The sequence below is a fragment of the Amyelois transitella genome, chromosome 28 (assembly GCF_032362555.1).
Source record: "Amyelois transitella isolate CPQ chromosome 28, ilAmyTran1.1, whole genome shotgun sequence".
In the NCBI taxonomy this organism is placed as follows: Eukaryota; Metazoa; Arthropoda; class Insecta; order Lepidoptera; family Pyralidae; genus Amyelois; species Amyelois transitella.
The window spans coordinates 5097305-5169393 of NC_083531.1; the positions used below are offsets into that span (position 1 = coordinate 5097305).

The 72089-nt window shown below is 38.7% G+C and overlaps 5 protein-coding genes and 1 long non-coding RNA gene across 6 annotated transcripts in view; 1 reads left to right on the plus strand and 5 right to left on the minus strand.

Moving 5' to 3' along the window:
• Positions 1 to 304: 304 nt before the first annotated feature.
• On the minus strand, positions 305 to 2601 carry LOC132903582 (ice-structuring glycoprotein-like). Its single transcript, XM_060952172.1, has 2 exons — positions 1265 to 2601; positions 305 to 1214 (listed from the first exon to the last, which is right to left on the minus strand). Exons 1-2 carry the CDS (start codon positions 2599 to 2601, stop codon positions 305 to 307), a joined length of 2247 nt encoding a protein of 748 aa, XP_060808155.1.
• Positions 2602 to 4338: 1737 nt separating this feature from the next.
• Positions 4339 to 5700, minus strand: LOC132903583 (zinc finger protein 436-like). Its single transcript, XM_060952173.1, has 2 exons — positions 5598 to 5700; positions 4339 to 4961 (listed from the first exon to the last, which is right to left on the minus strand). Exons 1-2 carry the CDS (start codon positions 5698 to 5700, stop codon positions 4339 to 4341), a joined length of 726 nt encoding a protein of 241 aa, XP_060808156.1.
• A 10166-nt stretch (positions 5701 to 15866) lies between these two features.
• On the minus strand, positions 15867 to 17180 carry LOC132903592 (uncharacterized). Its single transcript, XR_009657455.1, has 2 exons — positions 16523 to 17180; positions 15867 to 16097 (listed from the first exon to the last, which is right to left on the minus strand). It is a non-coding gene; the product is annotated as an uncharacterized LOC132903592 (long non-coding RNA).
• A 13087-nt stretch (positions 17181 to 30267) lies between these two features.
• LOC132903584 (zinc finger protein 782-like) lies at positions 30268 to 43047 on the minus strand. Its single transcript, XM_060952174.1, has 2 exons — positions 42447 to 43047; positions 30268 to 30660 (listed from the first exon to the last, which is right to left on the minus strand). The coding sequence occupies exons 1-2, from the start codon at positions 43045 to 43047 to the stop codon at positions 30269 to 30271; spliced, it is 993 nt and encodes a 330-aa protein (XP_060808157.1). The 3' UTR covers position 30268.
• A 4486-nt stretch (positions 43048 to 47533) lies between these two features.
• Positions 47534 to 63066, minus strand: LOC132903585 (zinc finger protein 84-like). The gene is made up of 4 exons (XM_060952175.1): positions 63021 to 63066; positions 52621 to 53612; positions 47969 to 48117; positions 47534 to 47927 (listed from the first exon to the last, which is right to left on the minus strand). Exons 1-4 carry the CDS (start codon positions 63064 to 63066, stop codon positions 47534 to 47536), a joined length of 1581 nt encoding a protein of 526 aa, XP_060808158.1.
• A 6622-nt stretch (positions 63067 to 69688) lies between these two features.
• Positions 69689 to 72089, plus strand: part of LOC106139792 (zinc finger protein 761) — a 14102-nt gene continuing 11701 nt past the window's right edge. Inside the window, exons 1-2 of the mRNA XM_060952176.1 lie at positions 69689 to 70819; positions 71781 to 71906. Of these exons, the coding sequence (XP_060808159.1) occupies positions 70702 to 70819; positions 71781 to 71906 (244 nt within the window). The 5' untranslated portion in view covers positions 69689 to 70701. The remainder of the gene's footprint in view (positions 70820 to 71780; positions 71907 to 72089) is intronic.

A 72089-nucleotide genomic window follows, 5' to 3' on the forward strand; every position in this document is an offset into this window, starting at 1 on the left:
ATCCATAATTAAAGGTTAGGGGTGGGTACGCCTCTGAGGGGGGCCGCGGGAACAAGGGCGGCCAGCAGTGCCTGCATCTGCTGCACCGACTGCACCAGCGCGTAGAAATGCTCCGGTGGGATCGGCGCAGCCGAGGCAGGCGCGGGAACGGTTTGAGGTGCCGGGGGAGGCGGCACGGTTGCAGCCGCTTCTTCCTCCGCCACGGGGGCAGAGCTCACAGCGGCGGCATTCTTCTTCTTCTTCTTCTTTCTCTTCTTCTTTGGGAGCTCTGCTCCCCTGGCGGTCGGTGGGTTTGCAGGGGCCATCAGTGAGGCCTCTGCTGCTTCGGTTGTGGTGTTTTGTGGCGTGGGGGCGGTTCCGCTGCGAGCGACCGGGCCAGCCCGTCTGTTTCTGGCCTCGCGCCGCAGCACCGGGCACGAAGAATGATTTGCCGGGTGCGGTCCACCGCAGTTGGTGCAGGTGGCGGGCTGGTCCAATGGCCGCTCGCAGTCCGTGGCCTTGTGGGGCCCTCCGCAGCGCACGCAGACGGTTGCTCGGTGGCAGTTGACCGACGAGTGTCGGAACAACTGGCATCTGTGGCACTGGGCCCTGGCCACGCCTCCACCTTCAGGGTCGGCCAATGAAGTATTTCCTTAACCGTGAATACCTCCTGGCAGTTCTGTGTTCTGGCCAGGAGGGCGAAGAAGACACATCCGGGGCGATCTCCCCTGCCCCGGATGGCTTTGATGGCTTCCACGGTGAAACCCTTCTCCTCCAGGTCTTCTTTAAGCGCGGCCTCCTCCGTGTCGGGCGGCAGCCCGCGGATGGCCACCTTCAAGGGACGGTCCGACGGCAACGAATATGAGTGCCATTGGACGTCCAGAGTGTTGATATACCTCTGGACTGTCCTATATTCGTTGCCGTCCTTTGGCGTAAAGTGCACGCCTCTTCCGCGTGCGACGGCGGCCGGCGAGCGTCCCAGCAGTCGGCTAATTTCCCTGAAATGGACCACCCAGTTGGGCAGGTGGTCCACACAGATCCTTGGGTAGCGCGGCTCCCGGGGCGCTTGTGCCGTCGGCGGGGCGGCTGAGGCGGCAGCGGCGGCGGCGGCGGCGGTGGCGGTGGCTGCGAGGGCTGCGGTTCCAGAGGAGGCCACTGCTGTGGTCGAACTGGAGGCGGCAGGTGTTGAGGTGGTGGGCGGGGCGCGAGGCACCGCTCCCCGTTGTGCCCCTTTTCTTTGGGGAAGCGGGGCTCCGGTGTTAGCCGCTACCCGGGCAAATGATACCGCGGGAGCGGCCAGCGAGGGCGGCGCGCGTTGGGCGGGCGCGTGGGCGGGCGCAAGGGCGGGGGCCTGGGCGGGCGCATGGGCGGGCGGGCGAGCAGCCGCTTGGGCGGGCGGGCAGCTGGTTGGGAGGGCGCCTGGTTGGGCGGGCGGGCGGCTGGTTGGGCGGGCGCCCGGCTGGGCGGGCGGGCGGCTGGTTGGGCGGGCGCCTGGTTAGGCGGGCGGACGTCTGCCTGGGCGGGCGCCTGGGCGGACGCGTGGGCGGGCGCGCGATTTGAGTCCGCCCCCGCTTGGGCGCGGCGCGGGTCCCGGGACTGCCATCTCGGGATCGCTGATCTTCCGGCCGGCGGAGGCTTCATCATTGCATCGGCGGCGGCGGCGGCGGCGGCGGCGGCGGCGGCGGCGGCGGCCTCAGAGCCGCGCTCCGACGCCATTGTGGCCGCGCGCTGCAGGGGGCGGCGGCTTGCTTCCGTCATCGTCAGGTCCGCCATAGACCCCGACGACGACGGCTCCTGCGTGGAGGAGCGGGACTCCTCCTCCCCCATGTTGATGGCGCGCGGCTTCTTCTTTTGGCCTTCTTCTTCTGGGCTGGCCGGCCTCTTCAGGAGGGAGGTAATTACCCTCCCCCTCGGCGTTCCCATATCGACGGGGGGGAGTGCAATCACCCCCCGCCTCGCTGAGTCCAACGCCGTCAGGTCGGCGACCGACGGGGCGACCCCCCGCACCTCATTTTCTTGGAGGCGCAAGTATACGGCCATCCATTGGGCCAACCCCGGCGACAGCCAGTTCCCCTTGACTAGCCGAACGAGAATCTCCGCGTCCCTCTTCATCCATCCCTTTGGGGACAGGGACGCGAGGGGCGCGGGTGTGGATGCGGCGGCGAGGGCGGCGGTAGCGTCGAAGGCGGTCCTGACTGCCGCGGAGGCGTCGGTGGCCGGGGTGACGGCGCTGGCGGCGGCGGTGGTGGCGGCGGCGGCAGCGGCGGCGGCGGCGGCAGCGGCGGCGAAGGAAGTGGCGGCGGCGGTGGCGGCAACGGTGTTGGCCGCGGTGGCGGCAGCGGTGGTGATGGCGGCGGCGGTGACGGCGGCAGTTACATTAGGTGCCGCTGCGGTCGTCGTCGTCGCCGTGTTGGTGTTCGAAACTGCGGCGGCGGGGGCCGCGGCGACGGCATCGGCGGCAGTGAGCGCAGCGGCGACAGCAGCGGCGGAGACGGCGGCGGCGGGCGCGTGAAAAACGCCCGTCGGCGTAGCATACGCCGCTGGTGGCGTATGCGTTAGGGCGATGTCGGGGGAGGGGTGCGGGGGACCCGCACCTACCCCTTCCCTGGGGGGGGGCTCCATTTCGGAGCCCGGACGACGCGCGGGAGTGGAGTCGCTCCCGAGCAGCCGAAGGAACAACGGGGCCGACTACCCAACCCCTTTTCACCGGTGAGACCCGCTGGTGGGAGGCCGGCTACTAGGGGGGTGCGAGCAAATCAGTTCCGAAGTCCTGGCAGGGGTTTCCGCCGGGAGCTATCCTCTCCTACGCAAATATTGTTTGCGGGGTGTTGGGGGGGCGTGGCTACGTCTTCCCCAATCGCGGAAACTGAAGTCGGCTCGTACTCGTAAATTGTTCTTGAAGCGACTGGCGAATCCCTCCGACGATGTTGTGTCGGAGGTTGTATATATGCTCATATTCGTGAAATCTTTGCTTGCGCAATTTTGAATCATTGGCTTGATTCTTTGATTGGCTGTTGTGACTTTTGTGGCGTAGAGATGTCGCCACATATTCATAGTTGATCCACAAACCTACTATCGATAGTTGAGTAAACCCGTGGAAGTGGACTAGGTATCGGTCGGCAACACTAAACAGGGACATGGAGAAGAGAGAAGTTAAAACCAGATTGGAAAGATCAATATTTATTATCTGCACTTACACTTTATGAAGGTAATGGGGTCGTGAGAGTCGGCGAGCAGCCCGCTTAGAGATAACACGACCTTACCTTAGGGCTCGTGCAGCGTGCGGCCGACTAGCGACCAGCGACTGATTTACGGTTCTGAAGGAGGTTCACGTGATTTCATGACATCGTTAACAATAGAAATTATTCCAGATACCAACGAAACAATCTCAGCTATAGATGCGGTTGTAAGTTAGTTTGTTTGTTTGTCTTCAGTTTTCCCAGTAAACTAACTCAAATTGCAACATTGTAAATTTGAATCGACTTTGAGGGAGTCTTGACTAAATAATTCATTATGTAATCCGATATTTTGTAGCTGCAGCCGCCAATCATTATCTTATGACATTCGAATCAAAAAGTCAGTTTATCTATTCGAGAACCACGATGTACAGACATACAAACAAACAGTCAACATCCAACTTCCTGTAGTTTTTGTCAATAGATCGTTGCATTTCCGCTATTAAATACCCACCATTAAAATGTATATAAAAGTTTCATTTCCGTGCGTTGTAGCTACCTGCAATACATAGTATAGCTAAGTCTGTGACTGACTCCTTAAAACGCAAGTCTGGCAAGACAGACTGGTGTGCAGCGCAGGTCGTATGAATGTTCGCTAGTCGTCGGTCGGTGGCACACTGCAGTTCGCCGTTTAATTACACAAGTTCACTCCAGTCTGTCCGAATCGGTCAGACTGAGGTCGGCCGAAGTCCGCGGCACGCTGCACAAATCCTTAGGGACGCAGTGCTGGCAAAAAGAAGGACGTCCGCCGTCGCGAGTCTCTTTATATAAGGGTGAGGCGCAGGACTGACACAGACACGACGACGTCACAAGTTCCTTTCTTGTATCGTCAACCCGAGCGCAGGATGCGCCTGTGATTACGGTCTAAAAGTGAGTCAGTGAGGCAATGAGTCGTAACAGTGCCTAGTTCTGCGCCGTCTCAAACTCAAAATATTTATTGCATAACCTTCACATAAACCCAAATAAAATTTTAGTTGGCAACTATGTCTCCCATTCATAATTATAAATTGTAATACATAAATAATAAATAAATAGAGCCACAGTTTATCAATTGCCTGTATGTTCTAAGATGGACTGACACTACTGACTAAATTTTATGACACGCATCACATTCATAGGTTTTTTATCCAGTATGAGTTAAATGATGTGATAATAAAGTGCTCTTCATATTAAATCGACATTGGCACACGTCACATTCATAAGGTTTTTCACCAGTATGAGTTCTAACGTGTCTTTTTAAACTACTCCTATCATTAAATCTGCGTTGACACACGTCACATTCATAAGGTTTTTCACCAGTATGAGTTATAAGGTGTCTTTTTAAACTACTCCTCGTATTAAATCTGCGTTGACACACGTTACATTCAAAAGGTTTTTCGCCAGTGTGAGTTCTACGGTGTTTTGTTAAATGATCCTTCTGAACAAATCGACATTGACACACGTCACATTCATAAGGTTTTTCGCCAGTATGAGATCTACGGTGTTTTAAAAAACTACTCTTTTCATTAAATCGACGTTGACACACGTCACATTCATAAGGTTTTTCACCAGTATGAGTTATAAGGTGTCTTTTTAAACTACTCCTCTCATTAAATCTGCGTTGACACACGTCACATTCATAAGGTTTTTCACCAGTGTGAGTTCTAAGGTGTCTTTTTAAACTACTCCTCTTATTAAATCTGTGTTGACACACGTCACATTCATAAGGCTTTTCGCCAGTGTGAGTTCTATAATGTATGTCAAAATCTGATTTAAATTTAAAACTTCTATCACAGACATCACATTGGAGTGGACCCTGACCACTCCGTGACGTTGACTCTCGTCGAGACTCGCGCTGTGTCCTGTTGGTTGTACTTCCTGCACCTGGTTGCCGTTTGTCAGCTCCCGATGTGTCAGCTGACGCAGTATCTGTGATTAATCAGCCGACTTCAGAAGAAAGCATAAGTTAAAAATAAATAAATACAAATATTAAAACATACTTCAAATACAAACAACAAAATGCTTAACTTCTTTGAAAATTGTTTCTTTAATTTAGACGGTTTTCATCAACTGGCATTAGTCGAGGTTGCACCCTAATCACTCTGGAGATGCCTTTGACCAAGGACCCTAGATTAGGTGAGTCAGGCGACTCCCATCTGACCTCCGCAATCTGAATGTGTAGGTTTCCTCACGATGTTTTCCCTCACCGTAAACGCATCGGTTAGTAATCAAACTAATGTACATAACTTTGAAAATAGTCATTGGTACACATACAGAAATGACACGTGTGGTGACTGCGGGATGGACAATGTGGGTATGTGGACATATGCCCAACAATATGCCAGGAACAATGCAGCTCACAAATCAAATGTTATGTTGCTATTGCGCTTTATTTAAACTTACCAAATTTTTCATCCTTTCTTACGATATACGACCGCGAATACGCAAACATAGCTAGAACCCCAAAGCCGGGCAGAGATCCGCCCTGACCAACAGCGCCGTCCATCATAAATAGTTATCTGCAAACATATAAATTATATAAATATGTATGTAGTGTCAAACAACTCAGACAGGTTGTAAGTACTTATGTAGGTTGAAATATACACCTACCTCCAAAACCCCTTAATCGTGAAAATTATTTGGGAGGTCACCACTTAAACACGTAACAAATGTGTTCAGTTCCTAAAACCTGATAAACGCGGTCGAGTGGGAAGGCCTAGATGAACGTACCTTGACCAAAACAGGAAGTCTTGGTCCAGGTGAAAAATTAAGAGTTATGAATGTGGGTGAAGCGAAAGACACTACTTTGACTTTTACTAAGTAAGTACTATAATGTTAATCATGCTGAGTACACTTGTTTTTGGTTTTACAACTGGCCATGTTTCTATTTCTATTGTTTATATTTATATTAAGTTTTGTTGTAAAACTGTTTTGTGTACCTAATTAATAAATAAAAAAATAAAGAAAGAAGTGTACAGGGATCGTGGTAAGAGGAAGAAAGATGTAGTTTCTGCCTTCCTCTCTGGGAAAGAGACGTGATTTTATGTATTTACGTACCTACTACGCTTTATCCACTAAGCAACTTGGTACTGTTGCAGTACGCCACTATAACCACACAAAATAGCGATTAATTAATATTAGACACTATCTTCATCGTTCACTTCGTCCACACGTTCGTTGGGAAATCTGTTACCTGACTGTGTAATTAGATATTTAGTGGAAGGAATTTAATTTAGTTGGTTAAAATAGAGTAAAATCATGACAAAAAGCTGAGAAAACACTTATATACGCACTATCTACTTCAGTAGGTTTTAGTTTTAGTAACATATTCTATTCTACAGTATTAGAGTATCGGGTATCGACTTAAATAATAATAATTTTGAAGGTAGTTTTAAAAAGATATCTGTCACTGTCACACTTGCTGTCTGACATTGACAGACACTAAGCGACTTTGTAGATCTGTCAGACTCATTGTCATTGCCATTCTCTCTTGTGTCAATATCATTTGATTGCTGATTTAGTGATCTGTTTACGGCAGATATTTTACCTGTATTTACCATTTACCAATTTCGATAAGAAGTTTTCTTTATTTAAGTACACACGGCGAAAACATAGTTAATTATGAATTTCAACAACGCTGTATCACTCGTCTGTAAGAACTTGTTCAACTATCTGTGAATCTAGCACAGTGGATTGAGACATTACTATTAAATAGAAATTAATTTACACCCACGTACACCTGGTACGTTAGATCTTGAAATAATACAATGGAGATTACAATTCAAATTCAAAAATTCAAAATTCATTTATTCCTTAAAAATATGTGTACATAGAGGTGGTCAATAAAATATGGTGTCAAACATACTTTGCCATCTGAGGCGTAGGAAATAACATTATGTCAAATATAAATTAATATAGTTCACACATTGTCAATTAATAATATTTTGTATATTATTAATTGACAATGTGTTAAGTGACAGTTGGCCTATAGGAACTCCTTAACGCTATAATAACATTCCTTCAGTAAATATTCATGAACTGCATTTTTGAATCTTCGGTATGGCAAACATTTTATTGCTTCAGGTAACTTATTATAAAGCTTTATACACATTCCGTAACAATTATTGAAATACATTTTTGTCCGTGGTACGTGACCGTGTACTAGTCTATCTCCACGTCTTGTGTTACGGGGATATATGTCAGATGCCTTCTGAAAAAGTGACAAATTCAGTTTAACAAATTTCACTATCTCTAAAATATATATACATGGCAGTGGAAGTATTTTAAATTTTTGAAAAAGAGGTTTACATGATATAAATGGAGCCGCTCCTGCAATGGCTCTAACACATTTTTTTTGTACAAGAAAGGCTTTGTTGATGTCGACATAGTTTCCCCATACAATAACACCGTATCTAAGCACCGACTCAACATAACCATAGTACGCAAAAAGAGTACATTCCAGAGAAGCTATTTTCCGCAATCTGGATAAGACATATACATATTTATTTAGTTTGCAGCAGATGTTGTTAATATGTGTTTTCCAATTAAAATTGTCGTCAATAGTAATACCTAAGAATGTTAAAATATTAGCCTGATTTAAAAGTTGTCCGTCATACTCTATATTTATTTCTTTATTTCTATTCAAACCTTTATTAAAATGCATATAGTTTATTTTACTTAAATTAACAGAAAGATTATTTTTACTTAGCCACTTTATGACATCCTTTACGGCCATGTTTACTTCATGTTCATGTTCTGCCGATGTCTTTTCATTACCTTTTATTATTAATGAGATGTCATCAGCAAACAGAATAATTTTATGTTTTATTATACCTGGAAGATCATTAATAAAAATTATGAAGAGAAGTGGACCTAAGACACTTCCTTGAGGTACCCCAAATTTATTCGTTCTATAATATGATCTACATTGCTGCTTTACTTTTTCATCATTTATATATTCTATCTCAACACATTGTTGCCTATTTTTCAAATACTTTTGTAGCCAATTTAAAGTGTTTCCCCTAATACCATATTTTTCTAATTTGTGAAGTAATAGATCATGTGGTACCATGTCAAAAGCCTTTGACATATCAAAAAAGAATACAGTAGTTTTCATTTGTATGTCAATATTATAAATGGTATCACTTACTAATTCAAAAACAGCAACAATGTTCAAGATGCACATTCAAAATTCTGTTACTTACTTGAGGGTTTATAAAAACGTAATTACGTATGTAAGATAATTTGAAGTAAAACTATTGCGTGTGAACGAACACATAAACGCAATAAGTTTCGGAAATAAACGGAAAAAACAAATTCCGCTGGAGTGACGCTGTTGCGGCTTGTTGTGTTCCGGTGTTAAATGGAAGCGCTAAGAAGCTCACTGAAAGCTGCATTTAGGTCGCCTTGGTATTCTTAACCGTGCTGTTTCGTGTGGTTCCCGGCACCAATACAAAAAAGAATAGGACTACTCCATCTCTTTCCCTCGGATGTCGTAAAAGGCGACTAAGGTAAAGGCTTACAAACTTGGGATTCTTTTTAAGGCGATGTATTAGCAACCTGTCACTATTTGAATCACAATTCTATCATTAGGCCAAATAGCTGAACGTGGCCATTCGGTCTTTTCAAGACTGTTGGCTCTGTCTATCCCGCAAGGGTTATAGACGTGACTATATGTATGTATGGTATTCTTAACAAATATAATAAGTTTCAGGAAAGTTCGTTCACGCATCTATCAGTTATTTCAGTCAAAGAGTCAGCACGACTGTACGGTTAACAAGAGTATAAGACTGCCCATTTAAGAATGTCGTTTAAATGTATGAATCCGTCGCTTTTTTGTGCCAATTCGAATTTGGTCGGTTAGCTAGTAATTTAGGTTGTTTCGTTTTTTGTATATATCTAGATAAATGCGCATCATCTGGAGCTGATATTTTCAGGACACGTATTTCCAAGTAAGCATTAATTTGTTATGTGTACATAAGTATATATCTTTGGTTGAATAGTTTCTTTGCATCGGATATGACATTATTCGATTTCAGTCAAAGTGAAATTACTGATAGATGCGTGAACGAACTTTCCTGAAACTTATTATATCTGTTAAGAATACTAAGGCGACCTGAATGCAGCTTTCAGTGAGCTACTTAGTGCTTGCATTTAAGCGCTAGAAGGCTTTATCAATTACTTCTAGGATTTCCGATTATTCCTAAACAGTAGATATTTTTGACAATATAATTAATTCACAAATTAGCACTAATTGAGCACTAATTACCTGTGTTTAAGTAACGGTCGCACATTCAATGGTTTTCGAGATACAGCTTTCTGCAAAACGTGACTCCAGCAGGAAACTAAACAACTCTAAAACCCTATGGCGCACAAATTCAATTTTTGCTGCACTTTTTTGCTGAAATATAAGCTATCAGCTGATATTCATTACTTGCTTCTCCGGCCCCAGCAAGAAGAATCTTCCTGCTGGAACAGCGTTACTAAAGCAGAATTTGTTTCTTCCGTTTTTTTCCGAAACGGTTATGTGCACAAATTGTATATTTCGCGCACATTTACACGAGATAATGCTATAATTATTTAGAGGGAGGAGGGAGAGGAGGGTCTAGAACTGGGAGGAAGGAGGGTCTGGAGTCACGCTCACGAAGTGGACTAGGTATCGGTCGGCAACACTAAACAGGGACATGGAGAAGAGAGAAGTTAAAACCAGATTGGAAAGATCAATATTTATTATCTGCACTTACACTTTATGAAGGTAATGGGGTCGTGAGAGTCGGCGAGCAGCCCGCTTAGAGATAACACGACCTTACCTTAGGGCTCGTGCAGCGTGCGGCCGACTAGCGACCAGCGACTGATTTACGGTTCTGAAGGAGGTTCACGTGATTTCGTACATCGTTAACGATAGAAATTATACCAGATACCAACGAAACAATCTCAGCTATAGATGCGATTGAAAGTTAGTTTGTTTGTTAGTTTGTTTGTCTTCAGTTTTCCCAGTGAACTAACTAAAATTTCAACATTGTAAATTTGAATCGACTTTAAGGGAGTCTTGACTAAATAATTCATTATGTAATCCGATATTTTGTAGCTGCAGCCGCCAGTCTTTATCTTATGACATTCAAACAAAAAATCAGTTTATCTATTCGAGAACCACGATGAACAGACATACAAACAAACAGTCAACATCCAATTTCCCGTGGTTTTTTGTCAATAGATCGTTGCTAAAGTCACCAGCATTTTACTTGAACACCCACCATTAAAAAATTAATTACAGTTTCATTTCCGTGTGTGGTAGCTAGCTGCAATATATAGTATAGCTAAGTCTGTGACGGTCTTAAATCGCAAGTGCAGCGCAGGTCGTATGAATGTTCGCTAGTCGTCGGTCGGTGGCACACTGCAGTTCGCCGTTTAATTACACAAGTTCACTCCAGTCTGTCCGAATCGGTCAGACTGAGGTCGGCCGAAGTCCGCGGCACGCTGCACAAATCCTTAGGGACGCAGTGCTGGCAAAAAGAAGGACGTCCGCCGTCGCGAGTCTCTTTATATAAGGGTGAGGCGCAGGACTGACACAGACACGACGTCACAAGTTCCTTTCTTGTATCGTCAACCCGAGCGCAGGATGCGCCTGTGATTACGGTCTAAAAGTGAGTCAGTGAGGCAATGAGTCGTAACAGTGCCTAGTCCTGCGCCGTCTCAAACTCAAAATATTTATTGCATAACCTTCACATAAACCCAAATAAAATTTTAGTTGGCAACTATGTCTCCCATTCATAATTATAAATTGTAATACATAAATAATAAATAAATAGAGCCACAGTTTATCAATTGCCTGTATGTTCTAAGATGGATTGTTAAATTACTCTTCTGACTTAAATTTTATGACACGCATCACATTCATGGGTTATACCAGTATGAGTTCTAAGGTGTTTATTTAAAGTACCCCTCTGATTAAATCGACGTTGACACAATTCACATTCATAAGGTTTTTCACCAGTATGAGTTCTCCTGTGATTTGTTAAATTACTCTTTCTATTAAATCGACGTTGACACACGTCACATTCATAAGGTTTTTCACCAGTATGAGTTCTAAGGTGTCTTTTTAACGTACTCCTCTCATTAAATCTGCGTTGACAAACGTCACATTCATAAGGTTTTTCGCCAGTGTGAGTTCTACGGTGTCTTGTTAAATCACTCTTCTGAACAAATCGACTTTGACACACGTCACATTCATAAGGTTTTTCGCCAGTGTGAGTTCTGTAATGTATGTCAAAATTTGATTTAAATTTAAAACGTCTATCACAAATATCACACTGGAGTGGACCCTGACCACTCCGTGACGTTGACTCTCGTCGAGACTCGCGCTGTGTCCTGTTGGTTGTACTTCCTGCACCTGGTTGCCGTTTGTCAGGTCCCGATGTGTCAGCTGACGCAGTATCTGTGATTAATCAGCCGACTTGAGAAGAAAGAATAATTTAAAAATAAATAAATACAAATATTAAAACATACTTCAAATTCAAACAACAAAATGCTAAAATTCTTTTAATTTGTTTGTTTAATTTAGACGGTTTTCATCACCTGGCTTTAGTCGAGGTTGCATCCTCATCACTCTGGAGAGGAGCCCGGGGTATGCCTTTGACCAAGGACCCTAGATTAGGTGAGTCAGGTTTTACACGAAGCGACTCCCATCTAACCTCCGCAATCTGAATGTGTAGGTTTCCTCACGATGTTTTCCCTCACCGTAAACGCATCGGCCTGTAATCAAACTAATGTACATAACTTTGAAAATAGTCATTGGTACACGGCCGAGGTAAAGGTGCCGTCATAATCTATACTTATAATAAATCTGTAGAGAGGTCAATTCTGTACATGGAATATATTTTCAAAATAACTATCAGGGGGTGATTAGTGATCGATACTGATGCCAAAAATGCAATCAGTAAAATTTTTGTCTGTCTGTCTGTCTGTCTGTATGTTCTTTTCTTTATAGAAACAAAAACTACTTGACGGATTTTAACGAAACTTGGTACAGTTATTTTTCATACTTCTGAGCAGGTTATAGTATACTTTTCATTACGCTACAATCGCTAGGAGCAGAGCAGTGAAAGGAAATGTTGGAAAAACGGGAGAAGTTACTTGATTTTTTAAGCTTCCGTCGCGTGTGCAGCCTTAATAGTTTCAGCTACAGCGAAACCATGTATAACGGAAATATTCTGCATAAAATTATTAAAAAAATATCCCACGACAGCATAAGTCTATCTTTTATGGTTGATTCACAATAACACGTGTAATTCCTAATAGCTTAGCAGTTCGGAGATTTCTGATTATATTTCTTTACTCTGGCGTTTATAATACCAATAACACTCACACTCATTCTTAATTTTAAAAATTAATATAAGTACCTATTCAATAAATAAGAATCATCGAAATCGGTATAGAAACACCAAACTTATACATGAAATGAAATACGCTAACAAACCATCGCGCGTAAATACTGAATCATGCTACGCGTATAAGGATTATTTCAAACACATCATCTCTACATAGAATAAAACAAAGTCGCTTTCGCTGTCCCATGTCCCTTTGTATGCTTAAATCTTTAAAATTACACACCGGATTTTGATGCGGTTTTCAATAGAGTGATTCAAGAGGAAGATTTTTATGTATAATTACATCCATTAAATAGTGGAGAAATACTGTTATTTTTGAGGTTTCTAATGTGATGTCGTTAATTATCATATTATTTTACGCTTACATTGCAAACGCAGGCTGAACCCTACGAGATTTATCCAAATAATGTACTGATCATTTGTACACATTAAAAAAGTCTACAGAAAACTGCGCGATGGTATAATTATGTCTATCTCTGATAGATATCCCACGATAAAAATATTTTGTCATTTACTTTTTACGACAAATAATGGCAAATGAAGCGATTTTAACCAATTTAGCATTAATCCTTATCCAATTAAATGACTTAAATAAATTGTTGATTTAATATACATAGATCTATATGGTCCTTTACAGCACAAGATTTAAATTAATATTTCGAAGATATTACAGATTTACTGCGGCGGTACTGTCCGACTTCTGTAGTGTATTTAGTATCAGCATTGCACCCGTGCGAAGCTGGGGCGGGTCGCTAGTATTCAATATTCACGACATGGATGTTCAGAAATGACACGTGTGGTGGCTGCGGGATGGACAATGTGGGTATGTGGACATATGCCCAACAATATGCCAGGAACAATGCAGCTCACAAATCAAATGTTATGTGGCTATTGCGCTTTATTTAAACTTACCAACGTCAAAGCCGGGCAGAGGTCCGCCCTGACCAACACCGTCCATCACTAAACGTTGTCTGCAAGCATATAAATTATAATATATGTATGTATTGTCAAACAACTCGGGCAGGTGGTAAGTACTTATGTAGGTTGATATACACACGTACCTCCATAACCCCTTACTCGTGAAAATTATTTGGGAGGTCACCACTTAAACACGTAACAAATGTGTTCAGTTCCTAAAACCTGATAAACGCGGTCGAGTGGGAAGGCCTAGATGAACGTCCCTTGACCAAAACAAGAAGTCTTGGTCCAGGTGAAAAATTAAGAGTTATGAATGTGGGGAAGCGAAAGAAGTGTACAGGGATCGTGGTAAGAGGAAGAAAGATGTAGTTTTTGCCTCCTCTGTGGGAAAGAGATGTGATTTGATGTATTTACGTACCTACTACGCTTTATCCACTAAACAACTTGTTACTGTTGCAGTACGCCTCACAAACCACACAGAATAACGATTAATTAATATTAGCCACTATCTTCATCGTTCACAAGACTTTGGTTAAAATAGAATCAAATCATGACAAAAAGCTGAGAAAACACTTATATACGCACTATCTACTTCAGTAGGATTTAGTTTTAGTAAATAAACATATTCTATTCTTAAGTATTAGAGTATCGGGTATCGACTTAAATTATAATAAATTTGAAGGTAGTTTTAAAAAGATATCTGTCACTGTCACACTTGCTGTCTGACATTGACAGACGCTAAGCGACTTTGTAGATCTGTCAGACTCATTGTCATTGCCATTCTCTTGTGTCAATATCAGCTGATTGCTGATTTAGCGTTTTGTTTACGGGAGATATTTTACCTGTATTAACCATTATCAAATTCTAATATAAGTTTTCTTTATATAAGTACACACGGCGAAAAAATAGTTAATTATGAATTTCAATAACGCCGTATCACTCGTCTGTTAGAACTTGTTCAACTATCTGTGAATCAAGCGCAGTGGATTGAGACATTACTATTAAATAGCAATTACTTTACAGGTGTATGTTAGATCTTAAAATAATACAATGGAGATTACGATGTTCAAGATGTACATTCAAAATTCTGTTACTTACTTGAGGGTTTATAAAAACGTAATTACGTATTTAAGATAATTTGAAGTAAATTATTGCATGTGAACGAACGCATAATATTTCGTAAGTCGTAAATTACCAATGAAGTAAGAATAGAGTCTGCCACAGATATAAGTATATGTAAATTGAAATGTCTTGGACAGATAGGACACTCATTGGTTCACCTTTTAGTTTTCCCTTTTATATGCGTCTCGCTGTCGTCATCCCACACGGCCCTGGGGTCCTCTTTCCGTCATTCCGGCGAGCGACACTCGCGCTATGCGCATTATTTATTTATTTAAACTTTATTGCAAAATACAAATGTATAGCACAATTAGCGGACTTAATGCTAAAAGCATAATCTACCAGTCAACCATTGGGTATGACAGAGAACTTTGATGTGGGGTCAAACTAAATGAATATATTTATACCTTCACAAAATATAAAATAAAATAATTATAATAGACATATAAACTACAATAAGTGAATTCCAAAGCATAACAGCCATATCGGCGAAAGAATTGGAGGCTAAACCTGTACGGTGAAAAGGGGTAGCAAGAGCTAACTTATTTGAAGAACGTAGATTTCTATCGAGAGTGGAACTTAATACCAAGTTAGAAGTCTTTTTATGATAGTCTGGGGCAAGCTGATTATTAACAATGTTATAGAGCTGACATAAAATGTGAAGACTTCTTCGGTTACGGATTGAGAGCCATTTTAGCCGAGAACGATATTCAGAAATATAATCGTATTTCCGAAGGCAGAATTATAAACCTGATACAATTGTTAAGAAGACGTTCTAATTTGTTGAGATTAGTTATAGTTATTATTACTGTTATTGACTGATAGAGTTAGTTATAGTTATTATTACTGTTATTGACTAATAGAGTTGCGAAATTGGCTGTTGTGACTTTTGTGGCGTAGAGATGTCGCCACATATTCATAGTTGGTCCACAAACCTACTATCGATAGTTGAGTAAACCCGTGGAAGTGGACTAGGTATCGGTCGGCAACACTAAACAGGGACATGGAGAAGAGAGAAGTTAAAACCAGATTGGAAAGATCAATATTTATTATCTGCACTTACACTTTATGAAGGTAATGGGGTCGCGAGAGTCGGCGAGCAGCCCGCTTAGAGATAACACGACCTTACCTTAGGGCTCGTGCAGCGTGCGGCCGACTAGCGACCAGCGACTGAGTTACGGTTCTGAAGGAGGTTCACGTGATTTCATACATCGTTAACGATAGAAATTATGTCAGATACCAATGAAACAATAGGCTATTTGACTGTATTAAAAATATACATTTATTTTATGTCATCAGTCTTAATATTATTTTTTTGGAGCGATTTGTATTAACGCGAGATAAAAATATTGCATTATTTTAACAAAATCCGTCTCAGAAAATTAGGGTTTTTTATGCAGCTGTCACGTGACTAAAAACGAACGTGATTGGCTATTTCTATTATGACGTCAATTATCCATAAACAGACTGTGGATCGTACCTAGGGTTGAAAAAAGCGGAAATTTTTCCGGTTTTTTTTCAAATTCCCTCGTTTTTATACAAGTTTTTTACGAAAGTTTCAAGAAAGATAAGAATGAAATATTTTATGTTTTTTTATTAATAAAACGGAAAAATATGAAAGAAACGGAAAAATACGATAGGAAAAGAATTGATTACCTTACAAAATATGCATCATTGTTTCAAAAATTGGTAATTATACCTAGAATATATATATAGTTCTTCAATCGTTTTTTTCTTATTTTTCGAAACAAACGACGAAAATCTCAATAAAACCGTTTTTTCCCCAAGGTTTTATTCTGATATATTTCAATGTAACAAACCAATGAAACGCTAAAAAACGAAAAAACGTTTCTTTCACCAAAAAAAACAATTTGTTTCTTTCGGAATTTTCAACGCTAATCGTACCGTTCCTTAGTGTTCGCTATTATTTTTCAAGATTTTATAAGTGTTTGATCGCTCAGGATTAGTCAGATAACATAGGTATTTAATAATGGAAACCAATTCCGCGAAAGCTGACAGTCGAAACCTACTAAAAGTGGACGCAATAATGGTTGGCGTCTTCTTCAAAAACAATCCAGATTTCTATGCTGCCGAACTGAGGAATGTGAAAACATCAATGTAAGTATATCTTGGTAACCACTGATCTTAGATCATGATCTGAAACCACTTCTTGCGAATATTCAAATCCATCGGCATAGAAAAAAACAGTTTCGTAGGAGATTTTATTGTTGTATTAGTGCATTGAGGCACTGCACAACATTTATAGGAACTCATTGTAATAATTTTCACACATATGACGTGGCACAAGTTAAATAAAACAAGAGAAAATAAAAACTTTTCGAAACACTGTTGGTGTTTGTATGATATTTACACGAAATTTACGTCACTGCATGCCATGGCCGCCATATTGCTAAAAGTCGCGTTTTGGCGGCATATTTGAATATTTCATTTTCTTTTTCGATTTTTTAATAAAATAGCTGTAATAAAGGCAGAAAAGTATTTTTGTAGGGCTCCTTATAAACAAATAAATACCCTAAGATAGTTTTTAGAACTTTGTCAAATAGCCTATCTCAGCTATAGTTGCAGTATATAGTTAGTTTGTTTGCCTTTACAGTTTAACCAGTGAAAAATCAAATTTGACTAAATTGTTTTTTGTAATCCGATATTTTGTCAAAAGATTGTTGCCTAAGTCTCCCGCATTTTCGCTTTTAAACACCCACCATTAAAATATACATTCAGTCAGAAAAGTATCGGGAATGGATTATTTATTTATGGTTCCAAATTCAAATTTTTGTTTTTTTTGTTGTTGTTAGATTGGCACAACTGTTTTCCATTTTGGCGCGGAGTTTGAGTTGCATCTGTTGTTTACATTAAATACAGTGCTATTTTTAGTTATATCATATCTAGTGTGTATTGCTAATTTCATAATGGATAAAAACATCGAACAAAGAGTTTGTCTTAAATTTTGCATTGCCAATGGAATATCGTGTTCGGAGTCACTGAAAATGTTACAGAAGGCTTACGGTGAATCGACTTTATCAAAAACTCGTGCTTATGAGTGGTACAAAGCGTTCAAAAGCGGTCGAGATGTGATGGAAGATTTGCCTCGCTCTGGTAGGCCATCAACGTCTGCAACTGAAGTTAACATCGCAAAAGTGAAGGAAATAGTGACTGAAAATCCTCATTCAACTTTGAGAGAGATAGCCACCGAACTTTCTGTATCTCACGAGTCGATCCGTACCATTTTAACTAATAATTTGGGTATGAAACATGTTGCCGCTCGGCTAGTCACAAAAGACCTGAATTTTTTTCAAAAACTCAATCGCATGAGAGTCGCTGAGGACATGCTAGAACGAGTCAATTCCGACCCAACATTCATGAAACGCATTGTTACTGGTGACGAGACGTGGGTTTACGAGTTTGACATGCAAACTAGTCAACAAGCTTCGGAGTGGCGCCTTCCAACTGAACCGAAACCGAAAAAACCACGCTAAAGTCGTTCAAAAGTCAAAGTCATGTTGACTGTTTTCTTTGACTATCGCGGTGTTGTGCACTCGGAATTCTTGCCGGAAGGTCAAACGGTAAATAAGGAATATTATTTAAGTGTTATGCGGCGTTTAAGAGAGCAAATCCGACGAAAAAGGCCAGATTTGTGGAAAGAAATTTCTTGGATTTTGCACCATGATAATGCACCTTCGCACAAGGCCATCATTGTGAACGAATTTTTAACCAAACACTCAACAAATACCATCGAGCAACCACCATATTCACCAGATATGGCTCCAGCCGACTTTTTTCTTTTTCCTAAACTCAAATTACCACTTCGTGGCACCCGTTTTCAATCGGTAGAAGACATAAAAGAGAATTCGCGGCGAGAACTGACCTCAATTCCGGAAACAGCGTTTAAAAAATGTTTTGATGATTGGATTATTCGTTGGCGTAAGTGTATCGTTTCTAAAGGAGCATATTCTGAAGGTGATAAAATAAATTTGGATGAATAACAAACAGTTTGTGTATTATTGATCTTTTCCTGCTACTTTCTTGACAGAGTAGTATATTATAGTTTCATTTCCGTGTGTGGTAGCTAGCTGCAATATATAATATAGCTAAGTCTGTGACGGTCTTAAATCGCAAGTCTGGCAACACAGACTGGTGTGCAGCGCAGGTCGTATGAATGTTCGCTAGTCGTCGGTCGGTGGCACACTGCAGTTCGCCGTTTAATTACACAAGTTCAATACAGTCTGTCCGAATCGGTCAGACTGAGGTCGGCCGAAGTCCGCGGCACGCTGCACAAATCCTTAGGGACGCAGTGCTGGCAAAAAGAAGGACGTCCGCCGTCGCGAGTCTCTTTATATAAGGGTGAGGCGCAGGACTGACACAGACACGACGTCACAAGTTCCTTTCTTGTATCGTCAACCCGAGCGCAGGATGCGCCTGTGATTACGGTCTAAAAGTGAGTCAGTGAGGCAATGAGTCGCAACAGTGCCTAGTCCTGCGCCGTCCTTCACATTAGCCCTTATTTGAAGATTTCAGTTTGCGGCGTCATCTCCCATTCACTTATAAAGTGTAATACATAAATAATCAATAAATAGAGCCACAGTTTATCAATTGCCTGTATGTGCTAAGATGGACTGTGAAATTACTCTTCTGACTTAAATATTATGACACGCATCACATTCATAGGTTTTCTACACCAGTATGAGTTAAATGATGTGATAATAAAGTGCTCTTCATATTAAATCGACGTTGGCACACGTCACATTCATAAGGTTGTTCACCAGTATGAGTTCTACGGTGTTTTAATAAATTACTCTTTTCATTAAATCGACGTTGACACACGTCACATTCATAAGGTTTTTCACCAGTATGAGTTCTACGGTGATTTAATAAATTACTCTTCACATTAAATCGACGTTGACACACGTCACATTCATAAGGTTTTTCACCAGTATGGGTTCTACGGTGTTTTAATAAATTACCCTTTTCATTAAATCGACGTTGACACACGTCACATTCATAAGGTTTTTCACCAGTATGAGTTATAACGTGTCGTTTTAAACTACTCCTCGTATTAAATCTGCGTTGACACACGTCACATTCATAAGGTTTTTCGCCAGTGTGAGTTCTGTAATGCATGTCAAAATTTGATTTAAATTTAAAACGTCTACCACAAATATCACATTGGAGTGGACACTGACCACTCCGTGACGTTGACTCCCGTCGAGACTCGCGCTGTGTCCTGTTGGTTGTACTTCCGGCACCTGGTTGCCGTTTGTCAGCTCCCGATGTGTCAGCTGACGCAGTATCTGTCATTAATCAGCCAACTTGAGAAGAAAGCATAAAATAAAAAAATACAAATATTAAAACATACTTCACATTCAAACAACAAAATGCTAAAATTCTTTGAAATTGTTTGTTTAATTTACACGGTTTTCTTCCCCTGGCTTTAGTCGAGGTTGCATCCTCATCACTCTGGAGAGGAGCCCGGGGTATGCCTTTGACCAAGGACCCTAGATTAGGTGAGTCAGGTTTTACACGAAGCGAGTCCCATCTGACCTCCGCAATCTGAATGTGTAGGTTTCCTCACGATGTTTTCCCTTACCGTAAACGCAACGGTTAGTATTCAAACTAATGTACATAACTTTGAAAATAGTCATTGGTACACGGCCGAGGTGAAGGTGCCATCATAATTTTCAATATTCACGTCATGGATGTTCAGAAATGACACGTGTGGTGGCTGCGGGATGGACAATGTGGGTATGTGGACATATGCCCAACAATATGCCAGGCACAATGCAGCTCACAAATCAAATGTTTTGTGGCTATTGCACTTTATTTAAACTTACCAAATTGATCATCCTTTCTTACGATATAAGACCGCGAATACGCATAGATAGATAGATTGTCAAAGCTGGGCAGAGATCCGCCCTGACCAACAGCACCGTCCATCACATATAGTTGTCTGCAAACATATACATTATATATATATATATATATGTATGTAGTGTCAAACAACTCGGGCAGGTTGTAAGTACTTATGTGGGTTGATATACACATCTAACTCCAAAATACTTACAATACAATACAAATACGCAGTCGAGTGGGAAGGCCTAAATGAACGTACCTTGACCAAAAGAGGAAATCCTGGTCCAGGCGAAAAGTCTATATCTACGAGCTTTCATTAAGAGTTATGAATGTGGGTGAAGCGAAAGAAGTGTACAGAGATCGTGGTAAGAGGAAGAAAGATGTAGTTTCTGCCTTCCTCTCTGGGAAAGAGACGTGATTTTATGTATTTACGTACCTACTACGCTTTATCCACCAAGCAACTTGGTACTGTTGCAGTACGCCACTCAAACCACACAGAATAGCGATTATTTATTATTAACCACTATCTTCATCGTTCATCAGACTGGCTAAGATTTGGTTGGTTAAAATAGATTCAAATCAAAACACTTATATACGCACTATCTACTTCAGTAGGTTTTAGTTTTAGTAACATATTCTATTCTACGGTATTAGAATATCGGGTATCGACTTAAATAATAACAATTTTGAAGGTAGATTTAAAAAGATATCTGTCACTGTCACACTTGCTGTCTGACATTGACAGACACTAAGGGCACGGCAGCGTGTCCCCGACTTTGTAGATCTGTCAGACTCATTGTCATTGCCATTCTCCTGTGTCAATATCAGCTGCTTGCTGATTTAGCGTTTTGTTTACGGCAGATATTTTACTTGCATTAACCATTTATCAATTTCGATACTAAGTTTTCTTTATTTAATTACCCACGGCGAAAAAATGGTAATTATGGATTTCAACAACGCCGTATCACTCGTCTATAAGAACTTGTTCAACTATCTGTGAATCTAGCGCAGTGGATTGAGCCATTACTATTAAATAGCAATTACTTTACAGGTGTACGTTAGATCTTGAAATAATACAAAGGAGATCACAATCTTAGAGATGCACATTTAAATGTCTGTTACTTTCTTGAAAGATTATGAAAACGTATTTAATATAATTTGAAGTAAATCATTGCGTGTGAACGAACACATAATATTTCGTAAGTCTTATGTATATTTAGTAAGAATCGAGTCTGCCTCAGATATAAGTATAAATTAAAATGTCTTAGTCAGATAAGACACTCACTGGTTCACCGTTTAGTTCCTCCCTTGATATGCACATAGCGTATGTATCTACAACAGCTTCCTCTCTCCTTCTCGCCCCCGCGTGTTAGCCTGCACTAGGTCTCGCTGTCGTCATCCGACACGGCCCTAGGGTCCGCTTTCCGTCATTCCGACGAGCGACACTCCCGCTACGCGCATTAGAAAATTAAGCTCAGATAAATTATTACATAGATATCGTGCTCATTAATTCCACTAAATTCGTCTCTTTCTCTTTACCTTACAAAGAAAGGTAAAAAGTATCATTTCGTCAGTTACTAGTGGCCACTTGTCACAAATAATACAGTATCGACGGTCTTTCCTAAGATGTATCTGTGCACCGGCTTTTTATTCCATGTCTTATAAATTAATCGTTTGTTTATCCTTCTTAATAGGTAATTAGCTTCCGGCTGTGATCTTTGGGATTTATTTTTGTATAATAAGTACCTAAGTGTACAATAGGTAATTTTAGAAGGTGTAAAAACATTCTGCTTTTATCTTTGCAACTTGGTTGGGGTCAGCCTTCGACCGAGATCCTAGAGTGGGCAGTCAGATAATTTAAGATACGATTCTTGCCTGAATTCGTTTAATTTACGTTTTTTTTAAATTAAGGTATTTAACGGCCTATCTGCAGCGGAAGCGATAATTCGGTCTCCACCGCCACCAAAGGGAAAACATTCCGCCAGGATACAATACAATACAATACAAATTATCTTTATTGCCCATAAAAAAATACAAACGTAGTAAAAAAACATACATTATGAACATGTTGAGCAAAGGCGGACTTATCGCTAAGCAATCTCTTCCAGCCAACCTTTGGGTAGTGAAAGGTAAAATCCTGGAACCGGGTGGGCAGCATACTTAAGATATGTTAGTAAGTGTATAATAAATAAACTACACACATACATAAACTATAAATATAAACTTACACAGACTACATACATAATATTACACAAAATAAATAAATACAGTGCCGTGTGGCTCCCGGCACCAATACAAAAAAGAATGGGACCACTCCATATCTTTCCCATGGATGTCGTAAAAGGCGACTAAGGGATAGGCTTACAAACTTGGGATTCTTTTTTAGGCGATGGGCTAGCAACCTGTCACTAGTTGAATCTCAATTCTATCGTTAAGCCAAATAGCTGAACGTGGCCATTCAGTCTTCAAGACTGTTGGCTCTGTCTACCCCGCAAGGGATATAGACGTGACGATATGTATGTATGTATGTATGTAAATAAATACATAATAATATACATACCTATATAAAAAAAAATATTGATTAAAATGAGTATTACCATGAATAAAGTTAAGAAGAGAGATAGTACTTCTTCAACTTCGTTTTAAAGGTACCTATTGTTTGTGAGGTGCGTATGTCAATGGGTAAAGCATTCCACAGACGAACGGCCTGAACTGTAAAGGATTTAGAGTAGGCTGCAGTCATATTAATGGGAGTATTGAGGCGAAGGGCAATTAGACTACGGGAAGTGTGACTGTTATTCTGATGAAAAAAGGTGAAGCGCTCTTTAAGATACTGAGGAGTAGAAGGGATGAAAAGTACAGAAAAAAGCAGTGTGAGAATGTGATAATTGCGACGTAACCTGATTGGAAGCCACTTGAGTTGTGCACGGAAAGAGGAGATGTGGTCATATTTGCGTAAGCCAAATATGAACCTGATAGGATAGGTGTTATGCCTGGAAGAATATGGTTGAGAAAATGTTGTGTCGGAGATTTTATACAGGGTGACATTTAAAACAACTGCATCCTTTTAAACATATACTATACCCATGCTTCTGAGCCGTTTGAGCCTATTTTTACTTAAATTAAACGTCATCATTTTCACATTTAAAAAACTTTCAAAAACTACGTCACACGCTTTATTAAAGACCAATACTACAAAAAGAAATTAAAACTTAACATGTAAATAAATGTCTGAAAAATAAATTATTTTTCTAGTATCAAGATCAATTAAAGTACAGGGTTGGCGAGATCGCTCAGCTGAATGAATTGTGTCGTTGACCTCTGAATCGCGTCGCTTTTCCGCCGGCCGGGGTGATATGACGTATTCAGTGGATTTTGATACTTTTATTTTTTTCGTACTTTCTGCAATATGAAACGACCTTTTTCTTTTAACGTTTTTAAATATCCTTTAGATGAGTACACTTAACAGTTAAATTTATGCAGTTGAATTAAAAGTCACCCTGTATATGCTCCATTCCGTGAAATCTTTGCTTGCGCGATTTAGGCCTTTCACTGTCATTGGCTGATAGTATCGCGTGATTGGCTGTTGTTACTTTTGTGGCGTAGAGATGTCGCCACATATTCATAGTAAGTCCACAAACCCAACTATCGATAGTTGAGTAAACCCGTGGAAGTGGACTAGGTATCGGTCGGCAACACTAAACAGGGACATGGAGAAGAGAGAAGTTAAAACCAGATTGGAAAGAACAATATTTATTATCTGCACTTACACTTTATGAAGGTAATGGGGTCGTGAGAGTCGGCGAGCAGCCCGCTTAGAGATAACACGACCTTACCTTAGGGCTCGTGCAGCGTGCGGCCGACTAGCGACCAGCGACTGATTCACGGTTCTGAAGGAGGTTCACGTGATTTCATACATCGTTAACGATAGAAATTATGCCAGATACCAATGAAACAATCTCAGTTATAGTTGCGGTAGTAAGTTAGTTTGTTTGTTAGTTTGTTTGTCTTCAGTTTTCCCAGTGAACTAACGTTTGTAAATTTGAATTGAATTTGAGGGAGCCTTGACTAAATAATTTTTTATGTAATCCGATATTTTATAGCTGCAGCCGCCAATCATTATCTTATGACATTCAAACAAAAATACATTCGAATCAAAAAGTCGGTGTAGCTATTCGAGAACCACGATGTACAGATATACAAACAGACAGTCAACATCCAACTTACCGTAGTTTTTTGTCCATAGATTGTTGCCTAAGTCACTCGCATTTCCGATAATTAACACCCACCACTAAAATATTAAAGTTTCATTTCCAAGTGCGGTAGCTGCAATATATAGTAAAGCTAAGTCTGTGACGGCATTAAATCGCAAGTCTGGCAACACAGACTGGTGTGCAGCGCAGGTCGTATGAATGTTCGCTAGTCGTCGGTCGGTGGCACACTGCAGTTCGCCGTTTAATTACACAAGTTCAATCCAGTCTGTCCGAATCGGTCAGACTTAGGTCGGCCGAAGTCCGCGGTACGCTGCACAAATCCTTAGGAACGCAGTGCTGGCAAAAAGAAGGACGTCCGCCGTCGCGAGTCTCTTTATATAAGGGTGAGGCGCAGGACTGACACAGACACGACGACGTCACAAGTTCCTTTCTTATATCGTCAACCCGAGGCAATGACACGAAGTAAATTCAGAATACAGACGGCCTCTGTGGCGCAGCGGTAGTACGCTTGTCTGTGACACAGGAGGTCCCGGGTTCAAATCCCGGTCAGGGCATGATGAGAAAAGAACTTTTTCTGATTGGCCTGGGTCTTGGATGTTTATCTTTATAAGTATTTGTTATAAAATATCGTTGAGTTAGTATCTCGTAACACAAGTTTCGAACTTACTTTGAGGCTAACTCAATTAGTGTAATTTGTCCTGTATATATTTATTTATTTATTCCGCCTTGCGACGTCGTAACAGTGCCTAGTCCTGCGCCGTCCTTCACATAATTTCAGTTGGCGACATTATCTCCCATTCATAATTATAAATTGTAATACATAAGTAATAAATAAATAGAACCACAGTTTTTCAATTTCCTGTATGTTCTAAGATGGACTATGAAATTTCTCTTCTGACTTCATATTTTATGACACACTTCCGATTCATAGATTTATAAAACAGGATGATTTCTACGGTGTCTTGTTAAATATCTCTTCACCTTAAATCGACGTTGACACACGTCACATTCATAAGGTTTTTCGCCAGTGTGAGTTCTCCTGTGATTTGTTAAATCACCCTTCTGAACAAATCCGCGTTGACACACGTCACATTCATAAGGTTTTTCACCAGTATGAGTTCTAAGGTGTGTTTTTAAACTAAACCTCTCATTAAATCTGCGTTGACACACGTTACATTCATAAGGTTTTTCGCCAGTGTGAGTTCTATAATGTATGTCAAAATTTGATTTAAATTTAAAGCTTCTACCACACATATCACACTGGAGTGGACCCTGACCACTCCGTGACGTTGACTCTCGTCGAGACTCGCGCTGTGTCCTGTTGGTTGTACTTCCTGCACCTGGTTGCCGTTTGTCAGCTCCCGATGTGTCAGCTGACGCAGAATCTGTCATTAATTAGACCGACTTGAGAAGAAAGCATAAGATAAAAAAATACAAATATTAAAAGATACTTCACATTCAAACAACAAAATGCTAAAATTCTTTGAAATTGTTTGTTTAATTTACACGGTTTTCTTCCCCTGGCTTTAGTCGAGGTTGTATCCTCATCACTCTGGAGAGGAGCCCGGGGTATGCCTTTGACCAAGGACCCTAGATTAGGTGAGTCAGGTATTTACACGAAGCGACTTCCATTTGACCTCCGCAATCTGAATGTGTAGGTTTCCTCACGATGTTTTCCCTCACCGTAAACGCATCGGTTAGTATTTAAACTAATGTACATAACTTTAAATATAGAACAATGCAGCTCACAAATCAAATGTTATGTGGCTATTGCGCTTTATTTAAACTTACCAAATTGTTCATCCTTTCTTACGATATAAGACCGCGAATACGCAAACATAGCTAGAACCCCAAAGCCGGGCAGAGATCCGCCCTGACCAACAGCACCGTCCATCACAGATAGTTATCTGCAAGCATATAAATTATAATATATGTATGTAGTGTCAAACAACTCGGGCAGGTTGTAAGTACTTATGTAGGTTGATATACACACCTACCTCCAAAACCCCTTAATCGTGAAAATTTTAAAGATTAATTAATATTAGACACTATCTTCATCGTTCACTTCGTCCACACGTTCGTTGGGAAATCTGTTACTTGACTGTGTAATTAGCTATTTAGTGGTAGGAATTTAATTTAGTTGGTTAAAATAGAATAAAATTATGACAAAAAGCTGAGAAAACACTTATATACGCACTATCTACTTCAGTTGGTTTTAGATTTAGTTAATAAACATATTGTATTCTAAAGTATTAGAATATCGGGTATCGAAATAAATTTTAATAATTTTGAAGGTAGTTTTAAAAAGATATCTGTCACTGTCACACTTGCTGTCTGACATTGACAGACACTAAGGGCACGGCAGCGTGTCCCCGACTTTGTAGATTTGTCAGACTCATTGTCATTGCCATTCTCTCCTGTGTCAATATCATTTGATTGCTGATTTAGTGTTCTGTTTATGGCAGATATTTTACCTGTATTTACCATTTACCAATTTCGATAAGAAGTTTTCTTTATTTAAGTACACACGGCGAAAACATTGTTAATTATGAATTTCAACAACGCCGTATCACTCGTCTGTAAGAACTTGTTCAATTATCTGTGAATCTAGCACAGTGGATTGAGACATTACTATTAAATAGCAATTATGTACTTTACAGGTGTACGTTAGATCTTGAAATAATACAATGGAGATTACATGTTAAAGATGTACATTTAAATGTCTGTTACTTACTTGACAGTTTATAAAAACGTATTTACGTATTTAAGATAATTTGAAGTAAATTATTGCGTGTGAACGACAACATAAACGCAATAGGTTTCGGAAATAAACGGAAACAACAAATTCCGCTGGAGTGACGCTGTTGCGGCTTGTTGTGTTCCGGTGTTAAATGGAAGCGCTAAGAAGCTCACTGAAAGCTGCATTTAGGTCGCCTTGGTATTCTTAACCATGCTGTGCCGTGTGGTTCCCGGCACCAATACAAAAAAGAATAGGATCACTCCATCTCTTTCCCTCGGATGTCGTAAAAGGCGACTTAGGTATAGGCTTACAAACTTGGGATTCTTTTTAAGGCGATGTGTTAGCAACCTGTCACTATTTGAATCTCAATTCTATTTGTTGGCTCTGTCTACCCCGCAAGGGATATAGACGTGATCATATGTTTGTATGTATGGTATTCTTAATAGATATAATAAGTTTCAGGAAAGTTCGTTCACGCATCTATCAGTTATTTCAGTCAAAGAGTCAGCACGACTGTACGGTTAACAAGAGTATAAGACTGCCCATTTAAGAATGTCGTTGAAATGTATGAATCCGTCGCTTTTTTGTGCCAATTCGAATTTGGTCTGTTAGCTAGTAATTTAGTTCGTTTCGTTTTTTGTATATATCTAGATAAATGAGCATCATCTGGAGCTGATATTTTCAGGACATGTATTTCCAAGTAAGCATTAATTTGTTATGTGTACATAAGTATATATCTTTGGTTGAATAGTTTCTTTGCATCGGATATGACATTATTCGATTTCAGTCAAAGTGAAATTACTGATAGATGCGTGAACGAACTTTCCTGAAACTTATTATATCTGTTAAGAATACTAAGGCGACCTGAATGCAGCTTTCAGTGAGCTACTTAGTGCTTGCATTTAAGCGCTAGAAGGCTTTATCAATTACTTCTAGGATTTCCGATTATTCCTAAACAGTAGATATTTTTGACAATATAATTAATTCACAAATTAGCACTAATTGAGCACTAATTACCTGTGTTTAAGTAACGGTCGCACATTCAATGGTTTTCGAGATACAGCTTTCTGCAAAACGTGACTCCAGCAGGAAACTAAACAACTCTAAAACCCTATGACGCACAAATTCAATTTTTGCTGCACTTTTTTGCTGAAATATAAGCTATCAGCTGATATTCATTACTTGCTTCTCCGGCCCCAGCAAGAAGAATCTTCCTGCTGGAACAGCGTTACTCAAGCAGAATTTGTTTCTTCCGTTTTTTTCCGAAACGGTTATGTGCACAAATTGTATATTTCGCGCACATTTACACGAGATAATGCTATAATTATTTAGAGGGAGGAGGGAGAGGAGGGTCTAGAACGAAACTACCTGCTGGAGTCACGCTCACGAAGTGGACTAGGTATCGGTCGGCAACACTAAACAGGGACATGGAGAAGAGAGGAGTTAAAACCAGATTGGAAAGATCAATATTTATTATCTGCACTTACACTTTATGAAGGTAATGGGGTCGTGAGAGTCGGCGAGCAGCCCGCTTAGAGATAACACGACCTTACCTTAGGGCTCGTGCAGCGTGCGGCCGACTAGCGACCAGCGACTGATTTACGGTTCTGAAGGAGGTTCACGTGATTTCATACATCGTTAACGATAGAAAATATGCCAGATACCAATGAAACAATCTCGGTTACAGATGCGGTTGTAAGTTTGTTTGTTGTTTGTTAGTTTGTTTGTCATCCGTTTCTCCAGTGAGTAACTCAAATTGCAACATTGTAAATTTGAATTGACTTTGAGGAAGTCTTGACTAAATAATTTATAATGTAATCCGATATTTTGTAGCCGCAGCCGCCAATCATTATCTTATGACATTCGAATCAAAAAGTCAGTTTATCTATTCGAGAACCACGATGAACAGACATACAAACAAACTGTCAACATCCAACTTCCCATGGTTTTTTGTCCATAGATCGTTGCTAAAATCACCAGCATTTCTACTTTTGAACACCCACCTTTTAAATATACCTATATTATAGTTTAATTTCCGTGCGTTGTAGCTAGCTGCAATACATAGTATAGCTAAGTCTGTGACGGCCTTAAAACGCAAGTCTGGCAACACAGACTGGTGTGAAGCGCAGGTCGTATGAATGTTCGCTAGTCGTCGGTCGGTGGCACACTGCACAATTCCTTAGGGACGCAGTGCTGGCAAAAAGAAGGACGTCCGCCGTCGCAAGTCTCTTTATATAAGGGTGAGGCGCAGGACTGACACAGACACGACGTCACAAGTTCCTTTCTTGTATCGTCAACCCGAGCGCAGGATGCGCCTGTGATTACGGTCTAAAAGTGAGTCAGTGAGGCAATGAGTCGTAACAGTGCCTAGTCCTGCGCCGTCCTTCACATTAGCCCTTATTTGAAGATTTCAGTTTGCGGCGTCATCTCCCATTCCACATCCACACTAATAATAAAGAGAGATTTGTATTTTTGTATGTTTGTGTGGAATTAACTCAAAAACTACTGGTCCGATTTTGATAAAATTTGGCACAGATATAGAATAGACCTTCAAAAGTGACATAGGCATAAATTTGTTTTTACTCTTTGTTTATTTAAAAAAAAACACAAAAATATGTCCACCCGTGCGAAGCCGGGGCGGGCCGCTAGTCACTTATAAAGTGTAATACATAAATAAAAAATAAATAGAGCCACAGTTTATCAATTGCCTGTATGTTCTAAGGTGGATTGTTAAATTACTTTACTTGATCTAAATTTTATGACACGCATCACATTCATAGGTTTTCTATACAAATATGATTTAAATGATGTGATAATAAAGTGCTCTTCATATTAAATCGACATTGGGTCACATTCATAAGGTTTTTCGCCAGTGTGAGTTCTCCTGTGATTTGTTAAAGCACCCTTCTGAACAAATCCGCGTTGACACACGTCACATTCATAAGGTTTTTCGCCAGTGTGAGTTCTCCTGTGATTTGTTAAATTACTCTTCTGAACAAATCGACGTTGACACACGTCACATTCATAAGATTTTTCGCCAGTGTGAGTTTTCCTGTGATTTGTTAAATTACTCTTCTGAACAAATCGACATTGACACACGTCACATTCATAAGGTTTTTCACCAGTATGAGTTCTAATGTGTCTTTTTAACTTACTCCTCTCATTAAATCTGCGTTGACACACGTCACATTCATTAGGCTTTTCGCCAGTGTGAGTTCTATAATGTCTGTCATATACTGATTTAAATTTAAAACGTCTGTCACAGACATCACATTGGAGTGGACCCTGACCACTCCGTGACGTTGACTCTCGTCGAGACTCGCGCTGTGTCCTGTTGGTTGTACTTCTTGCACCTGGTTGCCGTTTGTCAGCTCCCGATGTGTCAGCTGACGCAGTATCTGTGAAAAATCAGCCGACTTGAGAAGAAAGCATAGGTTAAACATAAATAAATACAAATATTAAAACATACTTCACAATCAAACAACAAAATGCTAAAATTCTTTGAAATTGTTTGTTTAATTTAGACGGTTTTCCTCCCCTGGCTTAAGTCGAGGTTGCATCCTCATCACTCCAGAGAGGGGCCCGGGGTATGCCTTTGACCAAGGACCCTAGATTAGGTGAGTCAGGTTTTTACACGAAGCGACTCCCATCTGACCTCCGCAATCTGAATATGTAGGTTTCCTCACGATGTTTTCCCTTACCGTAAACGCATCGGCTAGTATTTAAACTAATGTACATAACTTTGACAATAGTCATTGGTACACGGCCGAGGTAAAGGTGCCGTCATAATATTCAATATTCACGTCATGGATGTTCAGAAATGACACGTGTGGTGGCTGCGGGATGGACAATGTGGGTATGTGGACATATGCCCAACAATATGCCAGGAACAATGCAGCTCACAAATCAAATGTTATGTGGCTATTGCACTTTATTTAAACTTACCAAATTGTTCATCCTTTCTTATGATATAAGACCGCGAATACGCAAACATAGCTAGAACCCCAAAGCCGGGCAGAGATCCGCCCTGACCAACAGCGCCGTCCATCATAAATAGTTATCTGCAAACATATAAATTATATAAATATGTATGTAGTGTCAAACAACTCAGACAGGTTGTAAGTACTTATATAGGTTGAAATATACACACCTACCTCCAAAACCCCTTAATCGTGAAAATTAGTTGGGAGGTCACCACTTAAACACGTAACAAATGTGTTCAGTTCCTAAAACCTGATAAACGCGGGCGAGTGCGGAGGCCTAGATGAACGTACCTTGACCAAAACAGGAAGTCCTGGTCCCGACGAAAAGTCTATAACTACGAGCTTTAATTAAGAGTTAGGAATGTGGGTAAAGCGAAAAAAGTGTACAGGGATCATGGTAAGAGGAAGAAAGATGTAGTTTTTGCCTCCTCTGTGGGAAAGAGATGTGATTTTATGTATTTACGTACCTACTACGCTTTATCCACTAAACAACTTGGTACTGTTGCAGTACGCCTCAGAAACCACACAGAATAACGATTAATTAATATTAGCCACTATCTTTATCGTTAACTTCGTCCACACGTTCGTTGGGAAAACTGTTACCTGACTGTGTAATTAGATATTTAGTAGTAAGAATTTAATTTAGTTGGTCAAAATAGAATAAAATCATGACAAAAAGCCGAGAAAATACTTATATACGCACTATCTACTTCAGTAGGGTTTAGTTTTAGTAAATAAAAATATTCTTTTCTAAAGTATTAGAGTATAGGGTATCGACTTAAATTTTAATAATTTTGAAGGTAGTTTTAAGATATCTGTCACTGTCACACTTGCTGTCTGACATTGACAGACACTAAGGGCACGGCATCGTGTCCCCGACTTTGTAGATCTGTCAGACTCATTGTCATTGCCATTCTCTTGTGTCAATATCAGCTGATTGCTGATTTTGTGTTCAGTTTACGGCAGATATTTAACTATATTAACTTTTATCAAATTCGATAATAAGTTTTCTTTATTTAAGTACACACGGCGAAAAAATGGTAATTGGGTGGATTTCAACAAGTGATTTTTTTTTGTCATTTCGGTGAGATTTTTTATTTCAATGCTATTCTACAATTTTTTGATAATAAATAAAACTTTAAGCTATTTTATAACATATGCGTGAATGGTCATCAAATATCATCGAAACTTGCAGATATATTTAAGGTTGAATTTTTAAGTGTCCACTGAAATGATAAGTATCCATCGAAATGATAATAAAAGCCCACCGAAATGAAAATTACCCACCGAAATGATTTAAATGTGCACCGAAATGAAATAAACCCACTGAAATGATACGGCTAAGAACAACCGTGCTGCGGAACAAGGGTTCCGTAATATTTTAAGTTCGGTTTTCATATTCTTAGTTAAAGAAGATACAGTTAGTTGTTGTTATAATATCTTTCTTTGAGACTATTCTCATTGTTTCTTTACTCAAATAACTGTGACTAATTTTAGGCACGTTTAATTTTTTTTAAAGTCATTTTAGTAACTGTGATATTTTTAGTAAATAATGAAGTTTGCTATAATTAAGCTTCTTAGATTTTATTACACACTTAGTTACCTACAGCTCGACCATAATAAAAGCGTGCTAATATTTATTTTACTACCTGCATTAAGGCGTTGTGGCAAGCAAAACTAGTGCTGCCAATGAAAAAAAATAATATGTCAGTAACTAGTACGAATATCAAAAATGTACAACACCCGAACACTAAAGTATTATAATCATATTATGCATTGTTTTTTAGAAATAATAAGAAAACTTTGTTTCATTGTGTTGAGAAACAAAAAGCATTATTGCTAAAAGCGGCCGTTTTTTCCTTTGATGAAAACTGTTGCTCAAAACAATGACATACAGTTTTCCTAGTATGTTTAAAAAATAAAGCGCGTATTAATTTAGTATTCGGGTGTTGTACATTTTTGATATTCATTACTTACTGAGATATGATTTTTTTTTTCATTGGTGGCGCTAGTTTTGCTTGCCACAGCGCCTTAACACCAAAATATGGAGCAGGTAAAGAACTTCGTTTAGGTATAAAAATGTTATAAGAAGTTAAAATTAAAAAAAAAACAGAAAGGTTACACACTGGAGAGTTCATCGAATTAACAGTTTCTTTACGGAATAAGGCAGATACGTACCCTCGTGACTCTTAACCCGGTCAAATGTAGCAAGTAGTTAAAGGTGATAAGTGGGATTTAGTATTTTATAAGTAAAACTTCTATATTAAACAAATCAACTCTTATATTTTTTGATAAGAAACATTATAAAACATCTAATTATATCAGACGAGCTAAGTACTTTAAAACCCTTTTAATTGAGATCACGTTATCTTAAATCACTAATAACAATACAGTATAGTATCTAATAAAAAAAAAGGAATGCAGTTTTTTTCTGCCTAAATACTTATTATTGCAAACTATAAGCCTTAATAAAACAGTATTTTTAAGTAGGTACGTAGATGTAACTTATGTCTCTAATTCGCTAATCAGCCTCTTTTTATGACTTTAAATATGTATATATTGGTTCTTAACTAGATATATAGTAAACAAATGTTTTTTTTTTTATTATCACATGATAACACTTCTTCATTATAATTAAGTATACTATAATTCTCCATTAGTTTAACTTACTACTTAATAGGAACATAGCAAATATCACAAGTATAAATATTCACGCACGAATGATCCAATGGGTTGCTACAAGTTTTACCACACTTTAAGAAAGATAGCCCACACATTAGCAAGCTTGTATTTAAGTGGGAATATGCATTTGAAATCAGGCTCATTCGTGCATTAAACAAGTCGAGTACTTAAAAAAACAAAAAACGAAACCAACGAATAACTACTTACTTTAAAAAATCAAATCAACAGTTCAATCAAAAATATTCAAATCTGAAGTCGATGAAGACGATGATAATCTTTTTACTGGTCTCCTCTTGACTTTAGTTTTGATTTCCTGTTCACTGTCACTGTTACTTTGTTCATACTTTTCAAGTAATGCAGTATCAGGGTTATCAAAAAATGAACACGAGGGAGTGTTGAATTCAATGAAGTTTTCATACTTTTCCAGTAGTGATTTGGGGATCATTGATGATTCCTGTCCAGTTTCTTCTTTTTGATTATTCATTCCAACGGGAGATTTGGATGTTGAGGGCTTAAGAACTGATATGTCAATGTTTTGGATCGAGTGTATTGATAGTTCAGTTATAATACTACTTCTTTTCTTTGGATGTTTCTTTTCTTTGGATGGTTTGGGACGTAGTACCAACTTCTCTGTTAGTTGTATTGGACGCAGCTGTGCCATATTTGTAGTATTTACAAAAGTAGGTAATTGAGTCTCAGTTAAATCATGAAAACCTAAATGTTTGCCGTGAGGGCACATTACGATTTTATTTAGGCATTCTCTTTCAACACAGGATAGATGACGAAGTGCCAAACGGTTCCCCGACTCTTTAGACCAAACCACTTGGTGAACTTTCATAGTTCCCGCAAACGTTTTCAAGTCTTTGGGCAAAAGCCAGTCTTTTTCTGTTATTTGATAATCTTCAACTACTTCGATTTTCACGCCTTGAACAAAAGACTTTAAGTTTTGTACTAGTACTTCAATATTGGTAATATCATGTTGATATGCGACCTGTTTATCCAGCGTTCTCTTTAACACCCCACCCACTCCGTCTGCTGCGCTTTTTCCATGGCCGCACTCGCAATAGTTCCATACTATGTGGGTCAGCATTGGACAATAGGAAGACAGTTGTGATATTATGTATAATATCTTTTTATTCCGGTATTGGGCAGACGGAGAGTCAGAAATAATGTAAAGATTGCGGACTAGAGGCGCAGTTATTTCAATTTCACGCAAAATAGGAACAAGATGCGTCCAGACTGCTGCAGCATCATGCCTTAATGATGTACTTACAGTACAAAAAGATTGAGTTTTGCAAGTTTCATTGTTCAGTTTAAAATAAATTACAGCAGTGTGTAACGTAAATTGTTTTCTGCTGCCACCAAAATGAAGAGACTGAATTTCGGATCCATATTTAGTGGTATAATTTTCACTAAAATCTATTTGTATAATGCAGTCTTCTGTAGTCATATTTTCTTTTAAAGTCTTAAAAGCTTGGTTTTGGTTTTTATTATTAAGGCAATGTTGAAGGAATGCTTTCAGGCTGTTTTCAAATTTTTTAATCAGATCTAGAGGTTTTACCCAGTGTCTTACCTTTTCAACTTTAATAGCAGATTTCTCTACACTATTTTTGGTGTATGTACTTTTGTTCTTCTCCCAATTCCAATACGTTACGTGTACTCCATTATCAAACTCTTGGTAATCAATGAGTCTACTTTTACAGTTCGAGCATGTTCTTTGCAGACAATCGATGTTATCTTTACTACAACATAGGCTGTTTAAAACGTCGGATATTGTGTTTTCTTTGATCAGGCGATTTCTTTTCATCGATTCAATCAAAAGTTTCATATTTTCATGCTTTTCACATAAACATGTGTTTCGTGCATTCACATTTGGTTGAATAATCCAGAAAGGTTTCAGTCTTGAAAATGTTGAATAGCTTATCGGTGGTTCGCCTGATTTTAGATATTTCAAGTGTAAATTTTTAAGTGTGTCTGTCATTAGTCTCTTTTGTTTTTTTAAGCCATGTCTTGATATAGTGTCATTTTTGCCAGGACAAATTGTTGAATTTTCATCGTCTTCTAAAAATGTTACAACCCTCGTGAGATATTGTTTTTTTTTCTTATCAGATTTAATAACTACTTCTGTTTTTTTTTCTACTTTTTGCGTATTTTTTTTCAAATTTATATAACTGCTTTGTAGTCTATTACACCTTTTTTTGAGCATTTCTTTTTCCCGAGAGACCTGTAATAATTTATTTTGTAATTCTGTTATTAGCTTATTTTTAGTTCTTTGATATATGCGGAATTTATCTTTAAGCGCTCGCCTTAATTCTACAGATGTAATTGACGATTCTGACACAGGGCTGTTGGGGCAAAGTGTTGACTCAATACTACTCAGATTTGATGGAGATGGTATTCGTTGTGCGCTACTTGGTAGTACACAAGGAGTGGTAGTTACTACGTTGTCGTAAATATGATGTTGAACATCGGAACTGACGGAACTATCACTGTTCATCCGCAAGCAGCGCCGTATCATGCTGCAACGAGTAGGTCTTAGAGATGAAGATGGGTAGTCTTGTCGTGAAGTACTTGGACCAGGATTATTATTGTCTACAAAATTTCGATGCCTTGAGAGCGGGGTTTGTCGTGGACTGCTTGTGTATATAGGACGAGAGGTTGTAGTCGCTGTATGTTGAGGTTGGATATTCGTACTGATGCTACTTCTACTGTTCAATCGTAAGCTGTGCCTCAAAGTATTGCAACGGGCAGGTCTTGCAGTCGAAGAAGGTGAATCTTGACAGGAAGTGCTGAGTCCAGGATTATTAATATCCTCACCAATTTGATTTGTTGAAGATTGTTCTGGATGATCTTGAACTGTTCCAACTAGAGAGTTTGCACGAGTAGCCGTAGGAGCCGTAGTGGCTCTTTTTTTTTTTCTTTGGTAATAAGCGGCAGCACTTATGTTGTTTCTTCTTCTTAAGTTTCTTAATTTGGTCTTGTTCATTTGATGCCTTGAAACAATTAATCCTGCTGCTTTCTTTCTTGCATATCTTTCTCTATCTTTTTTCAGAAACTCTTCGCGTGTCTCTGCATTGCTCTTTATTCTTTCTTTTCTCCTTCTTTCGTACAACCTTCTTTTTTCTAACCTTTCTTCTCTAGTCTGTGTTCTTGGCCGAGGCATCCTAAAATAAAAAGAAACACAGTTCCTTTTTACTTACTTTCACACACAAAAACATATACACGCTGTACATACCTAGTTTCCCTAATATACCTTCAAATATACCATGCATTTACATTAGCTCTCTCGCAATGGAGAAGTTCAATGATGTTAAAAATACAACATCATAAAATTAAAATATATGTAGATCTGAACTAATCAATAAACTGATCTAATGAGTGTTTTTTTTTTTAAAATTCATCAATATAGGTATGATTGATATATGGATTATAAAAGATTGTGTTTTTTCGCGAAACGACTACCTACCTACACATAAAAGTATCTAGCAAGGTAAGTTTAAAAAAATATCTCGAGGATCTCTAAAACTTTTAACGGATTTATCATTTCGGAGATACATTTCATTCCGGTGGACTGTTATCAGTATTACAGTCCACCGAATCCGCTGAAATGATAACACTGAGATGATAAAACAGATGTCAATTTGACAATAACTCTGAAATAATGTCTGTATCAAAATTTCAAAACTATTTAAACAAAACCATACTTACAGCGTATTTAATGCACAATTTTGAAATAAATCAAATTAATGTAACACAAGTTATAACAGCTACCGAAATGAAATTTTTTTTGACCCCATATCACAGAAATGATACACTTACTTTTTACTACTCAAGCCGGACTAATCTGAGGCGAGGAAAGGTAAGGGGGGCGCAACAACGCAATATTGACGGAGTTTTACTGCTAAAACTTAATGTCCTTTGAAATGATAATTTTTTTCGGGACAAAAGTTGAATGCCTGTCAAATCTATGAGAAGGAAGATAAACAAACAAAAATAGTTTTTGTTGATAGGAAATACATTATTAAATGAAACTAAAATCGATTTCAATCCAAAAAAAATATCGTATTTGCAGGATAAGATATTTTATGAGCAAAATTGGGTGCGGGACAGGTCACCGTCATGATAAAGTGACACTTTGTCATTTTTTTTGGCATGTAATAGATGCCGTAACTCGATGATTTTTTTTGCCATGGTAGAGGAGTACAAACTTCATTAAGGAAAAATATGAAAAATCATAAAGCACCATTCCTCACTACCGTTTTCACGTTTGCCGTGTAATTCTTGTGCTTGCGCAATTCACCCAATTATGGATTTCAACAACGCCGTATCACTCGTCTGTAAGAACTTGTTCAATTATCTGTGAATCGAGCACAGTGGATTGAGACATTACTATTAAATAGCAATTATGTACTTTACAGGTGTACGTTAGATCTTGAAATAATACGATGGAGATTACATGTTAAAGATGTACATTTAAATGTCTGTTACTTACTTGACAGTTTATAAAAACGTATTTAATACGTATTTAAGATAATTTGAAGTAAATTATTGCGTGTGAACGAACACATAAACGCAATAAGTTTCGGGAAATAAACGGAAACAACAAATTCCGCTGGAGTGACGCTGTTGCGGCTTCTAGTGTTCCGGTGTTAAATGGAAGCACTAGCTCACTGAAAGCTGCATTTAGGTCGCCTTGGTATAATTAGCCGTGCTGTTCCGTGTGGTTCCCGGCACCAATACAAAAAAGAATAGGACTACTCCATCTCTTTCCCTCGGATGTCGTAAAAGGCGACTAAGTTATAGGCTTACAAACTTGGGATTCTTTTTAAGGCGATGGGCTAACAACCTGTCACTATTTGAATCTCAATTCTATCATTAGGCCAAATAGCTGAACGTGGCCATTCAGTATTTTCAAGACTGTTGGCTCTGTCTATCCCGCAAGGGATATAGACGTGACCGTATGTTTGTATGGTATTCTTAACAGATATAATAAGTTTCAGGAAAGTTCGTTCACGCATCTAACAGTAATTTCAGTCAAAGAGTCAGCACGACTGTACAGATAACAAGAGTATAAGACTGCCCATTTAAGAATGTCGTTGAAATGTATGAATCCGTCGCTTTTTTGTGCCAATTCGAATTTGGTCGGTTAGCTAGTAATTTAGGTTGTTTCGTTTTTTGTATATATCTAGATAAATGCGCATCATCTGGAGCTGATATTTTCAGGACATGTATTTCCAAGTAAGCATTAATTTGTTATGTGTACATAAGTATATATCTTTGGTTGAATAGTTTCTTTGCATCGGATATGACATTATTCGATTTCAGTCAAAGTGAAATTACTGATAGATGCGTGAACGAACTTTCCTGAAACTTATTATATCTGTTAAGAATACTAAGGCGACCTGAATGCAGCTTTCAGTGAGCTACTTAGTGCTTGCATTTAAGCGCTAGAAGGCTTTATCAATTACTTCTAGGATTTCCGATTATTCCTAAACAGTAGATATTTTTGACAATATAATTAATTCACAAATTAGCACTAATTGAGCACTAATTACCTGTGTTTAAGTAACGGTCGCACATTCAATGGTTTTCGAGATACAGCTTTCTGCAAAACGTGACTCCAGCAGGAAACTAAACAACTCTAAAACCCTATGGCGCACAAATTCAATTTTTGCTGCACTTTTTTGCTGAAATATAAGCTATCAGCTGATATTCATTACTTGCTTCTCCGGCCCCAGCAAGAAGAATCTTCCTGCTGGAACAGCGTTACTCAAGCAGAATTTGTTTCTTCCGTTTTTTTCCGAAACGGTTATGTGCACAAATTGTATATTTCGCGCACATTTACACGAGATAATGCTATAATTATTTAGAGGAAGGAGGGAGAGGAGGGTCTAGAACTGGGAGGAAGGAGGGTCTGGAGTCACGCTCACGAAGTGGACTAGGTATCGGTCGGCAACACTAAACAGGGACATGGAGAAGAGAGAAGTTAAAACCAGATTGGAAAGATCAATATTTATTATCTGCACTTACACTTTATGAAGGTAATGGGGTCGTGAGAGTCGGCGAGCAGCCCGCTTAGAGATAACACGACCTTACCTTAGGGCTCGTGCAGCGTGCGGCCGACTAGCGACCAGCGACTGATTTACGGTTCTGAAGGAGGTTCGCGTGATTTCATACATCGTTAACGATAGAAATTATGTCAGATACCAATGAAACAATCTCAGCTATAGTTGCAGTAGATAGTTAGTTTGTTTGCCTTTACAGTTTAACCAGTGAAAAATCAAATTTGACTAAATTGTTTTTTGTAATCCGATATTTTGTCAAAAGATTGTTGCCTAAGTCTCCCGCATTTTCGCTTTTAAACACCCACCATTAAAATATACATTCAGTCAGAAAAGTATCGGGAATGGATTATTTATTTATGGTTCCAAATTCAAATTTTTGTTTTTTTTTGTTGTTGTTAGATTGGCACAACTGTTTTCCATTTTGGCGCGGAGTTTGAGTTGCATCTGTTGTTTACATTAAATACAGTGCTATTTTTAGTTATATCATATCTAGTGTGTATTGCTAATTTCATAATGGATAAAAACATCGAACAAAGAGTTTGTCTTAAATTTTGCATTGCCAATGGAATATCGTGTTCGGAGTCACTGAAAATGTTACAGAAGGCTTACGGTGAATCGACTTTATCAAAAACTCGTGCTTATGAGTGGTACAAAGCGTTCAAAAGCGGTCGAGATGTGATGGAAGATTTGCCTCGCTCTGGTAGGCCATCAACGTCTGCAACTGAAGTTAACATCGCAAAAGTGAAGGAAATAGTGACTGAAAATCCTCATTCAACTTTGAGAGAGATAACCACCGAACTTTCTGTATCTCTCGAGTCGATCCGTACCATTTTAACTAAAAATTTGGGTATGAAACATGTTGCCGCTCGGCTAGTCCCAAAAGACCTGAATTTTTTTCAAAAACTCAATCGCATGAGAGTCGCTGAGGACATGCTAGAACGAGTCAATTCCGACCCAACATTCATGAAACGCATTGTTACTGGTGACGAGACGTGGGTTTACGAGTTTGACATGCAAACTAGTCAACAAGCTTCGGAGTGGCGCCTTCCAACTGAACGCTAACGTCGTTCAAAAGTCAAAGTCATGTTGACTGTTTTCTTTAACTATCGCGATGTTGTGCACTCGGAATTCTTGCCGGAAGGTCAAACGGTAAATAAGGAATATTATTTGAGTGTTATGCGGCGTTTAAGAGAGCAAATCCGACGAAAAAGGCCAGATTTGTGGAAAGAAATTTCTTGGATTTTGCACCATGATAATGCACCTTCGCACAAGGCCATCATTGTGAACGAATTTTTAACCAAACACTCAACAAATACCATCGAGCAACCACCATATTCACCAGATATGGCTCCAGCCGACTTTTTTCTTTTTCCTAAACTCAAATTACCACTTCGTGGCACCCGTTTTCAATCGGTAGAAGACATAAAAGAGAATTCGCGGCGAGAACTGACCTCAATTCCGGAAACAGCGTTTAAAAAATGTTTTGATGATTGGATTATTCGTTGGCGTAAGTGTATCGTTTCTAAAGGAGCATATTTTGAAGGTGATAAAATAAATTTGGATGAATAACAAACAGTTTGTGTATTATTGATCTTTTCCTGCTACTTTCTTGACAGAGTAGTATATTATAGTTTCATTTCCGTGTGTGGTAGCTAGCTGCAATATATAATATAGCTAAGTCTGTGACGGTCTTAAATCGCAAGTCTGGCAACACAGACTGGTGTGCAGCGCAGGTCGTATGAATGTTCGCTAGTCGTCGGTCGGTGGCACACTGCAGTTCGCCGTTTAATTACACAAGTTCAATACAGTCTGTCCGAATCGGTCAGACTGAGGTCGGCCGAAGTCCGCGGCACGCTGCACAAATCCTTAGGGACGCAGTGCTGGCAAAAAGAAGGACGTCCGCCATCGCGAGTCTCTTTATATAAGGGTGAGGCGCAGGACTGACACAGACACGACGTCACAAGTTCCTTTCTTGTATCGTCAACCCGAGCGCAGGATGCGCCTGTGATTACGGTCTAAAAGTGAGTCAGTGAGGCAATGAGTCGCAACAGTGCCTAGTCCTGCGCCGTCCTTCACATTAGCCCTTATTTGAAGATTTCAGTTTGCGGCGTCATCTCCCATTCACTTATAAAGTGTAATACATAAATAATAAATAAATAGAGCCACAGTTTATCAATTGCCTGTATGTGCTAAGATGGACTGTGAAATTACTCTTCTGACTTAAATATTATGACACGCATCACATTCATAGGTTTTCTACACCAGTATGAGTTAAATGATGTGATAATAAAGTGCTCTTCATATTAAATCGACGTTGGCACACGTCACATTCATAAGGTTGTTCACCAGTATGAGTTCTACGGTGTTTTAATAAATTACTCTTTTCATTAAATCGACGTTGACACACGTCACATTCATAAGGTTTTTCACCAGTATGAGTTCTACGGTGATTTAATAAATTACTCTTCACATTAAATCGACGTTGACACACGTCACATTCATAAGGTTTTTCACCAGTATGGGTTCTACGGTGTTTTAATAAATTACCCTTTTCATTAAATCGACGTTGACACACGTCACATTCATAAGGTTTTTCACCAGTATGAGTTATAACGTGTCGTTTTAAACTACTCCTCGTATTAAATCTGCGTTGACACACGTCATATTCATAAGGTTTTTCGCCAGTGTGAGTTCTGTAATGCATGTCAAAATTTGATTTAAATTTAAAACGTCTACCACAAATATCACATTGGAGTGGACCCTGACCACTCCGTGACGTTGACTCTCGTCGAGACTCGCGCTGTGTCCTGTTGGTTGTACTTCCGGCACCTGGTTGCCGTTTGTCAGCTCCCGATGTGTCAGCTGACGCAGTATCTGTCATTAATCAGCCAACTTGAGAAGAAAGCATAAGATAAAAAAATACAAACATTAAAACATACTTCACATTCAAACAACAAAATGCTAAAATTCTTTGAAATTGTTTGTTTAATTTACACGGTTTTCTTCCCCTGGCTTTAGTCGAGGTTGTATCCTCATCACTCTGGAGAGGAGCCCGGGGTATGCCTTTGACCAAGGACCCTAGATTAGGTGAGTCAGGTTTTACACGAAGCGACTCCCATCTGACCTCCGCAATCTGAATGTGTAGGTTTCCTCACGATGTTTTCCCTCACCGTAAACGCATCGGTTAGTAATCAAACTAATGTACATGACTTTGAAAATAGTCATTGGTACACGGCCGAGTTAAAGGTGCCGTTATAATATTCAATATTCACGTCATAGATGTTCAGAAATGACACTTGTGGTGGCTGCGGGATGGACAATGTGGGTATGTGGACATATGCCCAACAATATGCCAGGAACAATGCAGCTCACAAATCAAATGTTTTGTTGCTATTGCGCTTTATTTAAACTTACCAAATTGTTCATCCTTTCTTACGATATAAGACCGCGAATACGCAAACATAGCTAGAACCCCAAAGCCGGGCAGAGATCCGCCCTGACCAACAGCACCGTCCATCACAGATAGTTATCTGCAAGCATATACATTATATATATATATATATGTATGTAGTGTCAAACAACTCGGGCAGGTTGTAAGTACTTATGTAGGTTGATATACACACCTACCTCCAAAACCCCTTTAAAGATTAATTAATATTAGCCACTATCTTCATCGTTCGCTTCGTCCACACGTTCTTTAGGAAATCTGTTACCTGACTGTGTAATTATCAATTTAGTGGTAGGAATTTAATTTAATTGGTTAAAATAGAATAAAATCATGACAAAAAGCTGAGAAAACACTTATATACGCACTATCTACTTCAGTAGGTTTAAGTTTTAGTAAATAAACATATTCTATTGCACAGTATTAGAATATGGGGTATCGACTTTAATTATAATAATTCTGAAGGTAGTTTTAAAAAGATATCTGTCACTGTCACACTTGCTGTCTGACATTGACAGACACTAAGGGCACGGCAGCGAGTCCCCGACTTTGTAGATCTGTCAGACTCATTGTCATTGCCATTCTCCTGTGTCAATATCAGCTGATTTAGCGTTTTGTTTACGGCAGATATTTTACTTGTATTAACCATTTATCAATTTCGATACTAAGTTTTCTTTATTTAAATACCCACGGCGAAAAAATAGTTAAAAATGAATTTCAACAACGCCGTATCACTCGTCTGAAAGAACTTGTTCAACTATCTGTAAATCTAGCACAGTAGATTGAGACTTTACTATTAAATAGCAATTAATTTACAGGTGTACGTTAGATCTTTCACATTTAATGTCTGTTACTTCCTTGAGAGATTATGAAAACGTATTTAATATAATTTGAAGTAAATCATTGCGTGTGAACGAACACATAATATTTTGTAAGTCTTATGTTTATTAAGTAAGAATCGAGTCTGCTTCAGATATTAGTATAAATTAAAATGTCTTAGACAGATAAGACACTCATTGGTTCACCGTTTAGTTCCTTCCTTGATATGCACATAGCGTATTTATCTACAACAGCTTCCTCTCTCCTTCTCGCCCCCGCGTGTTAGCCTGCACTAGGTCTCGCTGTCGTCATCCGACACGGCCCTAGGGTCCGCTTTCCGTCATTCCGACGAGCGACACTCCCGCTATGCGCATTAGAAAATTAAGCTCAGATAAATTATTACATAGATATAGTGCTGATTAATGCCACAATTTTCATCTCTTTCTTTTCACTAAATTCGTCTCTTTCTCTTTACCTTACAAAGAAAGGTAAAAAGTATCATTTCGTCAGTTACTAGTGTCCACTTGTCACAAATAATACAGTATCGACGGTCTCTCCTGAAATGTATCTGTGCACCGGCTTTTAATTCCATGACTTATAAATAAAACGTTTGTTTATCCTTCTTAATAGGTAATTAGTTTCCGGCTGGCTCTTGCTACAGTCGCAGGGATCTTCGGGATTTATTTTTGTATAATAAGTACCTAAGTGTACAATAGGTCATTTTAGAAGGTGTAAAAACATTCTGCTTAAATTATCTTTGGTTTTGGTCTCAACTTGGTTGGGGTCAGCCTTCGACCGAGATCCTAGAGTGGGCAGTCAGATAATTTAAGATACGGTTTTTGTCTGAATTCGTTTAATTTACGTTTTTTTTAAATTAAGGTATTTAACGGCCTATCTGCAGCGGAAGCGATAATTCGGTCTCCACCGCCACCAAAGCGAAAATATTCCGCCAGGATACGAGTAGGTGTTATGCCTGAAAGAATGTGGTTGAGAAAATGTTGTGTCGGAGATTTTATACAGGGTGACATTTAAAACAACTGCATCCTTTTAAACATATACTATACCCATGCTTCTGAGCCGTTTGAGCCTATTTTTACTTAAATTAAACGTCATCATTTTCACATTTAAAAAACTTTCAAAAACTACGTCACACGCTTTATTAAAGACCAATACTACAAAAAGAAATTAAAACTTAACATGTAAATAAATGTCTGAAAAATAAACTATTTTTCTAGTATCAAGATCAATTAAAGTACAGGGTTGGCGAGATCGCTCAGCTGAATGAATTGTGTCGTTGACCTCTGAATCTTACGCGTCTCTTTTCCGCCGGCCGGGGTGATATGACGTATTCAGTGGATTTTGATACTTTTATTTTTTTTCGTACTTTCTGAAATATGAACCGACCTTTTTCTTTTAACGTTTTTAAATATCCTTTAGATGAGTACACTTAACAGTTAAATTTATGCAGTTGAATTAAAAGTCACCCTGTATATGCTCCATTCCGTGAAATCTTTGCTTGCGCGATTTAGGCCTTTCACTGCCATTGGCTGATAGTATCGCGTGATTGGCTGTTGTTACTTTTGTGGCGTAGAGATGTCGCCACATATTCATAGTAAGTCCACAAACCCAACTATCGATAGTTGAGTAAACCCGTGGAAGTGGACTAGGTATCGGTCGGCAACACTAAACAGGGACATGGAGAAGAGAGAAGTTAAAACCAGATTGGAAAGATCAATATTTATTATCTGCACTTACACTTTATGAAGGTAATGGGGTCGTGAGAGTCGGCGAGCAGCCCGCTTAGAGATAACACGACCTTACCTTAGGGCTCGTGCAGCGTGCGGCCGACTAGCGACCAGCGACTGATTTACGGTTCTGAAGGAGGTTCACGTGATTTCATACATCGTTAACGATAGAAAATATGCCAGATACCAATGAAACAATCTCGGTTACAGATGCGGTTGTAAGTTTGTTTGTTGTTTGTTAGTTTGTTTGTCATCCGTTTCTCCAGTGAGTAACTCAAATTGCAACATTGTAAATTTGAATTGACTTTGAGGAAGTCTTGACTAAATCATTTATTATGTAATCCGATATTTTGTAGCCGCAGCCGCCAATCATTATCTTATGACATTCGAATCAAAAAGTCAGTTTATCTATTCGAGAACCACGATGTACAGACATACAAACAGACAGCCAACATCCAACTTCCCATGGTTTTTTGTCCATAGATCGTTGCTAAAATCACCAGCATTTCTACTTTTGAACACCCACCTTTTAAATATACCTATATTATAGTTTAATTTCCGTGCGTTGTAGCTAGCTGCAATACATAGTATAGCTAAGTCTGTGACGGCCTTAAAACGCAAGTCTGGCAACACAGACTGGTGTGAAGCGCAGGTCGTATAAATGTTCGCTAGTCGTCGGTCGGTGGCACACTGCACAATTCCTTAGGGACGCAGTGCTGGCAAAAAGAAGGACGTCCGCCGTCGCAAGTCTCTTTATATAAGGGTGAGGCGCAGGACTGACACAGACACGACGTCACAAGTTCCTTTCTTGTATCGTCAACCCGAGCGCAGGATGCGCCTGTGATTACGGTCTAAAAGTGAGTCAGTGAGGCAATGAGTCGTAACAGTGCCTAGTCCTGCGCCGTCCTTCACATTAGCCCTTATTTGAAGATTTCAGTTTGCGGCGTCATCTCCCATTCCACATCCACACTAATAATAAAGAGGAGAGATTTGTATTTTTGTATGTTTGTGTGGAATTAACTCAAAAACTACTGGTCCGATTTTGATAAAATTTGGCACAGATATAGAATAGACCTTCAAAAGTGACATAGGCATAAATTTGTTTTTACTCTTTGTTTATTTAAAAAAAAACACAAAAATATGTCCACCCGTGCGAAGCCGGGGCGGGCCGCTAGTCACTTATAAAGTGTAATACATAAATAAAAAATAAATAGAGCCACAGTTTATCAATTGCCTGTATGTTCTAAGGTGGATTGTTAAATTACTTTACTTGATCTAAATTTTATGACACGCATCACATTCATAGGTTTTCTATACAAATATGATTTAAATGATGTGACAATAAAGTGCTCTTCATATTAAATCGACATTGGGTCACATTCATAAGGTTTTTCGCCAGTGTGAGTTCTCCTGTGATTTGTTAAAGCACCCTTCTGAACAAATCCGCGTTGACACACGTCACATTCATAAGGTTTTTCGCCAGTGTGAGTTCTCCTGTGATTTGTTAAATTACTCTTCTGAACAAATCGACGTTGACACACGTCACATTCATAAGATTTGTCGCCAGTGTGAGTTTTCCTGTGATTTGTTAAATTACTCTTCTGAACAAATCGACATTGACACACGTCACATTCATAAGGTTTTTCACCAGTATGAGTTCTAATGTGTCTTTTTAACTTACTCCTCTCATTAAATCTGCGTTGACACACGTCACATTCATTAGGCTTTTCGCCAGTGTGAGTTCTATAATGTCTGTCATATACTGATTTAAATTTAAAACGTCTGTCACAGACATCACATTGGAGTGGACCCTGACCACTCCGTGACCTTGACTCTCGTCGAGACTCGCGCTGTGTCCTGTTGGTTGTACTTCTTGCACCTGGTTGCCGTTTGTCAGCTCCCGATGTGTCAGCTGACGCAGTATCTGTGATAAATCAGCCGACTTGAGAAGAAAGCATAGGTTAAACATAAATAAATACAAATATTAAAACATACTTCACAATCAAACAACAAAATGCTAAAATTCTTTGAAATTGTTTGTTTAATTTAGACGGTTTTCCTCCCCTGGCTTTAGTCGAGGTTGCATCCTCATCACTCTGGAGAGGGGCCCGGGGTATGCCTTTGACCAAGGACCCTAGATTAGGTGAGTCAGGTTTTTACACGAAGCGACTCCCATCTGACCTCCGCAATCTGAATATGTAGGTTTCCTCACGATGTTTTCCCTTACCGTAAACGCATCGGCTAGTATTTAAACTAATGTACATAACTTTGACAATAGTCATTGGTACACGGCCGAGGTAAAGGTGCCGTCATAATATTCAATATTCACGTCATGGATGTTCAGAAATGACACGTGTGGTGGCTGCGGGATGGACAATGTGGGTATGTGGACATATGCCCAACAATATGCCAGGCACAATGCAGCTCACAAATCAAATGTTATGTAGCTATTGCGCTTTATTTAAACTTACCAAATTGTTCATCCTTTCTTACGATATAAGACCGCGAATACGCAAACATAGCTAGAACCCCAAAACCGGGCAGAGATCCGCCCTGACCAACAGCGCCGTCCATCATAAATAGTTATCTGCAAACATATAAATTATATAAATATGTATGTAGTGTCAAACAACTCAGACAGGTTGTAAGTACTTATATAGGATGAAATATACACCTACCTCCAAAACCCCTTAATCGTGAAAATTAGTTGGGAGGTCACCACTTAAACACGTAACAAATGTGTTCAGTTCCTAAAACCTGATAAACGCGGGCGAGTGCGGAGGCCTAGATGAACGTACCTTGACCAAAACAGGAAGTCCTGGTCCAGACGAAAAGTCTATAACTACGAGCTTTAATTAAGAGTTAGGAATGTGGGTGAAGCGAAAGAAGTGTACAGGGATCGTGGTAAGAGGAAGAAAGATGTAGTTTCTGATTTCCTCTCGGGGAAAGAGACGTGATTTTATGTATTTACGTACCTACTACGCTTTATCCACTAAGCAACTTGGTACTGTTGCAGTACGCCACTCAAACCACACAGAATAGCGGTTAATTAATATTAGCCACTATCTTTATCGTTCACTTCGTTCACACGTTCGTTGGGAAAACTGTTACCTGACTGTGTAATTAGATATTTAGTAGTAAGAATTTAATTTAGTTGGTCAAAATAGAATAAAATCATGACAAAAAGCCGAGAAAACACTTATATACGCACTATCTACTTCAGTAGGGTTTAGTTTTAGTAAATAAACATATTCTTTTCCAAAGTATTAGAGTATAGGGTATCGACTTAAATTTTAATAATTTTGAAGGTAGTTTTAAGTTATCTGTCACTGTCACGCTTGCTGTCTGACATTGACAGACACTAAGGGCACGGCAGCGTGTCCCCGACTTTGTAGATCTGTCAGACTCATTGTCATTGCCATTCTCCTGTGTCAATATCAGCTGATTGCTGATTTAGCGTTTTATTTACGGCAGATATTTTACTAGTATTAACCATTTATCAATTTCGATACTAAGTTTTCTCTATTTAAGTACCGACGGCGCAAAAAATGGTAATTATGGATTTTAACAACGCCGTATCACTCGTCTGTAATAACTAGTTCGACAATCTGTGAATCTTGCGCAGTGGATTGAGACATTACTATTAAATAGCAATTAATTTACAGGTGTACGTTAGATCTTGAAGTAATTCAATGGAGATTACGATGTTCAAGATGTACATTCAAAATTCTGTTCCTTACTTGAGGGTTTATAAAAACGTAATTAGGTATTTAAGATAATTTGAAGTAAATTATTGCATGTGAACGAACACATAATATTTCGTAAGTCGTAAATTACCAATGAAGTAAGAATAGAGTCTGCCACAGATATAAGTATAAATTGAAATGTCTTGGACAGATAGGACACTCATTGGTTCACCTTTTAGTTTTCCCCTTTATATGCGTCTCGCTGTCGTCATTCCAAAATACAAATGTATAGCACAATTAGCGGACTTAATGCTTAAAGCATTATCTACCAGTCAACCATTGGGTATGACAGAGAACTTTAAGTGTGGGTTCAAACTAAATAAATATATTTATACCTACACAAAATATAAAATAAAATAATTATAATAAACATAGATACTACAATAAAGAAACAATATACATAAATTAATAAGTGCAGCGATTACCGAAATGAGTGAAAAGGCAGAAAGGTATCAAATACCCACGCGACTGAAGAGAAACCCGTATACCCGTGATTTGAAACTAGCACGACTTGGGGATGCCCTGATGGACTCGGGAAGTGAATTCCAAAGCATAACAGCCATATCGGCGAAGGAATTGGAGGCAAAACCTGTACGGTGAAAAGGGGTAGCAAGAGCTAACTTATTTGAAGAACGTAGAATTCTTTCGAGAGTGGAACTTAATAGTGGGAAGTCTTTTTTATGATAGTCCTGGGGCAAGCTGATTATTGAGAATGTTATAGAGCTGACATCTTTATTATTTTTATATCTTTTATACCTGTGTACTACAATAAATATTTTTGAATTTGAATTTTGAATTTGAAATTTGAATTTGACATAAAATGTGAAGACTTCTTCGGTTACGGAGAGACATTTTAGCCGAGAACGATATTCAGAAATATGATCGTATTTCCGAAGGCAGAATATAAACCTGATACAATTGTTAAGAAGACGTTCTAATTTGTTGAGATTAGTTATTGTTATTATTACTATTATTGACTGATAGAGATAGATAGATAGATAAACTCTTTATTGCACCATAAGAGAAAACATACAAAACAACACAAAGCAGATATACATGGTACAAAGGCGGACTTATCGCTAAAGCAATCTCTTCCAGTCAACCTTTGGGTGGAAGGAAACCAAACAGGAGATCGGCGTTGGCGCAGAGTAAGATAAATAAATGTTTGAACATAATAAAATACATACAGAATATATATCTATGTATATATAATACATATAAATACATACAAATACGCATAAATAGATAATAATAACATATACTTAGGATAGAGTAGAAAGATAATGAGACCTAACGAGAGTAGCGAGATTGACTGTTGTCACTTTTGTGACGTAGAGATGTCGCCACATATTCATTGTTGGTCCACAAACCCAACTATCGATAGTTGAGTAAACCCGTGGAAGTGGACTAGGTATCGGTCGGCAACACTAAACAGGGAGATGGAGAAGAGAGAAGTTAAAACCAGATTGGAAAGATCAATATTTATTATCTGCACTTACACTTTATGAAGGTAATGGGGTCGTGAGAGTCGGCGAGCAGCCCGCTTAGAGATAACACGACCTTACCTTAGGGCTCGTGCAGCGTGCGGCCGACTAGCGACCAGCGACTGAGTTACGGTTCTGAAGGAGGTTCACGTGATTTTATACATCGTTAACGATAGAAATTATGCCAGATACCAACGAAGCAATCTCAGCTATAGATGCGGTTGTAAGTTTGTTTGTTGTTTGTTAGTTTGTTTGTCATCAGTTTTTCCAGTGAACTAACTCAAATTGCAACATTGTAAATTTGAATTGACTTTGAGGGAGTCTTGACTAAATAATTTATTATATAATCCGATATTTTGTAGCTGCAGCCGCCAATCATTATCTTATGACATTCGAATCAAAAAGTCAGATTATCTATTCGAGAACCACGATGTACAGACATACAAACAAACAGTCAACATCCAACTTCCTGTAGTTTTTGTCAATAGATCGTTGCATTTCCGCTATTAAATACCCACCATTAAAATTTATATAAAAGTTTCATTTCCGTGTGTGGTAGCTAGCTGCAATATATAGTATAGCTAAGTCTGTGACGGTCTTAAATCGCAAGTCTGGCAACACAGACTGGTGTGCAGCGCAGGTCGTATGAATGTTCGCTAGTCGTCGGTCGGTGGCACACTGCAGTTCGCCGTTTAATTACACAAGTTCAATCCAGTCTGTCCGAATCGGTCAGACTGAGGTCGGCCGAAGTCCGCTGCACGCTGCACAAATCCTTAGGGAAAAAGAAGGACGTCCGCCGTCGCGAGTCTCTTCATATAAGGGTGAGGCGCAGGACTGACACAGACACGACGTCACAAGTTCCTTTCTTGTATCGTCAACCCGAGCGCAGGATGTGCCTGTGATTACGGTCTTATAATGAGTCAGTGAGGCAATGACACGAAGTAAATTCCGCCTCGCGACGTTGTAACAGTGCCAAGTCCTGCGCCGTCCTTCACATAAGCCCAAATAAAATTTCAGTTGGCAACTATATCTCCCATTCATAATTATAAATTGTAATACATAAATAATAAATAAATAGAGCCACAGTTTTTCAATTGCCTGTATGATCTAAGATGGACTGTGAAATTACTATTCTGAGTTCATAATTAATGACACAGATTCATAGATTTATAAACCAGTATGATTTCTACGGTGTTTAGTTAAATATCTCTTCACCTTAAATCGACGTTGACACACGTCACATTCATAAGGTTTTTCACCAGTATGAGTTCTAAGGTGTCTTTTTAACTTACTCCTCTCATTAAATCTGAGTTGACACACGTCACATTTATAAGGTTTTTCACCAGTATGAGTTCTAAGGTGTCTTTTTAACTTACTCCTCTCATTAAATCTGCGTTGACACACGTCACATTCATAAGGTTTTTCACCAGTATGAGTTCTAAGGTGTCTTTTTAACTTACTCCTCTCATTAAATCTGAGTTGACACACATCACATTTATAAGGTTTTTCACCAGTATGAGTTCTAAGGTGTCTTTTTAACTTACTCCTCTCATTAAATCCGCGTTGACACACGTCACATTCATAAGGTTTTTCACCAGTATGAGTTCTAAGGTGTCTTTTTAACTTACTCCTCTCATTAAATCTGCGTTGACACACGTCACATTCATAAGGTTTTTCGCCAGTGTGAGTTCTCCTGTGTTTTGTTAAATCACTCTTCTGAACAAATCGATGTTGACACACGTCACATTCATAAGGTTTTTCACCAATATGAGTTCTAACGTGTCTTTTTAAACTACTCCTCGTATTAAATCTGCGGTGAGACACGTTACATTCATAAGGTTTTGCGCCAGTGTGAGTTCTACGGTGTTTTAATAAATTACTCTTTACATTAAATCGACGTTGACACACGTCACATTCATAAGGTTTTTCACCAGTATGAGTTCTAAGGTGTCTTTTTAACTTACTCCTCTCATTAAATCTGCGTTGACACACGTAACATTCATAAGGTTTTTCGCCAGTGTGAGTTCTATAATGTCGGTCAAAATCTGATTTAAATTTAAAACGTCTATCACAAACATCACATTGGAGTGGACCCTGACCACTCCGTGACGCTGACTCTCGTCGAGACTCGCGCTGTGTCCTGTTGGTTGTACTTCCTGCACCTGGTTGCCGTTTGTCAGCTCCCGATGTGTCAGCTGACGCAGTATCTGTGATTAATCAGCCGACTTGAGAAGAAAGCATAGGTTAAACATAAATAAATACAAATATTAAAACCTACTTCAAATTCAAACAACAAAATGCTAAAATTCTTTGAACATATTTTATTTAATTTAGACGGTTTTCTTCCCCTGGCTTTAGTCGAGGTTGCATCCTCATCACTCTGGAGAGGGGCCCGAGCTATGTCTTTCACCATGGACCCTAGATTGGGTGAGTCAGGTTTTTACACGAAGCGACTCCAAATCAAATCAAATCATCTTTATTGTGGTACACATGTTTTACATAGATCTTAAATATATAATAATAAATGTTTCAATGTGTCCTATTCTTAACAGAACGTACAATATAGGTATAGCTGTTATTGTGGATCTAATTCATAAATTAATATTAGAAATTAAAATTATAATAAGTTCTTCAAATAATCCATAATAATAGCATTAAGATTCATTAAGTATTCAATTAAATTAGTCAACATTTAAGTGAAGAATATAAAAATAAAAAATTGTTCAAAGAAAATTACTCACATTAAAAAAAAAATTATCTGTCAAAAATTCTTTTATACTATACTAACATTTGTCAATCAGGATATTCTTTAATTTGGTTTTAAAAGGGTTATTATTAAGGTCTTTTAAAGAGTCAGGCAACTTATTATATAACTAGAGGCCGCCCGCGACTTCGTCCGCATGGAAACCCTATCAATCCCGCGGGAACTCCGGGATAAAAAGTAGATTATATATATTATTCTGGGTCTTCAGCTACCTACATATCAAATTTCATCATAATCGGTTCAGTAGTTTTTGCGTAAAGAGTAACAAACATCCATACTGACATACTCACAAACTTTCGCATCTATAATATTAGTAGGATTTATTTGAATTTACATCAATTACATAGCTGTCATTTGCGTTTTGTTATTCCAAGTCTGATTCTTTTTTTTATACCACGTTTTACAGTGACTGACGTTTCATGTCAAGTCACACGGGAACGCTGTCGAACGGGATAAAAAGTATCCTATGTCCGTCTCCTGGCTCTAAGCTACCTCCCTACCATTTTTTAACCAAATCTGTTCTGCCGATCTTGAGTTATAAGTGGTGTAACTAACACGACTTTCTTTTATATATATATATATAATAATATAATATATAATATAATAAATAATAATAATATAGATATAGATTTTGGACCCAAGACATAAACAGTTCGACTATATCCATCCTCCCACTGACCCCCGCGACCTTTGCAGGTAAACCTAATATCTAGTAGCCTCATTGTGTAGGTTTCCTCACGATGTTTTCCTTCACCGTAAACGCATCGGCTAGTATTCAAACTAATGTACTTTTAAAACTTGTAAATTTGTAAATAGTCATTGGTACACGGCCGAGGTAAAGGTGCCGTCATAGTATTCAATATTCACGTCATGGATGTTCAGAAATGACACGTGTGGTGGCTGCGGGATGGACAATGTGGGTATGTGGACATATGCCCAACAATATGCCAGGCACAATGCAGCTCACAAATCAAATGTTATGTGGCTATTGCGCTTTATTTAAACTTACCACATTGTTCATCCTTTATTACAATATAATGCGGCGGATAGGCAAAGATAGATAGATCCCCACAGCCGGGCAGAGATCCGCCCTGACCAACAGCACCGTCCATCACTGATAGTTATCTGCAAGCATATAAATTATAATATATCTATGTAGTGTCAAACAACTCGGGCAGGTTGTAAATACTTATGTAGGTTGATATACATACCTACCCCCAAAACCCCTTACTCGTGAAAATTATTTGGGAGGTCACCACTTAAACACGTAACAAATGTGTTCAGTTCCTAAAATCTGATAAACGCGGTCGAGTGGGAAGGCCTAGATGAACGTCCCTTGACCAAAACAGGAAGTCTTGGTCCAGGTGAAAAATTAAGAGTTATGAATGTGGGTGAAGCGAAAGACACTACATACTTTGACTTTTACTAAGTAAGTACTATAATGTTAATCATGCTGAGTACACTTGTTTTTGGTTTTACAACTGGCCATGTTTCTATTTCTATTGTTTATATTTATATTAAGTTTTGTTGTAAAACTGTTTTGTGTACCTAATAAATAAATAAAAAAATAAAGAAAGAAGTGTACAGGGATCGTGGTAAGAGGAAGAAAGATGTAGTTTCTGCCTTCCTCTCTGGGAAAGAGACGTGATTTTATGTATTTACGTACCTACTACGCTTTATCCACTAAGCAACTTGGTACTGTTGCAGTACGCCACTATAACCACACAAAATAGCGATTAATTAATATTAGACACTATCTTCATCGTTCACTTCGTCCACACGTTCGTTGGGAAATCTGTTACCTGACTGTGTAATTAGATATTTAGTGGTAGGAATTTAATTTAGTTGGTTAAAATAGAGTAAAATCATGACAAAAAGCTGAGAAAACACTTATATACGCACTATCTACTTCAGTAGGTTTTAGTTTTAGTAACATATTCTATTCTACAGTATTAGAATATCGGGTATCGACTTAAATAATAATAATAATTTTGAAGGTAGTTTTAAAAAGATATCTGTCACTGTCACACTTGCTGTCTGACATTGACAGACACTAAGCGACTTTGTAGATCTGTCAGACTCATTGTCATTGCCATTCTCTCTTGTGTCAATATCATTTGATTGCTGATTTAGTGATCTGTTTACGGCAGATATTTTACCTGTATTTACCATTTACCAATTTCGATAAGAAGTTTTCTTTATTTAAGTACACACGGCGAAAACATAGTTAATTATGAATTTCAACAACGCTGTATCACTCGTCTGTAAGAACTTGTTCAACTATCTGTGAATCTAGCACAGTGGATTGAGACATTACTATTAAATAGAAATTAATTTACACCCACGTACACCTGGTACGTTAGATCTTGAAATAATACAATGGAGATTACAATTCAAATTCAAAAATTCAAAATTCATTTATTCCTTAAAAATATGTGTACATAGAGGTGGTCAATAAAATATGGTGTCAAACATACTTTGCCATCTGAGGCGTAGGAAATAACATTATGTCAAATATAAATTAATATAGTTCACACATTGTCAATTAATAATATTTTGTACAGTTGACCTATAGGAACTCCTTAACGCTATAATTACATTCCTTCAGTAAATATTCATGAACTGCATTTTTGAATCTTCGGTATGGCAAACATTTTATTGCTTCAGGTAACTTATTATAAAGCTTTATACACATTCCGTAACAATTATTGAAATACATTTTTGTCCGTGGTACGTGACCGTGTACTAGTCTATCTCCACGTCTTGTGTTACGGGGATATATGTCAGATGCCTTCTGAAAAAGTGACAAATTCAGTTTAACAAATTTCACTATCTCTAAAATATATATACATGGCAGTGGAAGTATTTTAAATTTTTGAAAAAGAGGTTTACATGATATAAATGGAGCCACTCCTGCAATGGCTCTAACACATTTTTTTTGTACAAGAAAGGCTTTGTTGATGTCGACATTGTTTCCCCATACAATAACACCGTATCTAAGCACCGACTCAACATAACCATAGTACGCAAAAAGAGTACATTCCAGAGAAGCTATTTTCCGCAATCTGGATAAGACATATACATATTTATTTAGTTTGCAGCAGATGTTGTTAATATGTGTTTTCCAATTAAAATTGTCGTCAATAGTAATACCTAAGAATGTTAAAATATTAGCCTGATTTAAAAGTTGTCCGTCATACTCTATATTTATTTCTTTATTTCTATTCAAACCTTTATTAAAATGCATATAGTTTGTTTTACTTAAATTAACAGAAAGATTATTTTCACTTAGCCACTTTATGACATCCTTTACGGCCATGTTTACTTCATGTTCATGTTCTGCCGATGTCTTTTCATTACCTTTTATTATTAATGAGATGTCATCAGCAAACAAAATAATTTTATGTTTTATTATACCTGGAAGATCATTAATAAAAATTATGAAGAGAAGTGGACCTAAGACACTTCCTTGAGGTACCCCAAATTTATTCGTTCTATAATATGATCTACATTGCTGCTTTACTTTTTCATCATTTATATATTCTATCTCAACACATTGTTGCCTATTTTTCAAATACGTTTGTAGCCAATTTAAAGTGTTTCCCCTAATACCATATTTTTCTAATTTGTGAAGTAATAGATCATGTGGTACCATGTCAAAAGCCTTTGACATATCAAAAAAGAATACAGTAGTTTTCATTTGTATGTCAATATTATAAATGGTATCACTTACTAATTCAAAAACAGCAACAATGTTCAAGATGTACATTCAAAATTCTGTTACTTACTTGAGGGTTTATAAAAACGTAATTACGTATTTAAGATAATTTGAAGTAAATTATTGCGTGTGAACGAACACATAAACGCAATAGGTTTCGGAAATAAACGGAAAAAACAAATTCCGCTGGAGTGACGCTGTTGCGGCTTGTTGTGTTCCGGTGTTAAATGGAAGCGCTAAGAAGTTCACTGAAAGCTGCATTTAGGTCGCCTTGGTATACTTAGCCGTGCTGTGCCGTGTGGTTTCCGGCACCAATACAAAAAAGAACTGGTCTACTCCATCTCTTTCCCATGGGTGTCGTAAAAGACGACTAAAGGATAGGCTTACAAACTTGGGATTCTTTTTAAGGCGATGTGTTAGCAACTTGTCACTATTTGAATCTCAATTCTATTTGTTGGCTCTGTCTACCCCGCAAGGGATATAGACGTGATCATATGTTTGTATGTATGGTATTCTTAACAGATATAATAAGTTTCAGGAAAGTTCGTTCACGCATCTATCAGTTATTTCAGTCAAAGAGTCAGCACGACTGTACGGTAAACAAGAGTATAAAGACATGCCCATTTAAGAATGTCGTTGAAATGTATGAATCCGTCGCTTTTTTGTGCCAATTCGAATTTGGTCGGTTAGCTAGTAATTTAGGTTGTTTCGTTTTTTGTATATATCTAGATAAATGCGCATCATCTGGAGCTGATATTTTTAGGACATGTATTTCCAAGTAAGCATTAATTTGTTATGTGTACATAAGTATATATCTTTGGTTGAATAGTTTCTTTGCATCGGATATGACATTATTCGATTTCAGTCAAAGTGAAATTACTGATTGATGCGTGAACTACCTTTCCTGAAACTTATTATATTTGTTAAGAATACCAAGGCGACCTAAATGCAGCTTTCAGTGAGCTACTTAGAGCTTCCATTTAAGCTCTAGAAGGTTTTATCAATTACTTCTAGCATTTCCGATTACTCCTAAACAGTAGATATTTTTGACAATATAATTAATTCACAAATTAGCACTAATTGAGCACTAATTACCTGTGTTTAAGTAACGGTCGCACATTCAATGGTTTTCGAGATACAGCTTTCTGCAAAACGTGACTCCATCAGGAAACTAAACAACTCTAAAACCCTATGACGCACAAATTCAATTTTTGCTGCACTTTTTTGCTGAAATATAAGCTATCAGCTGATATTCATTACTTGCTTCTCCGGCCCCAGCAAGAAGAATCTTCCTGCTGGAACAGCGTTACTCAAGCAGAATTTGTTTCTTCCGTTTTTTTCCGAAACGGTTATGTGCACAAATTGTATATTTCGCGCACATTTACACGAGATAATGCTATAATTATTTAGAGGGAGGAGGGAGAGGAGGGTCTAGAACTGGGAGGAAGGAGGGTCTGGAGTCACGCTCACGAAGTGGACTAGGTATCGGTCGGCAACACTAAACAGGGACATGGAGAAGAGAGAAGTTAAAACCAGATTGGAAAGATCAATATTTATTATCTGCACTTACACTTTATGAAGGTAATGGGGTCGTGAGAGTCGGCGAGCAGCCCGCTTAGAGATAACACGACCTTACCTTAGGGCTCGTGCAGCGTGCGGCCGACTAGCGACCAGCGACTGATTTACGGTTCTGAAGGAGGTTCACGTGATTTCATACATCGTTAACGATAGAAATTATGCCAGATACCAATGAAACAATCTCAGTTATAGTTGCGGTAGTAAGTTAGTTTGTTTGTTAGTTTGTTTGTCTTCAGTTTTCCCAGTGAACTAACGTTTGTAAATTTGAATTGAATTTGAGAGAGCCTTGACTAAATAATTCATTATGTAATCCGATATTTTGTAGCTGCAGCCGCCAGTCTTTATCTTATGACATTCAAACAAAAAATCAGTTTATCTATTCGAGGACCACGATGAACAGACAAACAAACAGTCAACATCCAACTTCCCGTGGTTTTATGTCAATAGATCGTTGCTAAAGTCACCCGCATTTCCGCTATTAAACACACAACATTAAAATATATATTATAGTTTCATTTCCGTGTGTGGTAGCTAGCTACAATATATAGTATAGCTAAGTCTGTGACGGCCTTAAATCGCAAGTCTGGCAACACAGACTGGTGTGCAGCGCAGGTCGTATGAATGTTCGCTAGTCGTCGGTCGGTGGCACACTGCAGTTCGCCGTTTAATTACACAAGTTCACTCCAGTCTGTCCGAATCGGTCAGACTGAGGTCGGCCGAAGTCCGCGGCACGCTGCACAAATCCTTAGGGACGCAGTGCTGGCAAAAAGAAGGACGTCCGCCGTCGCGAGTCTCTTTATATAAGGGTGAGGCGCAGGACTGACACAGACACGACGTCACAAGTTCCTTTCTTGTATCGTCAACCCGAGCGCAGGATGCGCCTGTGATTACGGTCTAAAAGTGAGTCAGTGAGGCAATGAGTCGTAACAGTGCCTAGTCCTGCGCCGTCTCAAACTCAAAATATTTATTGCATAACCTTCACATAAACCCAAATAAAATTTTAGTTGGCAACTATGTCTCCCATTCATAATTATAAATTGTAATACATAAATAATAAATAAATAGAGCCACAGTTTATCAATTGCCTGTATGTTCTAAGATGGATTGTTAAATTACTCTTCTGACTTAAATTTTATGACACGCATCACATTCATGGGTTATACCAGTATGAGTTCTAAGGTGTTTATTTAAAGTACCCCTCTGATTAAATCGACGTTGACACAATTCACATTCATAAGGTTTTTCACCAGTATGAGTTCTCCTGTGATTTGTTAAATTACTCTTTCTATTAAATCGACGTTGACACACGTCACATTCATAAGGTTTTTCACCAGTATGAGTTCTAAGGTGTCTTTTTAACGTACTCCTCTCATTAAATCTGCGTTGACAAACGTCACATTCATAAGGTTTTTCGCCAGTGTGAGTTCTACGGTGTCTTGTTAAATCACTCTTCTGAACAAATCGACTTTGACACACGTCACATTCATAAGGTTTTTCGCCAGTGTGAGTTCTGTAATGTATGTCAAAATTTGATTTAAATTTAAAACGTCTATCACAAATATCACACTGGAGTGGGCCCTGACCACTCCGTGACGTTGACTCTCGTCGAGACTCGCGCTGTGTCCTGTTGGTTGTATTTCCTGCACCTGGTTGCCGTTTGTCAGCTCCCGATGTGTCAGCTGACGCAGTATCTGTGATTAATTAGCCGACTTCAGAAGAAAGAATAATTTAAAAATAAATAAATACAAATATTAAAACATACTTCAAATTCAAACAACAAAATGCTAAAATTCTTTTAATTTGTTTGTTTAATTTAGACGGTTTTCATCACCTGGCTTTAGTCGAGGTTGCATCCTCATCACTCTGGAGAGGAGCCCGGGGTATGCCTTTGACCAAGGACCCTAGATTAGGTGAGTCAGGTTTTACACGAAGCGACTCCCATCTGACCTCCGCAATCTGAATGTGTAGGTTTCCTCACGATGTTTTCCCTCACCGTAAACGCATCGGCCTGTAATCAAACTAATGTACATAACTTTGAAAATAGTCATTGGTACACGGCCGAGGTAAAGGTGCCGTCATAATCTATACTTATAATAAATCTGTAGAGAGGTCAATTCTGTACATGGAATATATTTTCAAAATAACTATCAGGGGGTGATTAGTGATCGATACTGATGCCAAAAATGCAATCAGTAAAATTTTTGTCTGTCTGTCTGTCTGTCTGTATGTTCTTTTCTTTATAGAAACAAAAACTACTTGACGGATTTTAACGAAACTTGGTACAGTTATTTTTCATACTTCTGAGCAGGTTATAGTATACTTTTCATTACGCTACAATCACTAGGAGCAGAGCAGTGAAAGGAAATGTTGGAAAAACGGGAGAAGTTACTTGATTTTTTAAGCTTCCGTCGCGTGTGCAGCCTTAATAGTTTCAGCTACAGCGAAACCATGTATAACGGAAATATTCTGCATAAAATTATTAAAAAAATATCCCACGACAGCATAAGTCTATCTTTTATGATTGATTCACAATAACACGTGTAATTCCTAATAGCTTAGCAGTTCGGAGATTTCTGATTATATTTCTTTACTCTGGCGTTTATAATACCAATAACACTCACACTCATTCTTAATTTTAAAAATTAATATAAGTACCTATTCAATAAATAAGAATCATCGAAATTGGTATAGAAACACCAAACTTATACATGAAATGAAATAGGCTAACAAACCATCGCGCGTAAATACTGAATCATGCTACGCGTATAAGGATTATTTCAAACACATCATCTCTACATAGAATAAAACAAAGTCGCTTTCGCTGTCCCATGTCCCTTTGTATGCTTAAATCTTTAAAATTACACACCGGATTTTGATGCGGTTTTCAATAGAGTGATTCAAGAGGAAGATTTATATGTATAATTACATCCATTAAATAGTGGAGAAATACTGTTATTTTTGAGGTTTCTAATGTGATGTCGTTAATTATCATATTATTTTACGCTTACATTGCAAACGCAGGCTGAACCCTACGAGATTTATCCAAATAATGTACTGATCATTTGTACACATTAAAAAAGTCTACAGAAAACTGCGCGATGGTATAATTATGTCTATCTCTGATAGATATCCCACGATAAAAATATTTTGTCATTTACTTTTTACGACAAATAATGGCAAATGAAGCGATTTTAACCAATTTAGCATTAATCCTTATCCAATTAAATGACTTAAATAAATTGTTGATTTAATATACATAGATCTATATGGTCCTTTACAGCACAAGATTTAAATTAATATTTCGAAGATATTACAGATTTACTGCGGCGGTACTGTCCGACTTCTGTAGTGTATTTAGTATCAGCATTGCACCCGTGCGAAGCTGGGGCGGGTCGCTAGTATTCAATATTCACGTCACGGATGTTCAGAAATGACACGTGTGGTGGCTGCGGGATGGACAATGTGGGTATGTGGACATATGCCCAACAATATGCCAGGAACAATGCAGCTCACAAATCAAATGTTATGTGGCTATTGCGCTTTATTTAAACTTACCAACGTCAAAGCCGGGCAGAGGTCCGCCCTGACCAACACCGTCCATCACTAAACGTTGTCTGCAAGCATATAAATTATAATATATGTATGTATTGTCAAACAACTCGGGCAGGTGGTAAGTACTTATGTAGGTTGATATACACACGTACCTCCAAAACCCCTTAATCGTAAAAATTATTTGGGAGGTCACCACTTAAACACGTAACAAATGTGTTCAGTTCCTAAAACCTGATAAACGCGGTCGAGTGGGAAGGCCTAGATGAACGTCCCTTGACCAAAACAAGAAGTCTTGGTCCAGGTGAAAAATTAAGAGTTATGAATGTGGGGAAGCGAAAGAAGTGTCCAGGGATCGTGGTAAGAGGAAGAAAGATGTAGTTTCTGCCTTCCACTCTGGGAAAGAGACGTGATTTTATGTATTTAGGTACGTACCTACTACGCTTTATCCACCAAGCAACTTGGTACTGTTGCAGTACGCCACTCAAACCACACAGAAAAGCGATTAATTAATATTAGCCACTATCTTCATCGTTCACAAGACTTTGGTTAAAATAGAATCAAATCATGACAAAAAGCTGAGAAAACACTTATATACGCACTATCTACTTCAGTAGGATTTAGTTTTAGTAAATAAACATATTCTATTGTACAGTATTAGAATATGGGGTATCGACTTTAATTTTAATAATTTTGAAGGTAGTTTTAAAAAGATATCTGTCACTGTCACACTTGCTGTCTGACATTGACAGACACTAAGGGCACGGCAGCGTGTCCCCGACTTTGTAGATCTGTCAGACTCATTGTCATTGCCATTCTCTTGTGTCAATATCAGCTGATTGCTGATTTAGTGTTCAGTTTACGGCAGATATTTAACTATATTAACTTTTATCAAATTCGATAATAAGTTTTCTTTATTTAAGTACACACGGCGAAAAAATGGTAATTATGGATTTCAACAACGCCGTATCACTCGTCTGTAAGAACTTGTTCAACTATCTGTGAATCGAGCACAGTGGATTAAGACATTACTATTAAATAGCAATTATGTACTTTACAGGTGTACGTTAGATCTTGAAATAATACGATGGAGATTACATGTTAAAGATGTACATTTAAATGTCTGTTACTTACTTGACAGTTTATAAAAACGTATTTAATACGTATTTAAGATAATTTGAAGTAAATTATTGCGTGTGAACGAACACATAAACGCAATAGGTTTCGGAAATAAACGGAAAAAACAAATTCCGCTGGAGTGACGCTGTTGCGGCTTGTTGTGTTCCGGTGTTAAATGGAAGCACTAAGAAGCTCACTGAAAGCTGCATTTAGGTCGCCTTGGTATTCTTAACCGTGCTGTTCCGTGTGGTTTCCGGCACCAATACAAAAAAGAACTGGTCTACTCCATCTCTTTCCCATGGGTGTCGTAAAAGACGACTAAAGGATAGGCTTACAAACTTGGGATTCTTTTTAAGGCGATGTGTTAGCAACTTGTCACTATTTGAATCTCAATTCTATTTGTTGGCTCTGTCTACCCCGCAAGGGATATAGACGTGATCATATGTTTGTATGTATGGTATTCTTAACAGATATAATAAGTTTCAGGAAAGTTCGTTCACGCATCTATCAGTTATTTCAGTCAAAGAGTCAGCACGACTGTACGGTTAACAAGAGTATAAGACTGCCCATTTAAGAATGTCGTTTAAATGTATGAATCCGTCGCTTTTTTGTGCCAATTCGAATTTGGTCGGTTAGCTAGTAATTTAGGTTGTTTCGTTTTTTGTATATATCTATAAATGAGCATCATCTGGAGCTGATATTTTCAGGACATGTATTTCCAAGTAAGCATTAATTTGTTATGTGTACATAAGTATATATCTTTGGTTGAATAGTTTCTTTGCATCGGATATGACATTATTCGATTTCAGTCAAAGTGAAATTACTAATAGATGCGTGAACGAACTTTCCTGAAATTATTATATCTGTTAAGAATACTAAGGCGACCTGAATGCAGCTTTCAGTGAGCTACTTAGTGCTTGCATTTAAGCGCTAGAAGGCTTTATCAATTACTTCTAGGATTTCCGATTACTCCTAAACAGTAGATATTTTTGACAATATAATTAATTCACAAATTAGCACTAATTAAGCACTAATTAAGCACTAATTAAGCACTAATTACCTATGTTTAAGCAAAGGTCGCACATTCAATGGTTTCCGAGATACAGCTTTCTGCAAAACGTGACTCCAGCAGGAAACTAAATAACTCTAAAACCCTATGGCGCACAAATTCAATTTTTGCTGCACTTTTTTGCTGAAATATAAGCTATCTGCTGATATTCATTACTTGCTTCTCCGGCCCCAGCAAGAAGAATCTTCCTGCTGGAACAGCGTTACTCCAGCAGAATTTGTTTTTTTCCGTTTATTTCCGAAACGGTTATGTGCACAAATTGTATATTTCGCGCACATTTACACGAGATAATGCTATAATTATTAAGTATACTCAGGAGGGTCTAGAACGAAACTTCCTGCTGGAGTCACGCTCACGAAGTGGACTAGGTATCGGTCGGCAACACTAAACAGGGACATGGAGAAGAGAGGAGTTAAAACCAGATTGGAAAGATCAATATTTATTATCTGCACTTACACTTTATGAAGGTAATGGGGTCGTGAGAGTCGGCGAGCAGCCCGCTTAGAGATAACACGACCTTACCTTAGCGACTAGCGACCAGCGACTGATTTACGGTTCTGAAGGAGGTTCACGTGATTTCATACATCGTTAACGATAGAAATTATGCCAGATACCAATGAAACAATCTCAGTTATAGTTGCGGTAGTAAGTTAGTTTGTTTGTTAGTTTGTTTGTCTTCAGTTTTCCCAGTGAACTAACGTTTGTAAATTTGAATTGAATTTGAGGGAGCCTTGACTAAATAATTTTTTATGTAATCCGATATTTTATAGCTGCAGCCGCCAATCATTATCTTATGACATTCAAACAAAAATACATTCGAATCAAAAAGTCGGTGTAGCTATTCGAGAACCACGATGTACAGATATACAAACAGACAGTCAACATCCAACTTACCGTAGTTTTTTGTCCATAGATTGTTGCCTAAGTCACTCGCATTTCCGATAATTAACACCCACCACTAAAATATTAAAGTTTCATTTCCAAGTGCGGTAGCTGCAATATATAGTATAGCTAAGTCTGTGAAGGCATCAAATCGCAAGTCTGGCAACACAGACTGGTGTGCAGCGCAGGTCGTATGAATGTTCGCTAGTCGTCGGTCGGTGGCACACTGCAGTTCGCCGTTTAATTACACAAGTTCAATCCAGTCTGTCCGAATCGGTCAGACTGAGGTCGGCCGAAGTCCGCGGCACGCTGCACAAATCCTTAGGGACGCAGTGCTGGCAAAAAGAAGGACGTCCGCCGTCGCGAGTCTCTTTATATAAGGGTGAGGCGCAGGACTGACACAGACACGACGACGTCACAAGTTCCTTTCTTATATCGTCAACCCGAGGCAATGACACGAAGTAAATTCAGAATACAGACGGCCTCTGTGGCGCAGCGGTAGTACGCTTGTCTGTGACACAGGAGGTCCCGGGTTCAAATCCCGGTCAGGGCATGATGAGAAAAGAACTTTTTCTGATTGGCCTGGGTCTTGGATGTTTATCTTTATAAGTATTTGTTATAAAATATCGTTGAGTTAGTATCTCGTAACACAAGTTTCGAACTTACTTGGAGGCTAACTCAATCAGTGTAATTTGTCCTGTATATATTTATTTATTTATTCCGCCTTGCGACGTCGTAACAGTGCCTAGTCCTGCGCCGTCCTTCACATAATTTCAGTTGGCGACGTTATCTCCCATTCATAATTATAAATTGTAATACATAAGTAATAAATAAATAGAACCACAGTTTTTCAATTTCCTGTATGTTCTAAGATGGACTATGAAATTTCTCTTCTGACTTCATATTTTATGACACACTTCCGATTCATAGATTTATAAAACAGGATGATTTCTACGGTGTCTTGTTAAATATCTCTTCACCTTAAATCGACGTTGACACACGTCACATTCATAAGGTTTTTCGCCAGTGTGAGTTCTCCTGTGATTTGTTAAATCACCCTTCTGAACAAATCCGCGTTGACACACGTCACATTCATAAGGTTTTTCACCAGTATGAGTTCTAAGGTGTCCTTTTAACTTACTCCTCTCATTAAATCCGCGTTGACACACGTCACATTCATAAGGTTTTTCACCAGTATGAGTTCTAAGGTGTCTTTTTAAACTACTCCTCTCATTAAATCCGCGTTGACACACGTCACATTCATAAGGTTTTTCGCCAGTATGAGTTCTACGATGTTGTAATAAGTTTCCCTTTAAATTAAATCGGCGTTGACACACTTCACATTCATAAGGTTTTTCGCCAGTGTGAGTTCTCCTGTGTTTTGTCAAATCACCCTTCTTAACAAATCCGCGTTGACACACGTCACATTCATAAGGTTTTTCGCCAGTGTGAGTTCTCCTGTGTTTTGTTAAATTACTCTTCTGAACAAATCGACGTTGACACACGTCACATTCATAAGGTTTTTCACCAGTATGAGTTCTAAGGTGTCTTTTTAACTTACTCCTCTCCTTAAAACTGTGTTGACACACGTCACATTCATAAGGTTTTTCACCAGTATGAGTTCTAAGGTGTCTTTTTAAACTACTCCTCTCATTAAATCTGCGTTGACACACGTCACATTCATAAGGTTTCTCGCCAGTGTGAGTCCTCCTGTGTTTTGTTAAATAACTCTTCTGAACAAATCGACATTGACACACGTCACATTCATAAGGCTTTTCGCCAGTGTGAGTTCTATAATGTATGTCAAAATCTGATTTAAATTTAAAACGTCTATCACAAACATCACACTGGAGTGGACCCTGACCACTCCGTGACGTTGACTCCCGTCGAGACTCGCGCTGTGTCCTGTTGGTTGTACTTCCTGCACCTGGTTGCCGTTTGTCAGGTCCCGATGTGTCAGCTGACGCAGTATCTGTAATTAATCAGCCGACTTGAGAAGAAAGCATAGGTTAAACATAAATAAATACAAATATTAAAACCTACTTCAAATTCAAACAACTAAATGCTAAAATTCTTTGAAATTGTTTCTTTAATTTAGACGGTTTTCCTCCCCTGGCTTTAGTCGAGGTTGCATCCTCATCACTCTGGAGAGGAGCCCGGGGTATGCCTTTGACCAAGGACCCTAGATTAGGTGAGTCAGGTTTTACACGAAGCGACTTCCATCTGACCTCCGCAATCTGAATGTGTAGGTTTCCTCACGATGTTTTCCCTCACCGTAAACGCATTGGTGAGTAATCAAACTAATGTACATAACTTTGGAAATGGTCATTGGTACACGGCCGAGTTAAGGTGCCGTCATAATATTCAATATTCACGTCATGGATGTTCAGAAATGACACGTGTGGTGGCTGCGGGATGGACAATGTGGGTATGTGGACATATGCCCAACAATATGCCAGGAACAATGCAGCTCACAAATCAAATGTTATGTGGCGCTTTATTTAAACTTTCCACATTGTTCATCCTTTCTTACGATATAAGACCGCGGAAACGCATAGATAGAACGTCAAAGCTGGGCAGAGATCCGCCCTGACCAACAGCACCGTCCATCACAGATAGTTGTCTGCAAGAATATATATATATATATATATATATATATATATATATATATGTAGTGTCAAACAACTCGAGCAGGTTGTAAGTACTTATGTAGGTTGATATACATATCCAATATAATAGATAAAGCGTTGTAGGTACGTATCCACTAAGCAACTTGGTACTGTAACAGTACGCCTCACAAACCACAGTAGGTATTTGGTTTGGTTGGTTAAAAAAGAATTAAAACATGATAAAAAGCTGAGAAAGCACTTACATATGCACTATCTACTTCAGTAGGATTTAGTTTTAGTAAATAAACATATTCTATTCTTTCTTTCTTTTCTATATTACGGCTTCCACCGGACTTTCGGTGGTTCTGATATTCTATTCTAAAGCAGGGATGTTACGGAGCTTCGACTCCGGTTCCGTTAAGTCGGAACTTTCGATTATTATTGCACCTTCGGTTCCGACTTCGGCTCCGACACTTTTAAATCGAAGGTTTTAATCGGAGGTATTTTTTTGGTAGGTCAAAGCATAACATAGCGGCTGCGGCGGCCTGTGTCGACTGTTATGAACAGTTTCGTACGTGTCGCGCGGGGAATCCCCCCGGCCCCCGACACCCACTACGTGCACTTTATCAAAAAAATACGTTTAAATAAAATTTCTCTCTTATGTCACCACTTTCTGATCCTTCCTGCGACTCCGACTCCGATTCCAACTCCGATAAAGCAAATTTTAAAACTCCGACTCCGACTTCTGTTCCGATAAAACTACCTCCGTTACATCGCTATTCTAAAGTACTATCTATTAAAGTATCGGGTATCTACTTAAATTTTTATAGTTTTGAAGGTAGTTTTAAAAAGATATCTGTCACTGTCACACTTGCTGTCTGACACTGACAGACGCTAAGGGCATGTACAGCGTGTCCCCTACTTCGTAGGTCTGTCCGACTCGGAAAGACTGGATAGAACGTGTGAACGGTCGGAGGCAGGCTGCCAGCGTTTTAGTTGTTAAAAATAAGAGCTGTATGCGTGCTTGTTCCTATAAGGTTACGGTTGTGCCGACTAATATTAGTAATCGTTCGCCGTCGAGTAAGAATTCGAGATAACTACAAATTAAATTTCGAAATTGTAAATTAAACATAAAATACGTATCTACCGGAGTACCTACTTAATTGTACACGTTTAATCCAGCTGCTACGACCGAGGTCTGATGAAGTCGACGGCACGTTGCACGAGCCCTTAGCATGTTTAAACATACATACATAAATCGCGCATCTTTCCCGGAGGGATAGGCAGAGACCACATTTAACCACTTGCCACGATCCTTGCACACTTCTTTCGCTTAAGTCAAGATTCTATTGTACTAAAGCAATTAATTGTTAACTTATAACTTATGAAATATTAATATCAGTGATCATTTACACGTAATAATATATTTAAAATTAACTTAAATGTACTTCGTCACAACACATACTATCCTTTATAGAATAACTAGCTGAGCCCGCGACTTCGTCCACGTGGAATAGATAGTTATTTTGGGTATCATTGAAGCCTTCAAAGGTGAATAATTTTACCCGTTCTTTTCACATTTACCATTATTTTTTTGCTTCTTTATAGTTGCAGCGTGATGTTATATAGCCTAAAGCTTTCCTCGATAAATGGTCTATTCAACGCAAAATAATTTTTCAATTTGAACCAGTAGTTATTGACATTAGCGCGTACAAACAAACAAACTCTTCAGCCTTATAATATTAGTATAGATTAAAATTGTTTATTTTTTTTAAATTTAACAGCTGTCATTGTCTCTTATGCCAATAACAGCTGATTGCCGATTTAGTGTTTTGTTTACGGCAGATAATTATTTTACCTGTATTTACCATTTATCAAATTCGATAATAAGTTTTCTTTATTTAATGGATGCATGGAGAAAAAAACGCAAATTTTTTTAATGTTGTGTAACACTACCAATACCAAGGCGTGGTATGGTTAGCAGACAATATTTCAATCAGTATCCGTGATGGACCGGGCTAGCGGTCAGTGTGGATCTCTGTCCAGCACTAGGGCTCTGCCGGCCGCTGTTGAGGTCAAAACAGAGCTGGAGTCAGATGTCTCTGATATCGAGGAGGAACCAAATGGTACATATTCGTATCTCATGTTATGTTTAACTTCTCATTTTCATTGCCATAGCAGTCTGTGTATAAAATTTCAAAATATGAACAAAACAAGAGAGTTCTGAATGTGGATGAAGCGAAGGAAGTGTGCGGAGTTCGTGGCAAGTGGAGAGTGGTAGTCTCTGCCTACCCCTCCGGGGAAGAGGCGTGATTTTATGTATGTATGTATGAACAAATCATTATGTAAATGATTGTTCTAAATGTATTCTCTTACGTTTTTTGATTTAATATTTATATTAATTCACATTGATTCATGTTTTTAGCTTATCTTTGATAACCAGTTACGAAAATGGAACATTCTGGTTTTTGTAACCATGTTTCATAAACTGCTAAGAAAATGGCTTTTGTTTTCTCTATTTCTCTCTGGTTACATACATACATACATATAATCACATCTATATCTCTTGCTGGGTAGAAAAAGTCTAGATAAAATACTGATAGGCCACATTCAGCTGTTCGCTTCCACAGCTGAATGTGGCAAATGAGTCTTTTCTATCCTGTTAGCTCTGTTTACCCCGCAAGGGATATCGACATGATTATATAAATGTATGTATACTTTAACTCTTGATAGAGTGAATCAAGAGTAAGGTATATTTTTTTTTCTTTTTTTGGACAAATTACACAGATTGAGTTAGCCTCGAAGTAAGTTCGAGACTTGTGTTACGAGATACTAACTCAACGATACTATATTTTATAATAAATACTTATATAGATAAACATCCAAGACCCAGGCCAATCAGAGAAAGTTCTTTTCTCATCATGCCCTGACCAGGATTCAAACCCGGGACCTCCGGTGTCACAGACAAGCGTATTACCTCTGCGCCACAGAGACCGTTAATTTATATGTATCAATGCTACCTGTGCAAAGCAGGGCAGAATAAGTAGATATTTTAAATTGTCAAAATGGTTTTAAAAAAAATTGCAGGATATCCGCTGCCACCAGATATGTCATTCATAAACATTTATGATACGAAAGTTGAATTCGATGAAGATGACGTCCATTGTCCAGTAAAGCCCGGCACTGATGAAGAGGAAACAGAGACTACGGAAGGTAGGATCTCTCTTTCTTTTATCTCTTCATCCTCCTGGCTTTAGTCTCGGTTGCATACTCACCTCTTTGGAGAGTGGCCCGGGGTATGCATTTGACCATGGACCCTGGATTGGGTAAGTCAGGTTTTTACACGAAGCAACTCCCTTCTGACCTCCGCAACCTTTGCAGGGGAACCTTATCAGT

What these genes read in the sequence shown, in the direction of transcription:
- LOC132903582 (XM_060952172.1), bottom strand. Translation starts at nt 2,601, where the DNA reads ATGGAGCCCCCCCCCAGGGAAGGGGTAGGTGCGGGTCCCCCGCACCCC. An exon ending in CCTCGCTGGCCGCTCCCGCG is followed by an intron (nt 1,215 to 1,264) that starts GTATCATTTGCC and finishes GCTTCCCCAAAG; the next exon opens with AAAAGGGGCACAACGGGGAG.
- LOC132903583 (XM_060952173.1), bottom strand. Translation starts at nt 5,700, where the DNA reads ATGGACGGCGCTGTTGGTCAGGGCGGATCTCTGCCCGGCTTTGGGGTT. An exon ending in AAGAAAGGATGAAAAATTTG is followed by an intron (nt 4,962 to 5,597) that starts GTAAGTTTAAAT and finishes AATTTAAATCAG; the next exon opens with ATTTTGACATACATTATAGA.
- LOC132903584 (XM_060952174.1), bottom strand. Translation starts at nt 43,047, where the DNA reads ATGACAGATACTGCGTCAGCTGACACATCGGGAGCTGACAAACGGCAA. An exon ending in GAAGAGCACTTTATTATCAC is followed by an intron (nt 30,661 to 42,446) that starts ATCATTTAACTC and finishes TATATGACAGAC; the next exon opens with ATTATAGAACTCACACTGGC.
- LOC132903585 (XM_060952175.1), bottom strand. Translation starts at nt 63,066, where the DNA reads ATGGACGGTGTTGGTCAGGGCGGACCTCTGCCCGGCTTTGACGTTG. An exon ending in TCTGCCCGGCTTTGACGTTG is followed by an intron (nt 53,613 to 63,020) that starts GTAAGTTTAAAT and finishes GATTAATCACAG; the next exon opens with ATACTGCGTCAGCTGACACA. An exon ending in TGTGTCAACGTCGATTTAAG is followed by an intron (nt 48,118 to 52,620) that starts GTGAAGAGATAT and finishes TTTCTTCTCAAG; the next exon opens with TCGGCTGATTTATCACAGAT.